This window comes from Podarcis gaigeae, assembly GCF_964106915.1.
Source record: "Podarcis gaigeae genome assembly, chromosome: Z".
Lineage (NCBI taxonomy): Eukaryota > Metazoa > Chordata > Lepidosauria > Squamata > Lacertidae > Podarcis > Podarcis gaigeae.
Genome location: NC_139691.1, coordinates 50,318,694 through 50,379,641, shown reverse-complemented (window position 1 = coordinate 50,379,641; position 60,948 = coordinate 50,318,694). Strand labels below are relative to the sequence as shown.

The window sequence follows — 60,948 nt, the reverse complement described above, 5'->3', positions numbered from 1 at the left end:
AGCCAGGAATACTACTATCATCCAGGAGTGTTGAACCCATCAGGGACTGAATGACCAATTTCATGTACTGCCTCTGAGTGGTGGTTTTAGATATTGTTCTGATCTAGCAAGCTCCCTGGAAGAATGTGGAGAGGCAATGCGGAGGACATCTTCTATTTTAGGGGTTATGAGGGACTGGGAACGGGTGGCGCTGTGGTCTGAACCGCATGGGCTTGCCAATTGGGAGGTTGGTGGTTAAAATCTGCACAACAGGACTAGTTCCTGTTGCTTTTTCCCAGTTCCTGTTATCTAGCAGTTCAAAAGCAAACCAGTGCAAGTAGATAAATAGGTACTGGTATGGCGGGAAGGTAAATGGCATTTCCGCGCACTCTGGCACTTGTCACAGTGTCCTGTTGTGCCAGAAGCGCATTTTCAACGAAAGTGACATGAATGCACTGATAAGCCCCACTGTGCTATGTGGGTCTCACTTGGGTGGGCAGGAGAAAACTAACTGGTGGGGTGTGACATGATTAGAGCTTTGCAAAATTATTAATAGTATGGTAGAATCTCCAGCACAGCGTTTCCCCAACCTGGTGACTTCCAGATTCCCCTGATGACATCCCTTTACACCATCTGGTATGGCCTAAGGGCCCTGGAGTATTTGGATCTGTAAGAGGATGTCTGGTTTGATCCTGTAGGGCCTCTCCTTGCCATCTTACAGTGCAAGTCTGATCCTGTCTACTCAGAATTAAGCCCTATTGAGTCCATTGAGGTTACCTTTAAAAAAATTATATATATTTTTTTAAGCTTTAACAAGTCATTTTGAGCGTAGGCTAAAAGGTGAAAGCCTTCTAATCTCCGCCTCATCTTAATTTCGGTCTGCCCTCTTCTTGTTCTGTGGGGTCCCATCCTCTCTTGGTCTGTTCCATGTTCCGTAATTGGAGTGAAGTCATATATACTCAAGTATACGCGGCAATTTCCAGCAAGAAATTGCTGTGCAGTTGAATGACCCCCACCTCACCCCGCCCCTGTACAGTACTTAGAAATACAAATTTAAATAAGCGTTTTTAAACTTCGCCTAGATGGTGTGTAACGAACGTTATGTCATGAACATGGTGGATGCTGTGTGTGCAAATCCAAGCGCAGAAGGCAGACTTCTGAGCCAGGGCTTACAGAGCTTGGTAGTGATTAAAACAATTTTTTAAAAACCCGCTAGCAAGAACCAAACACCCCCCTGCAAGCCGTGCTTAGGCGCGGAGGAAGCCGTCTTTCCCAGAGTCAGACCTTCGGTCAATTTCGCTCTGCATTGCCGACTACATTGAGTGGCGGCGGCGGCTGGTCTCGGAGACCCTCCTCTCCAGGGGTCTTTCCCGGCTTTCCCTGGCGTGCCCGGTACACTAACCCTGGGGCTACCTGCGCGCAAGATACGCACAGCAACCACGAGCCCATCCTCTGGCTTAACGGGCTTGCACGAAGCACATTCGCGGGGCGCGGGGCGCATCTTCTAACCTAACCTAGATCCCCGTGGGCGTGATGTTTCTTTGCATTAACAGATCTGCACGTGTTTAGGTTGGGGCGAGAAGGATTCCTGGTGCTTCCCCTCGTGAAGTTAGTCTACCGGCCCCACGCCCAAGAGAGCGACCTGGTGGCTTAAGGCCAGTGCAGTCCTGGGCACTGCCAGGATGGGACGCAGCTGTTGGGTCTCCCCTGGGGTTTAGAGGAATGACTGCGCATGCACCTGCCGGTTCGGAGGCTGCTTAACGGCTCCCGGGCACATTGCATGCTGCCAGCCCGGGCTGGGACTCAGCGCCGCGTTCAGGATCCCTGCCCGCCTGGCACCTTAGCCAGTAAAACCCCGCAAAGCAAGCCCCGCGTGTCGGCTCCCTGGACCCAAGCGGTGGCGGCTGTTCCTCATGGCCCAAGGCTCTTTGCGTTCCAGCCCAGTTTTATACTTTCTGTGTAAATCCAAAATACCGCCACAGCGCCTTTCCGCGCCTTAACTTGGAAGCCCAGGGTGGGCGGCCTCGGCTGGGGACCCTGAAAAAGCTTTGGGCGCTTTCCCCCTACCGTGGGAAAAACCGCGGGTGCTCAAAGCGCGCGCGGAGCCAGTTCCTTAATGTGCTGCCAGCAAGCATCTCCTTGGCCCGCCGGGAGCAAAGCTAAATCGCAGAGGGATTTGTGCTGTTTTACTGCTCCTTTCTCCAAAACATGAGTTTGGAATTAATTAATACTGAGGAATATCCCCTGCCTCGCCGTCCGCGAGCGCGCAGCAAATGCACGCCTTCCTTTTCCCCAACACTGGCCCTCCAGTCTTGCGGCTCTTGCCGCAGGTCGCTTCGTTGGAGATGTTGTGTGTGTATGTGCTTTGTGCTAGAGACAGTTCCAGTTTAGGGGTCGCGGAAGTGGGGGACATTTCTCTTCGCTCCGCAGGCTGCCCAATTCTCGCCGACGAGCCACCGCAGAAGTTGCGTCGAGGTCTTGGATCCCGTCGGGTCTCTGGGGAATGCCCAGAAAGGCGCAGAGGACTCAATCCACGCCCCCACGGTACTCAGAAGGAAAGGACTTTCGAGCCAGTCGACAAGGCCAGGTGTTCGCTCGAGTCCTGCCGCCCACGTTCTTTCATCTGCTCGCCAGTACCTGGTGCAGTGTGGTGGGGGACTGGGTCCCGCGAGCCCAACTTTTCCGACTTCTCTGTCAGTAGAAAGAAGTCCTGGCTTCTGCTCCCTGGCCGTGATCCCTCCTCCTACACCCCGGACGAGAGCTGGCGAGCGAGCAGGTAGAGCCCCGCCTCCCTCCCAGAAACAGGGCAAGCAAAGAACCCGAAACGCCAGCGCAGCCTTTCGCCTCGCGGCATAGCAGCAAGGATCAGGGCGATTGACGGTTGCAAGGAGTCGCCACTGGCCTACCGCCCTTTCTCTGAGAGGCTCCATCCACGTTCTTAGCCTCCCCTTTTGGGTGGTGCACCGGTGGGCTTCCTCACTCCTCTCTCTGAGCAAGAGTTTCAGGATTGTGAACAGTTGCTCCTTGCAATTAACCCTCCCTGCCAGCTTTCAAGGCATATGGAAGGCAGCACCTCCCCTTGAGCCCAAGGTGGTGTTGCTGTGAACAGCAGAGCACCCCTTGGCCTTTACATCCATATCTTAATATATCTCCATCCCTTCCCCCAAGGGTGAGCAAACACTTACCGGTAAGTCACTGCTTGGCCAAGTTGGAAGAAGCAATTTCTGATGGCGGTGGGGGGGGGGGGGACCCCCAAAGGAGTAAATTGTACCAATTATCAAGGAGCACAGAAGCACACTTTGGAACTTCCTTTTGTGTCAAGTTGCTGTGGGCTTCTCATTTGCAAGGAAATTATACTCAAGCACCACAAAAAGGGTTCTAAGCTGAAGAATTCTGCTGAATTCTTATTTGCTGGGTGTTTTTGTTCCAAAGACAACATAGCATCCGAAAACATGGTTTTTACATTTGTGGATTGAAGTGGCACAGGACACTCTTCCCCCTCTCTCTACCATTATATGTGGGCCGGTCATGCATAAATGCAACTTACATGCCCAGTGGCCCAGTTGTGTGCAGCCATCAGATGTGTTTCAGACCTTGTGGTGTGCTTTGCTAGGATGGCCAGGTGGACCTTACTGCAGTGTCCTTACTGGAAAAAAACTTGTGGTTACAACCTTGGAAATATGCCTTCTTGGTCCCCCCGCCCCCCGACTAGAGTGTCTTGAACAAAATAAGCAGTTCAGCCTTTGATTCCATTAGTAACAATATAAGGCCAACATCTCATCTAGACCAGCAAGCTGCTCTCATGGTAGTCAGCCAGATTCCTCCGGGAAGTTCAAAAGCAGGACCCAAGTGCAACAGCAGAACAATCTCCAAGGTTCTAGTTTCAGGTAAAGCCAGGAAAACTAGCATTTGTGGGAGTCCTAATAATTTCCCCTGAACATCAGTAGCTGGGCAAACTACTATTTCCTACCATTAACATATTCATTTTAATTCCAGGGAATTGTATTAGCACAAAATGCACATGGTAAATCATCTTTATTTGTCTTCCAGATTGCATCTTTGCCAAGTTGATTTTTTTAAAATATTTTTCTATGCATTTACAAGCAGCACTGGTTGTGAGGATGAAAGTGGACACCACCTTGGCATCTGTATATTCCCTTCAGAGGAAATGGGGAGATAGAAATGAAATGGAAAAAATGTGTCTTGTTATTATGAATTTTTGTACCTTGAAAATTTCAATAAAAATTGTATTTAAAAGAAAAAGAATGCATATGGCAGGAAAATGGGGGGGAGGAGGGTTACTCAAGTTTCAATATACAGATGCCATGGAAATGAGAGTACACAGAGGGGGCTGAAAGAAGCACAAGTAGAGAACTATTAACAACTCTCCTCTTGTTCAAATAATTACACCCAATGGCTCTTCATCTTTGCTTTTTCATACCAGCTCTTATCCCATCATAGGCTTCTTTGCAGATGTTAAGAGGAGGGAACTGGATGCTGCATTTATCAACAATACTCTGGGCACTTAATTTGGTCTAGGCAGGAAGAAGCAGCCATTTCAAATTTAATTGGTCCCTTAAATGTTTAACACTTCATTTATTATTTATTTCTAGAATTTATACATATTTTCCTGTGAGATGCTTAAAGCAGTGTGCATTTAATCCCCACAGCAACCCTGTGAGGTGGGTTCGGCTGAGAGACAAAGACAGGTCCAAGGTCACCCAGTGTGCTTCGTGGCCGATTGGGATTTGAACCCTGTTTCCCAGGTCACAGTCCAACACTCTGCCACACCACACTGCCACAAGTTGTGCTTGTGGTACATGAAGGGTCTCAACACTGACCTGATGAGCAGCTATGATGGGCACAGATTGTTCAACAACTTAAAAATTGCTCAGGTAAAAGCCATAGATATATTTCGCAGTCCAGCTTCTACTGAGGCTGGGATTTGATCTTCATACAGCCTGAGGAAATAGCTTCATAAGTCTAGTTGCAGATTGTGGAGAGACAATAAAGTTCAAAGGAAAAGTGCAGAATAGGCAATTTATTATTTTGGAAGAGGGATGAGCAAAAGAGCACAGAAGCTAGGTAACTGAGACTCTGAGGGCCCTCTGAAGAAATCCACAGTGCTGAAGGCCAAAATGCAAATGTAAAGAAACAAGACCAATGGGCCATGACCCAAAAGACAGGGTGACTAGGTTGAAAAACAGTGACCCAAACTGACAACCAAATGGATGGTGAAGACATACAGTTTGCCAAATAGAGGAGCAATTTTGCTTTAAATTAACCAAACAATTGTTTTGGTGAAGATTTTTAACCTTTCTGACCTGTCCAATTTGGCTGCAATGAGATGTGGATTGTACTGTACTGTAATTTACTAAGTTTACACTGAAGTTTGATGCTCAGCCAACATCTTAATCTCTTCCCACTGAGGCTTTACTGCCAGCTGAGGCAAGAGCAACGTTCAAATGCATCAACATATCAGCTTAAAATCTGCTTTTGCAAGGTTCAACAGAAGGCGGAGGTCTCTGTAAAATGCAGGGGGGTCAGAGGTGGGGCAACCCTGAACTGCAGTTTCAAAGCACCACCTCTACTCTTTTGAAGCAATGGCCTGGCAAGAGCAAAACACGACACTTTAAATCTTCATTGCACAGCAGTAAATGAATGACTTAAAAAGACACAGAACCATGACCTTACCTGTGAGAGGGGAGAAGTAAACTAAAAGATAGTTGTGGTTGCCCAGCACTTCAATGCATTTCTGATGTGGCTCAATAAAATTCCTACCTGGAAAGAGCAATAGAGAACCAACCACCCATTTGAAAAAGCCCACAAAGAAACAAGCTAAGGGGAAAAAGAATAGAAGGATAACTTGCAAAGCATCCTCTGATGGCCCACACATGGGTGCTTAGTGAACAACTGATCTTTGCCAGGGCACTGGTTGCACTGGTTTCATCTAGTGCAGAGTGCTGTGCCCTCTGCCTGGGGCCCACAGACCTTGCTTCCTTCAGCAGAGAGGGAAGGTGTAGCGAACCCTGAGGAGGCATATGTACCGCAGATGTTTTGGCAGATGGAAGAGGCCAGCGCAGTCGTCAAGGTGCTACCTTTGGAGAAACAGCCTTTATTTAAAAGTATGTTGGTTGTGCATACAGTCAACATTACAATCATTTTTCATTGAGGTGAAATACAGGAAGATAGTTCTGAAAGGCAGTTTTGCTCAACTGATGGAGAAGGGAAAGGAAAATTAAGACAGAATCCACCTGGAGCTGGGAGGGGACAATCCTGATGTGAATCAATTCCCATTTTCTTCTCCCCTTGGGTTTGTGTAAGAGAAGTTCCAGGTGGACTATACAATTAATTTTATAGGAGGTGAAAAGCCTGGTAGCTGCTTCAACATTCTATATGTCACTTGCTCTCTTTTCAGGCTGAAATGGCATTATTTTTTGTGCAGAGCTCCTGTAAGAGGCAAGTAAGGCAACTACAGAGAAAGCAGTTTAGCATAACATTATCCATACTCCTTCAAGAGCATCATGCCTCTGTTGTAGGGTGGTGGCACACCCTGGATATCCAATAATCACCTTAATTTCTGCTTTCATTACTATATAAAACTTAAATTACTTGGGTTTTTTTAAAAAAATATTACTAATATAATTTCCCATCTTAAAATGCCTTATACATTTACAGTACTTAAAACTATTTGAGTTCTGAAGTTTAAAAGCGAGGAGGGAGGAATATGTTTGGGGGTCAAACACACAGCAAATCCCACTAGGAAAGGAGCTAGAATCAGTAGATTCATAGTGCAATTTTCTTAAAAAAGGAAAGAGAAAGAGAGAACACACAACGGCACCCCCTTTTTGTTTCTCAAATGTAAATGAACAAGACGAGGTTATTATACTGTACATGCAATAAGTTATAGCAAGCAAATGACAACAAAGTTGGAGAACTCTACAATTTTAAGCTGGTGACCAGAGCCAAAGGCAGAGGAAAATGGACACTGTGGATGCACATTTCAAAGTCCTGTAACTGTGGTGCTGGAGCAACTGCTGTCATGCCTTGTATTTCTGTTTCCCAGTCTCACTTATGACACAAATGTGCTGAAAGAGAGAGGGTAAAAGCACTGTGTGGATTAGGAGTTTAACAGCTAGGAGATGAACAAACACTCTGCAGAGCCTGTTACCACTGAGTGTGACCAAGAAATAGGACCCAGGGGAGAAGCTCATCCCGTTCTTCATAAATACCCTGGGGGCGCGAGGAAATGCCCCAGTAGATGCCCCAAGCAGAGCACCCTCTTTTTTGGAAGGAGAAAAGGAAGTGAGTGGAGGCATTGCTGCAGTCCTGGCATAGCTCCTTCCCTGCCCCAGCACGTCTGCGCCTCTCCTCTCCAACACTGCATTTCTAGGGGGTCCTTCAAATAAGGGCCTATCCTTCCCACTATAAAGCCCTGTCACCATACACTTTCCTTTCTATGTTAGATTTGCCTTAGAATTCTTGGGATGCATTCAACGTAGGGCTATGTAGCCTGCAGGTATAGAGCAGTATACAAATTTAATAAATAATAAGAATAACAGTAAGTTCAATCAGCACAAAGATTTATTCTTCTGCAACACAACTTCTCCCTTCCCCCATGAGTCCCCTAAATCAGTTCTAGGGGTTTTCCCAACCCTCTGGAGAAGATCTGGGGAGGAGTGGGGGAGAAGCCCCATTTTGCTAGGGTAATCCTTTTGCTGACAGGAAGAGTTCACAGAATAACCACCATCTTATCAGCCACTAATGACTCCCAGGGTAAGTAGCTCTATTCCCTGCAATGACAAATTATTTGGTGAATTTATTTCCAAATAACTAATCCTTCAGTTTTTAAAAGAATCCAACATTTCCAACTCTTGAAACTTGTATTCAGGAGCAACTGAGCGCTTCACAAGTCCTTGATTCTGAATTACTCTTTTCCAAATCAACTGCAACATTTCACATTCTTTTAGAATTGTATCCGTGACTAATTAATGTGTATAAATTTACCCCTCAAGCACTGACTACCCTTCTGTAAAATAATAAAAAAAGGTAATGGAAAAGACTCCTGACAGCTCATGATAAAAAGAAATGGTGGAGAGTGAAGCACAGAACCTGTTAGTCTGAGAGACAGCAGCTGCAAACTCTGGACAAGCTGACACAGGAGGGGTGAAAAGGACAGTACTTTTTTTTTTAATCTTCTGTTCTTATTTCTAGTTTAGGGGAAAAAGTCACTGTGGTGTTGGTGGGGAAACACAACATTGTGAGAGAGGTTCATAAAATTAAGCTTGGAGTACAGAAAATCTCCCCATAGCTCATAATACTTGAATTTCGGATCCCCTAATAAAACTGACAATAAATTCAGGACCGACAAAGAAGTAAAAGACTTCTTTACAAAACACACAATTAACTTTCCAAATACACAGCAACAGGATATGGGGATGGCAAGTAGCTCAAACAGCTTTAGAAGGGGGTTAGGCAAAGTCCATGGCAGTTCACCATCATAACCAGGTTCAGAGGCAGCGCATCTCTGAGTTACAGCTGCCTGGGGTGGTGAGAGGGGTGGTGCCACAGCAGAAAAGGCCTAGTGCCTGGTGGGCTTTGCAGAAGGAAGCCTAGAGACAGACCACTGTGTGAAACAGGGTGATGGAGAAATGGTCCTTTCACTGACGAAGCTGCAGGGCTCCTTTTACCTCATTATCATCAGGAACGGAACCTGAAGGGGTAGCTATTCAGTCTAATTACAGCAAGCCACAAAATTATGATATTCTGTAACACTAGCATCAGCTTGGCTGCATGGATATTTAAAACAACAGAAGCTATGTCAGCTGTCTCACCTGCCTACCTCAGTAGATTCTAAAATGGCCATTTATTTATTATTATTAATATATATATATATACACACACACACACACACACACACACACACACACACACACACTCCACTTTCATAAAGTATACCAAGGAAGCTTACAACATACAAACTATAATAAAATATAAATATATATAAGAAAATAATTAAAAACATAAATAGAAATTCAGTAAATACTAGTTAGCCTTTCTTGCAAAAACTGCTTTGAGACAGGCTCTCTGCCCATCTCTCCTGGGAAATGTCACACTTGACCAATAAGGCTTAAGGATATAGAATTGAGGTTGGAGGAGAACCTAAACTGCTGTCAGGTTAATGGGGTTGTTTGGCAGCCCAACGGATCTGGGTGGGAAATACAGGAAACAGCCCTTCTGCGTGGGGAGTGTGCGTAAGCCCCCTCCACCCCATTATGTGCCTGTAAAGTTTATGGCCAGCAGAGCCTGGGGTTCCCCAAGAGCAGAATATGCGTCTGCCGAAAATCTCATTCTGGCATTTCTCTACCCACCGGTAAAAGAAGCAAAGGAAATGTTGCACCAAGGGGAAGGGGGGCTGTGGCTCAGTGGCAGAGCATCTGTTTTGCATACAGAAGGCCCCAGGCTCAATTCCCAGTATCCCCAGTTATGAATGGAAAAGACCTTCTGCCTTGAACCCAGGGAGTCAGCACTGTCAGTCAGCACTGAAAATACTGGACCAGTGGTTTGACTCTGCATAAGCCAGTTTCCTACATTCCTACTTGACAGTAAAGATCAGGCAGAAGGGGAGCGGGGGGGGGGGAATACTCTTCCTCAATTTATACAGAAGACAATCTTTGTTCATTACTTACATTTAGATCTCTGAAGTATTCATTGTAATCTAGAGCATATCCCACCACAAACTTATCTGGTACTTCAAACCCAACAACTGAAAAAGAGCCAGAATTCATCAGTATGTTAAATTTGGGCAATGTTTAGATAATCATATTACATTATTTGGATTATTCATAACCAGTTTTTTATTTGATAATGCTGCCTATTGGCATTGTTTAAAAAATGTAACAAGGATAAAACAGGGAGACATAAAACTGACAGTACATTTTGATACAGGGAAAAGCTACACCATGTCCAAAGGAGTGAGACAGTAGGGACTAGGTGGTAAAAGGTAAAGGGTAAAGGGACCCCTGACCATTAGGTCCAGTCGTGGCCGACTCTGGGGTTGCGGCGCTCATCTCGCTTTATTGGCCGGGGGAGCCGGTGTACAGCTTCCGGGTCATGTGGCCAGCATGACTGAGCCTCTTCTGGCGAACCAGAGCAGCGCACGGAAACGCTGTTTACCTTCCTGCCGGAGCAGTACCTATTTATCTACTTGCACTTTGACGTGCTTTTGAACTGCTAGGTTGGCAGGAGCAGGGACCGAGCAACGGGAGCTCACCCTGTCATGGGGTTTCGAACTGCCGACCTTCCGATTGGCAAGTCCTAGGCTCTGGGGTTTAACCCACAGCGCCACCCGCGTCACAGTAGGGACTAGGTGACAAGGCCCCAAATGAGTGGAAAAACACATACCACTGAAAGGAGTTAAATTATTGCAAAAGCTGCAATTTAAGCTGCAATCCTAAACACATTTAATAGGGAGAAAGCCCCACTGAACACAGTTTGGAGTAAATATGCCCAGGATTGCACCGTTACCCATTTCACAAGTCCTTCAGGTATCTCTACTTAAACACACTGCAAACCAAGTACAGTACATATCCACAGAGGCCAGGTCACTCTCCTTAATTCTGCTCCAGCTCCTATAATTCTTTTCTGTCCTCATTTATCCCTCCCTCCACATTTTGTAACATTACAGTTGTTCTTTAGGCCAGTGACTCCCTGCAGTCAAATTTCATCTACTTTCAATCTGAATATAGAGATTTTTACATTGCTTTAAAAATGTATATATTTTAAGGTGCACTGAACACTTCACTTACAGTCAGGACGGTATCCTACACTTCGAGGTGTTCTTTTGACCAACAAGCTGTTAAAAAGACCCCAAAGCAAAAAAAGTAAATTGTGGGTAGAAATTAACTCATGAAATGCACTCCATGCTCCCTGCATGCCAAGCCATTAAGTTCTGTACTCCCCCACTGCTATATCACAATGGAAACACTGAATCTGGATTACACTGGCAGTTAGAGGGTTCTTTCTATTGCCAAGTTTTAAGTGAGCATAAAGGCTGCTCTCCCCTTCATGGATCTCTGCCTTGCCGTGGCGAAGGGGCTTGAATAACTTAGAGAAGCTATGAGCTATGCCGTGCAGGGCCACCCAAGATGGACAGGTCATAGTGGAGAGTTTTGACCAAACGTGATCCACCTGGAGCAGGAACCGGCAAGCCACTCCAGTATCCCTGCCAAGAAAACTCCATGGACAAAGACAACAGGCATATAAAAATTATGATGCTGGAAGATGAGCCCCTCAGGTCGGAAGGCGTCCAACATGCTCCTGAGGAAGAGCGGAGGACAAGTACAAGTAGATTCAGAGCTGATGAAGCGGTTGGGCCAAAGCCAAAAGGATGTTCAGTTGCGGATATGTCTGGAAGCGAAAGGAAAGTCCAGTGCTGTAAAGAAGAATATTGCATAGGAACCTGTAATGTAAGAACCATGAACCTGGGTAAATTGGATGTGGTCAAAAATGAGATGGCAAGAATAAATATTGACATCCCGGGCTTCTTGTCCCACATAGAGATTTCTCAAGAGACAGATGAGGTGATCAGGCACTCCCATTTCTTTAAGAACTTGCCATAGTTTGCTGTGCTCAACACAGTCAAAGGCTTTTGCATAGTCAATGAAGCAGAAATAAATGTCTTTCTGGAACTCTCTAGCTTTCTCCGTAATCCAGTGCATGTTTGCAATTTGGTCTCTGGTTCCTCTGCCGCTTCGAAATCCAGCTTGCACTTCTGGGAGTTCTCAGCCCACATACTGCTTAAGCCTGCCTTGTAGAATTTTAAGCATAACCTTGCTAGGGTGTGAAATGAGTGCGATTGTGCGGTTGTTGGAAAAGACCCTGATGCTGGGAAAGATTGAAGACACAAGGAGAAGGGAACGACGGAGGACGAGATGGTTGGACAGTGTTCTCGAAGCTACCAGCATGAGTTTGACCAAACTGCGGGAGGCAGTGGACGACAGGAGTGCCTGGCGTGCTCAGGGCCAGGGGGTCACGAAGAGTCGGACACGACTAAACAACAACAACAAAGGCTGCTCTTTGACCAATTGTGTATGAGGAGGAGCAGGCACTGAAAAGTATTCTCTTCCTCCTTCAGTGGTGGCAGAAGGGGAAATTCAGCACATCACCATTCTGTGCCAGAAGCATCTCCCCCCTGCCTAGGCCCCTGCACTGCCATGAAACTTGTGCAGCAGAAAAGTGACTTTACCTATGCTCAAAATATACTGTGGACAGTGGGAGACTTTCCTCAAAATATACAGAATAAATAAAGAAGTTTGTTTAGGAAGGCAGAGTTACTCTGATAATTAAAGTTAAAAATTAGTATTTAAGCTAGCTACTGGATGAGATGCAAGAGTCATTGTACTAAGAATGCAGAAGGTCTACTAAGAGTAAGTATAATATGTGGGTGTTTAAGAGAGAAGTGATCCAAGATGACACTCATTTTTAGACCAAAAACTAAACTGTTAAAACTTTTAATAAAGCAATTTCCCTTAGACTAGTTCTCTTTGTTAACAACATTCAGTCTTGGGCAGCTGAAGCATAGAGGTGGATTGAGAGCCCACTGCTTTTAACTATGGGCACCTTCATCACAAGGGTAATGATCAATATCCAGCACAAGCAATGGAGAAAAATTAACACCCCCAACCTTGCACTTATTAACTCCTAAACGTAACTGACCTCAAAAGGATACAAAAAGATGTCTAACTGTACCACCTTTTTTCATCATTCTGCAAAAGTTCCTGAGAAAGCAAATTGTAGCAAATGCAGGAATTAAACATACCTGGCTACTTTCACCATCTTTGGGTTGTACTGCTTAAGCAGAGACAGAAGAGTCTTCATTGTCTTACCAGTGTCAATTATATCCTGACATTTAAAACAAAAAGAGCCTTGTGAAGTGAAGCTGCAGCCAAGTACCTCTTACAGGTTCATAATTAACTAAATCATACATACGAGGAGGAATAAAATTCAGGGTCATTTGGTGCTCATTTGTGTCTGTCAGTAATTATAAAAGGGGGGGGGGGATGAAGGGAACATATCTGCAAATGGATATGGTCCCAGAATTTGAAGTGCACACCAATACTTGATCAGCTCTTTACATGGTCTCCACAAGAACAAGAGCATTTTTGTGTAAAATATTAACAAGCTCCAGCTGAATTAAGTCACAATGCAATTAAGCAGAATCAGTTCAACAATGCATTCTTGGCTATCCATCTTAGTAGTAAAAAAAACTGCATGCGAATCAAGTGTCCCCCTGATGGCAGCTGCTCGCACAAGAGAAATTGCTTTTTCTTTTGAGAGAGCTTCAATCCATACTTTAGCTTAGGGATAGTTATTGTACTGGAGTAAAATGGTGCTACATTATTTGTACTGGTTTCACAGCATTACCTCAAATCATACCTATTAAAAAAGGAAAATGTAAACTGTTGTACTTACTTCTACAATCAAGACATTCTAGGAGAAAGAGAAAAATAGAAACTCATTAGTAATTGCTCATGAGTTTAATTAAGTCAACACTTGGTTTCCAATTTATATTTATCCAAACCTTTTCAGGATGCCTGTTTTTCATTTCCCTGATTAACCAGCACAGAAATATAGGTGGATACTTCAACTATGAAGCAGACCAGCAGAAAATGGCTACAAAATTATGCCCTGTGGTTAAATGACTCAGGTTTCTACTGCTCATTAGCACAAACTCAAAATCGAAAGTTTATCATAGTTCGGAAATAATGTACCAATTTCAATGCAACAAGTTTCAGAACCAACTGAGGGGGCGGGGAAGCATTAGTACCAGAGGAAATACAACATGTGCCACATCCTATTCTTTCTAATGCACTGATATTGCTTAGCTAGTTTAGGCACCTTCTCAAGGGCAAGCTGACAACAACAAAAATATTGAACATTCATCATCAGAACAGCTTTGTAAAAATTAGGACAGCCCTGGATCAGTAGCAGAAGGTCCCAATTTCAATGCCTGGCTATCCAGGAGGGGCTGGAAATGTTCCATCTGAAACCCTGCCGAGAAATTGCCAGTCAGGGAAGACCATCCTGAGCTTGATGGGTCAATGGCCTGACTATGTATAAGGCAGTTTATAACTAGTGCCACATTAGAATTCAGAACAGGGAGTACTCATTCATATTTTCATGAGTTGTCTTCATATTTAAAGTAGAGAGTGATTTAGAACTGAATAATGTACCTAAATGTGAATGTGCTATCTATCCATGAAGAAGTTGAGTAGGGGGTGAACCCCCCAACCCCCACATAAAAAAGCCTAGAGGTTGCAGAGTGCAAGTAAGGGAGCACCCAAGGCCCTAGAGGCATCATTGGTATGGTCACTTGCAGACAGAACCTCAAGACGTCCTGTGCAATCCTACATCTCTATATCTACTGGGAGGCACAATCGGAAGCCTTCTGTGAAAGCTTAGAGAATAACTGATAGTAGGGGAGGGGATAAGGTTTTCAAAAATTTTGTATGATCCTTATAGCATTACTTGCTACTGTCATTAATATTTACTGTTAGAAGTGAAACGTTTCACACCTTACATGACAAATGAAAGTTGAATGTCTTGACAAGCAGCTCTGTTTGTACGGCAGAACCAGGAGAGGGGAGACGTAACAGAATATTGCAACAGCCTTTGGGGGACATTTCTTGCTCTATACAGCAGTAGGCACAAAATAGAGGATGAGATGAATGCTGCTATTAGACAGAAGCAGCACTACAAAGAAGACAAGATGCACTTCAGAAGATGTTCGAGTGCAGGAGTGGGGGAACCTGTGCCTCCAGAGACTGTTGGAATCCAACCCACATCAGCCACTGCCAGCACGGCCAACCGTCAAGGATGATCACAAGGAGTTGTAATCCAGCAGCATCTGGAGGGGCACAAGCTCCCCACCCCAGAATTATATTTTAAGAATATACTGTATTCTTCTCAATACTGTAAAGATAAGGGGAAGGGCTCAGTGGTAGGGCAGCTGCATTGCATACAAAAGGCCCAAAGTTCAACACCCTCCAAGCCCCTCCAGGGTCAGGTTGGTAGGTGATCAGGTGAAACTCTTTGCTGCCAGATATCCATTGCTAATTGGAGCAAACAATGCTGGGCTAGGGGGACAAATATACATACCACATTGGAGATACAGTGGTACCTTGGCTTACATACGCTTCAGGTTACAGATTCCGCTAACCCAGAAATAGTACCTAGTCTTGCCTAGTCCTCATTCCAGCAGTGACTCTCAGGTGCCTCTGGGGACTTACAAATTGGCCATGAGGATAATAACCTTCCCCAGATTTTGTCCCCAGCATCTGGTATAGAGAGCTCTGCTGCTTCTGTATAATGAAGTTCTACTTCACTATAACAGCTAATAGGAATTGATGTGTTTTTTCTCTATGATTTTTTTTAAGCCCCTAAGGAAGGGGCAACAAAAACATACACAGCAATTGTGCTGTTGCAAAATACAGCCAGCGAGAGAAGAGGACCTTGCAACCTGGTGCATGTGCACTCTCACCTTTATTTGCATCTCACAGAATGGATTCAATTGTACTCTGTCTTTAATTGTAACTAATTGGTGATGGAAAATTAGTAGCATACAAAAGTGCTTCACAGAAATTTCCGTATCTATCTATCTATCTATCTATCTATCTATCTATCTCTATCTATATATCACCATTTATTACATACCTTGCCAGTCAAGGTTGAGAGGTCATCCCCACCAATTACCTTTATATCACCAGTAGACTGGTCATTCTGATTTTAGAGAGAAAAGAAAAAGAAAGGGTTTGGAGGAGAATAATAATAAAGTGAATCTTCACTAAACACAAAAACAAACAAATCAACCAACCAACCAACCAACCAACCAAAAGCCCTACTCGAAAAATGAAGCTTTTAAAAAGTTTGTAAATCCTGGCTGGCAACATTCACCATACAACAGAGGAAGAGGAAAATTTTCCCAATCCTGCACAGAATAAGGCTCCCTCTTTCTTCTTCTTCTTCTTCTTCTTCTTCTTCTTCTTCTTCTTCTTCTTCTTCTTCTTCCTCCTCCTCCTCCTCCTCCTCCTCCTCCCATCAGGTTTTTTTCAGAAATGTGAACTCAAAGCGACTTACAAAGACAGGAGTGCTTCTCCCCCACCTTGACTAAGCCTCTTAAAAATGAACATAAAACATCACTCCCACCCACAGTGGAACACAAAGCTGTCTGTCTGGAAGAGACAGTCAAGGATGTACCAGGGACTAAAAAGGCGATTGACAGAATGGATAGCTGAAAGTACATCTACATTATTTTTAAATATGAGGACATACCAAAGTGTAAAGGTACAAAACATCTAGAAAAGAAGGCACTTAATGTTTCCATTTGTAGTTTTAAGAAGAAGGAAGCTATCATACTTGTATCTGTGCTTTTGACAGCAAACAAGAATTGCCTTTAAAAATTGATGTCTAAAAAGAAATATACTATCACTCATGTGATGTCAATACCCTACTTTGTAAACTTGCCTAATCCCAACCCTCAAAACTCTGTAAACAATTTAATTTCTAATTTCACAGACAACTCAAGCAAATTATAAATTTATGTTTCCAATTAGGTTGTTTCTACTTATCTCCCCTCCTTTTTGTGTACTTTAATCAGGTCCTTAGTTAAGGGGAATGGGATCACAGAAGTATAGTGCCCTGATCACAGAAATAATATACTCCATATGTGCTTTTCAAATTCTTAGTTTAAGTTTTTCTTATATGACTTTAAACTCCCAAGTATTTTCTGTTTCCTCAATGATAAATGTTACACTGAACAATCACCTACCTTCTTAAAGTAAAAGAAAAACCTTTAATAATCAAAAAATAAAACCAAGCACATAATTTCCAAAAGCAAGTTGTTATCCGCCTTGGACCTAAGCCTCAGCTAAATGTTAACATCAATGGTATTCCTCATAGAATCACAGAACTGTAGAGTTGGAAGGTGTGGGATGTAAAAATGTATTGCAGTCCAATACAACATTCCCACAATGCACATATGCAATGTATCACTCAGGAGAAAACTTGCTAGTTCCTCCTGAGCTGGGACAGACTTCCTTTGCCTGTGACTTAGTGTGGGTGTGGTCTGTTCTTGGACAGATGAGCACACAGCCTCCATGTTCCGCCTTTTTTGTTTTCCATTTTTTGTGTTCCTAAGAGTTAGGAGAAGTAACTGCTGAATCGCAGCCACTTGAGACTATTTCCCTTATGGGATAGTTCACATTGTTATAGGCTGTTCTGTAAATTAAGTCTGCCTTCAGGGATCTTATTGTGAATTGGATGATTGTAAGTAAACTAGTTTTATGTTAACTTTAATCATATGGTTGTGTCTATTCTTTTAGGAGGGATATAAAAGGGAAACCAGGAATCCTAAATAGTGAGGCTCAGACAAGCAACTAGCTAACTGCTGTGTAATTTAAAAGGGAGATTGTTTAACAACTCTGCTAAGTTATGGAACTTGCTGGTGCAAGTTAGGAAGGATATCATAAAATAATATATCCCCTCAAACATCCCCACAGAAGGGACCTCCAAGAGTCATGTAGCCCAACCCCCCACAATGGAGGAATCACAACTAAAGAATCCCTGTCAGATCCAACCTCTGCTTTAAAACCTTCAGCGCCATTTGAATAGGACATGGAAGATGCAACAGGCTTGTTTGCTCCTATTCCAGAAGGCAGAACCAGAACCAGCAGGTTTAGATTACAAGAAAGGGGACCCTGACACAACATTAGGAAGAACATTGTGACAGTAAGAGCCGTTCAACAGTAGAACAGGCAGCCTTGGAAGGTGGCAGACCCTCGTTCATTGGTGCTTTTAAACAGTGGTTGGATAGCCCTCTGCATGAGCGACTGCAGACACACTTACGCAATAGCTCTTCAGCCTGATGAAGTCAACGGTCATAGGGATAGACTTGTCACTGTTTCGATTCAGGGCTTTGATATAATCCAGCAAGTCAGCAAAGAACTTGTATCCCCCTTTAAGTACACAGAGAGCCACGATGTGATGCCCTCCCATACTTTGCATGATTTCTCGTGCCAGTCTTTCTGTTCTGTGGAAAGAGAAACAAACTAATTTGCCACACTGAGCCCAGTGCCAGGTCTCTCTCTCTCTCTCTCTCTCTCTCTCTCTCTCTCTCTCTCACACACACACACACACACACACACACACACACTTATTTGTACCATTTCTAAACCAGCCTTCCTCCAAGGAGATTCCAGGGCATATACAAATCTATATCATAAGAATAATAAATTACAACATAAAAATATAAAACTATTCCAAAAGACCAACAGTGAGAACATGAGTTAAAATCAAACTGCTACAATAAGGCCTGCCCAAAAAGATGTGTCTTCACACCACATGGAAAACTCAGTAAGAAAGAAGTCAGCCATAGTTCTGGAGAGAGGAGAAAAAATATATGCAGATGGGGCCTTAAGACTATTAAGACTCTTCCCCACACAACTGCCCACTGAGTAGAAATCACCAGTGGGATTGCAAGAAGGGTGTCCCAATAAGATTTCAACACCCAGACTGACAAGTAACAGGAGAGGCCCTCCTTCAAGGACTTGAGACTGAAAATTATTCTCATTATATCATGTTATTATTCACCCCCACTGGCTTGGACAAACCATGGTAAGCATTCATGCAAAGACAAAGCTAACAGAGCATCTTTCCCTGATATTGTATTTATCTCCCATCTGACAAAATAGGGCTATTTACTGGTCAGTGACATTTCTGCTTTTTCTCACTTGTCAAGGTTAATCTAATAGCAGTACTGCCAAACTCCCTTGATTTTACAGGGCAGCATGTGCCAAAGTAAATCTCAGTCTCTGCCTAGTTACTGGACAACTTTCAAAAGATATGAAGCATACAGGTCTTCAGAAGGTAAATTAATTCACTTTTTAAAGCATATTGCAGCTTGGATTAGTAAGGCACCAACAATACACTCCGGAAATTCAGAAACAAGGAAACAGAAAGCTGTTCAAATTTTTAAAGTTCTGTGCTTTCAAGATTTATACACCAGTGTGTCAGTGAGGAAACTTGTTACCTAATATATACACATGCACACACTTAATTTACAGTATGTCCTTATATCCCTTTTCTCATTAACATATGAATTATGGGCAAATTACCTGTCTTTTTATGGGTCAGGAACTGGTAACAATTTGCTAGAGGTGCAGGAAATTAGAGCAATGGTTCCCAAGCTTCACCACCCCCTTAGACCACCTCAAAATTGCTGATGGACCACATAAGGATTTTTGTTTGCTGTAGCAATGGTAATGTACTCCACTAGAAGCCATTTGATTTGCAATTGCATTTTTACTTCTTATATATTGTACTTTTTGTATTACAAATTAAAACCCAATATAAGAATTAAAAGACACAATAAAAATACTATTACGAATTAGTATCAATATTTAATGTGATGGATGTGCCATCTCCTGTCTTCAGCCACAATCTACATAAATGCTGTAGACAGGCTGAATGGAGCAGTCATCCGCAGACCACAATTTGGGTTCCACTGAACTAGGAAGTCCAACCCAGGAGGAGCTGTGTGCTCCTCAGAGCATTGTGTTACTGGCATAGGAGATGTTCCCTTCCACAGCAACTGCCTTTACTGTGTACAGGGGCAATTTATCTACACTCCAGTAAACCAGACTCTGCTTCCAAGCAAGCTGCAAGAGCCACCATAAAGTAAAACCTCCTTAGAACAAACATGCAGAGGCTTGCATGCAAATAATCATTTTTGAATATTGCTGAGAGTAAAACAAACCTGTCCATAATAAGCCCATGAGGAATATATACTTTTTCCAAATCTTCTGCATAATGTTTTGGTATGCAAAACAAGTCTAGGTCATATCCTTGTTCATCATCTCCAATCTAAAAGGAAAACAGAAAAGGTGAGGTCAGGTACAATGTGTTACATATCCTCCCAGAGAACAAAAATATATTAAAAAGCCTCATAATCTGGGATTACTCAAAAATTCAAAGCTATAATCTATTGGCAGAGTGTATGTTTTGCCTGCGTGAGGCTCCAGGGGGCTTCAACTATGATATTTCCAGTGAAAAAGATATTGGGGAATGGATTTTATTCTGTTAATTAGCTTTGAGATGAAGGAAAAATATTTTGATGCAAAGATAGTTTGTGCAGTTGGGGGTGGGTTATCATTTATAATGGAAAAATGGGAAAAGTTAAATAAAAATAATATTGAGAAAATATCATCTAAGGACTAGGCAAGGCAATGAGAACTTTCAGAGCTATGGAAGAGTCAGTGGGATCAACAGAGGACAATGGCGCACCATTTCTGACTTGAATCCTCAAAATACATGACAGCAAAGCTCCACAGCAGAGCATGCAAGTAAAGTTTTCTCCTCCCCACCCTCCAGCAAAGAGGGCTCCTCCAGGAAGGCAAGCTGAATGATGTATATTTGCTACTACTCATGGGTTTATCTGCCACCACAGCCTTCACATCCTACTCAGAGACTCATTGACTCTGGGAGGAATGCACCAGTTGAAAACTGCAGACAACTACAATCTCCTCCCATCTTTGAACTGGGAATCGTGATTCTGCTACAGGCATACTTTAGCACCAAGAGAATGCTGGGCACTGCACAGAACGCACAGCTGACCAGGGACCAGGGAGAGAAAGTGGGGAAGGGTTGAGGGGAATCAAGTGGCAGGGGAGGAAGTAGTTTGGGAGAGGCTTTGGGGAAGAAGTAGACCCTGAGGAGGACAATACAGTATTTGTGATTAGGTATTATGCTGAGGTGGCAAGAATACACAGAGGAACTATACCAGAAAGAAATGGATGTCCCGTACACCCCAGGTAGTGTGGTTGCTGACCTTGTTTTCCCTGTAGTGACGTATGGAAGTGAGAGCTGGACCATAAAGAAGGCTGATCGCCGAAGAATTGATGCCTTTGAATTATGGTGCTGGAGGAGACTCTTGAGAGTCCCATGGACTGCAAGAAGATCAAACGTATCCATTCTTAAGGAAATCAGCCCTGAGTGCTCACTGGAAGGACAGATCGTGAAGCTGAGGCTCCAATACTTTGGCCACCTCATGAGAAGAGAATACTCCCTGGAAAAGACCCTGATGTTGGGAAAGATGGAGGGCACATGGAGAAGGGGACGACAGAGGACGAGATGGTGGGACAGTGTTCTTGAAGCTACAAAGAGTCTGACCAAACTGCGGGAAGCAGTGGAAGACAGGAGTGCCTGGCGTGCTCTGGTCCATGGGGTCACAAAGAGTAGGACACAACTAAACGACTCAACAACATTATGCTGACCCTTTCAGTTCCCACATTTCTGAGGCTTTTTTGAAAACAGCAACAGCAGAAGTTTTTTTTTGGGGGGGGGAGGTGGAATTTGATTTAAAAAACCTAAAAGTTTGAGAAAAAGCCAGGATACTCCACTACAAGCAGCTCCTAAAATAATATAACCCCAAGATATCAAAAACAAAACACTGTTCGGAATGTTTAAAATATGTTAGAGAATACTGAAAACCTCAGTTTCAAACAGCAGTAAGTGACTAGACCTTATTAGTCCTAGAGATACATTTGGCGACTTTTAAAAGCATGGAGAGGTGCATGTTCCCCTTATCAAAGCTAAGATCAACATACTGATTATGTGTGTGTGGTTTTTTAATTGCTTCTGCTACAAACCACACTTGGCTGTCCTGTATGCTACTGAGCAGCAATACAGCTAAATAATCCCTCGTTGTGAATTATAGTCTCGTGAGAAACATTCTGCAGGTAGAAACAACTAATTTGATTGCAGCAGCAAGCCAGACGCACTTTTATGCAATGGCCTTGTGAGGAACACCATGCTCCTTTGCCTCTTCATAAACCAATTGGTTAACACCCACATGGCAGAGAGAAACTGAACCCGGCTTGTGATAAATAGATGCTGAAAATGTGTCTTAATGTTCCACGGAGACTGTAGCACTTGGAACAGAACAGCCTTTCCCAAACTGGTACCCTCTAGTCAAAAACACCTGAAGGGCCAGTGGCGTAGCTTGGGGGGTGCAGGGGGGGCTGGCCGCACCGGGCACAACATCTGGAGGTTAGGGTTAGGGGGCGCAAATCCACGGGTTAGGGGGCGCAAATTACTTGCCTTGCCCCGGGTGCTGACAACCCACGCTACGCCACTGTGAAGGGCTAGAATAAAATATGCTGCAGCAATCCATAAACAGCAAATGTTTAGATTTATCAGAAGGCTTGTGCAGAACCCTATTGGCTCTGCATTTATTATTAGGTTCCTCAAATAACATTTTCTCATCTTTCCACTGAACTGAGCATTTCAGTTCATCTGCCAGAGATAGAGGTTCTATCAGTGGGCATTACTGGTGTCTGGAAGACCCCAGATTGGGTTCCCCTACTTGCAGTGCCTACTATGAGAGAATTTATTTATTTATTAAAATTTCTATACTGCACTTCAGCAGAGGATCACAGGTGAAGGGCCAAATACATAACATAGTAAAGAACAAAAACAATTCAAAAGGCTGTAGATTGCTAAACTAGCCAAGGCCTTGGGAGAAGAGGAATGTTTTTGCCTGGCACCTAAAGATATATAATGAAGGTGCCAGGTGAGCCTCCCTTAAATGCCACAAACAAGGAGCCACCACAGAAAAGGCATTCTCATGTTGTGGCTTTCTGGACCTCTCATGAAGGAGGCACACAAAGAAGGGTCCGGGTAGGCTCATATGGGGAGAGGTGGTCCTTGAGGTATTGTAGTTCTGAGTCAAAACGCAGCACTTTTAACTGAGCCTGGAAAATAATTGGCAACTGGTGCAGTCGGGCCAGGATTGGTATAATATGCTCAAACTGGCTTGCCCTGGTGAGCAACCTGGCCACTGAATTCTGCACCAAGTTTCCAAACTGTCTTCAGAGGAAGCCTCACATATAATGCATTACAGCAATCAAACCTAGAGGTTACCAGAGCATAGACAACAGAAGTAATGTTCTGAATCCAGGGAGGATTTCTTGGCTGAGTGGTTTCACCACTGCCTCCTTGAAGCGGGCAGGGACCACCTCCTCCTCTCGCAAGACGGTATTAACCACTTCCCTGGCCCAGCCAGCTGTCCCTCCCCTGCTAGTTTCTATCAGCCAGGAGGAGCAAGGGTCCAGAGCGAAAGTGAGTGCCCTGACCGATCCTAGCACCTTGTCCATGTCTTCGAGCCTTACTAACGGAAACTCATCCAACACAACAGGACTAGACTGTGCTCTGGACACCCCTCGAGATTCATCTGCTGTAACAGTGGCGTCAAGATCCTGGCAGATGTAATCAGTTTTATCCAATGCTTTGCAACCAAATCACAGTGAGCTACTGTCTGTTCTCCCACCTCCTTTGCTCCCAACTGTAAAAGGTCCGGTACTACCCAGAAAAGCTCTGTACTGGACAGCACAGCGAGGAGGCATACTTTGCTATCATTCACTGCCACTAAGTAAGCTTGATGATGATCGCTCGCCAGTGTTCAATTGCATTCCACTTGAGTTTTCATTCATTTGCGTTCAAGCCACCTCCAAGCTTGTCTATGCCCTAAGCTCTGCAGTATATCAGGGAGCCAAGCTCCTTGCATAGAACTTGACCAGCGTTAAACAGCAACTGATGAATCCAGACTTTTGTACCTCTTCAATTCAAGAAGTAGGAGTCAGGCAGTGGTAGCGGTTCCTCTATGAACATCAGTTTAGAAAGCCTGGGTTCAAATGATAACGTAAAAGATGCCATGTTGCTGACATTTCAAAGTATTTCACCAGAGGAAACTTTGAGGTTCCCTGACTTGTGGTGATGCCTCTCTCTCTCCCTACTAAATCTGGCTTTTGACACCCCACCTTAATTCTACCCCTCAAGTTATAATTATAATATAATATAATAATATAATATAATAATATAATATAATATAGGTATAAGTATTGTATAAAGTTGTATACTGTATACTTATGTATTGCAGAAAGAAAGAATAACTATCCTGAGATGAGGAAAACTGAAATTCAAAATAAGTAAGTAGGGCATTGGGTTAATTTAATGAAATTCATAGTAAGTAGGGCATTGGGTTAATTTAATGAAAAATGTTCAAACTTATGGTGTAAACTCTTATCCAACTAAACATGCTGACATGTTCAGTTACAGAAATCAGTTGAAGTCCTTTTTATTTGCATCAAACCCAAATATGGCTAGCTCAAGCTAATGAAGTCAAGGACACACAAGAAACATATTTCAGAACTAGACTCCTTGAACAGGAAATTACTCATCTTCACATGTGCTTGGTGAGCACAGTCCTATGCACATTTACTAGGAAGTAAGCACCACTGAGTTTAATAGGTTACACATCACAATCCTAACCATGTAAATGCAGAAGTAAGTCCTACTGAATTCAGTGGGGCTTACTCCCAGGCAAGTGGGTTTAGGATTGCAGCCCAAATATGTCTAAGGCTGCAACATTAAACCACTTACCTAGAAATAAGCTGATTGACCTCAGTAGGCCTAATTTTTTTTTTTAAGAACACAAAAAATAGTTGCATACTTTTGTAAATATTAAGTCTGGCAATATCCATATACAAACAGATAAATTATTGTAATGGTTTGATGCAAAAGGCATAACTTGAGATGAAGGCATTCTGAATATGCCCATAAACCTGATTATTTATACCTCAAAAAATCAACCCTAGTATATTAGAAATACAGATTATGGTCAGGGTCATGAGTGCTTGTACAAGTTAAGCCTTCTATCCCTTATCAGTAACACTACTGAAAAACGTCGTTTCCCCCCTTTAAAAACCTCTTTTTCCTTGAGACACCAAATGAATATCCCCCCTCCACTTTAAACTCTTCAACCCTCCCCAGATTAACCTCCAGTTTAAAGCCATTCACCCTCTCCTTCCTTCCTCTTTGAACCCTATTAGCTGGGGGTACATATTAATTCCCCCAACTCTCTGAATGTAACAAAATCTTTTTTCCTTCTGTTCCAGGTTATCATTCTCCTCTCCAGAGTTTCCTGAGGAGGCGCTAACCCTGCCCTCCCCCAGCACCCCTTCAAAAAGTAGGGATGTGGGGAGGAGGGCTGACCCTGGTCCAAATCAGCCTCCCCAACTGGACGCTCCTTCGCCTGCCCTGCCTGCAACAAAACATGCCTCTCCCCTTTTGGGCTCTGCAGCCAAAAGCTGAAACCCTCCAAGGCTTCACTCCCAAAGGCAGCACACTCTTCCTATGTCAACCAACTGTCCCTTAACAAAACCTGGAATTACGGTATATAGCCAGATTCTTAGAAATGCTGGTGGTGTGCCTCTTTATCTGTTTGAGTGTTTTAAACTTCTTGTACATTATAATGCATTGCAATCATCCCCTTCCCTGATTTTAGAGTTTTATCACATTTTGTAAACCGATCTGAGGCTTTTAAATGTGTTTTTCTCTTTTATGGGGCCATCAATTGGTGTATGAATTTTATGAAATAATATATGCACACCATCACAATCATTTTGGGGGTGGCGTGTGGAGGGGATAACTGCGGGGGAGGTGGAGGTCCACAAGGGCCTCTCCCCCTACCTCCTTTTAAGCGGACCCCACATCTCCAGACACCCTCAGGGCCCCCACCGCAGGCTCCAGGCCCCCTGCCCTTGGCCTTCCAGCACCTTCCCACATTATGGGTCCCCCACCCCAGCTACCCACTTGGCGGGGGGGGAGAAAGCCCCGATGCCCCCATGCCTTGCAGGGCGGGGGTTTGAGGGTCGCCCCCCGCCTCATGTGGGGCTATGTCCGCAGCCCCCCCAGCCCCCTCCCTCTCGGCCCCTCACCACGATGCAGGCGGCGCTGGCGCGGGGGTGACCGCTGTGCCCGGCCATGGCGGCGTGGGAGGGAGCGGCCGGCCGGCCGGCGAGGCTCTCCTCGGTCCCTCCTCGGTCGCGGGGCTCCGGCAGCCAGGAAGGGCTGCTGGGCGGCTGCCGGCGCGGCGTGCGGAGAGACGTTCCGGAGAGAAGAGAGGGAAGAAGGAGCGGCGCGCTGGCAGCAACTGCCTCAGCCCAGCCCAGCGCTGCTCGTGAGGAGGACGCCTCCCGCGACGCCCGCCGCGCGCAACATGGCCGCCGCCGCCGCCACCACCAAGGGAGGGGGTGCGGGGGCGTCGTCGTCGTCGCCTCAAGGCCTCACGAGAAACAAGCCCTGTGGGATGTCACCCCCATAGGTCTCCACATAAGGTGAGGGGAAACAACGCCCCCCTTCCCCGCCACACATAAATAGATATAAAAGAACAACAGCGCCCATAGATGAAGCACACACGTGTGTGTGTGTATTCATAGAGGAGGGCAAGGGAAACTCAACACCCCCGTATAAAAACGAGGGCGGTCCCCACCCCAAATAAATAATACCAAACGAACAATCAAATAAATCGAAAGTAAGTACTCGCAAAGGAGGGTACTGACACACACACTTGCACTTAACGGTGCTGAGATTATCTATCTATCTCTATCTGTATTTGTATATCTCAGCACCCTCCTTTTTTACGAGTACTTATTTTCGATTTATTTATTCATTTATTATATATATACATAATATGAGACTTGTCCCTCTCTTAATAACAATGGGAAGGACCTCAGCACTCTGCCCCTTATTGACAGCCTGCTTGCTTTGAGTTCAGCTGACCATTTTATATGTGGCTACTCCAAAGTAACCCTCGCCGAGATCAACAGGGCGGGGTGGGGTAGTGTTTTTCTGTTAAGATCCCCTATTTTTCGCACACACACCCCCAGGACAGCGTTTCTTCATCGCCCCCCCCCCTCCACAGAAGGCTCCTGGGGTCGCCCAACCCGCAACTCCCTCTTCCTCCCCACAAGAGCCCTGGCGGTCCTTTCCCTCCTCCGCCTATTTGCTTTGATAAGAAACCCTCCCAGTTTGCTCATGAGTAAGCCTGAAAGGGCGCAAGGGGCAGGTCTGCTCCAGATACGTATGCCTCATGCAGGCAAGGGGTTGATGTTCTTCTGTTTCTGCAACATCTTCACAGTGTGGTTGCCATCAGAATGCCACCCTGTACCCGCTCTCCCTCAATTCCACCCCAATTTACACTTTCTTGGTGGAAAGCTATAAAATAATTAAAAAATTGTCCAGTAGCATCTTAGTTCTGTGTATAAGCTTTTGTGTGCATGTTTCAGTGTATCTGAAAAAGTGTTCATGCACACTAAAGCTTATATCCAGAACAAACCAACTGTCTCTAAAGTGCTACTGGACAATTTTTTAATTTATTTTGACTGCGTCAGACCAGCACAGCTACCTACCTGAATCTAGAATTGGGGGAAAGTTGATAAACTAAAAAGAACAAAGGTACATGTTGCCAACAACTGCTTTGTGACATCTCAGCCACTTATTTACAATTTCTGGAAGCACCATTATATGTATTTTAGCTGTTAACCAGGAGGTTGGTGGTTCAAGCTCACTCAGGGACAGCTGTGGCCAGGATTGCTGCACTACAGCAGGTCAGACTGGATGATCCCTTCCAGCTCTATAGTTCTGTGATTCTGCTCCAGTCCAATACTAGGCTTCTTTATTCTTTAGAAAACATATTTATCATTGGAGCCTCAATAACTATATGCAGCGCTTTATTTTTTGGTCAAAAAAGAAAAAAGAGGTGCCCGTATGGCAGCAGGTGCCAGTGCTCTTTTATCTCTGGTTGGGTACAGAGGGTGGAACTAGGGAGGGAGATGTCGTCGCGCCACCCCTTGGTGTGTGGAGTGCCGCAGGGCGCAATCCTCTCCCCAATCCTTTTTAACATCTTTATGCACCCCCTTGCCCAGATTATCCGGAGCTTTGGGCTGGGCTGTCACCAATATGCTGATGACACTCAGCTCTATCTGCTGATGGATGGCCACACTGACTCGGCCCCGAACACACTGACCAGATGCTTGGAAGCTGTGGCTGGATGGTTTCATGGGAGCCGATTGAAACTAAATCCTTCAAAGACAGAGGTCCTCTGGCTGGGTCGGGATGGCATGGGGATGAGGGACCAACTCCCTTCTCTTGCGGGGGCCCAATTAGTGCCATTGCCTTCCGTTAAGAGTTTGGGTGTAATCCTTGACGCCTCCCTTTCCATGGAGGCGCAAGTTACAGCAACAGCCAAGGCGACATTTTTCCACCTTCGCCGCATCAAGCAGTTGGTCCCTTACCTTTCCCGCCCCGACCTGGCCACAGTGATCCATGCGACGGTCACCTCCAGGCTTGACTACTGTAATTCGCTCTACGCGGGGCTGCCCTTGAAGCAGTCCCATAAACTCCAGCGGGTGCAGAATGCTGCAGCGAGGCTCCTCACAGGGTCTCTGACATGGGAGCATATTCACCCAGTGCTTTTCCAGCTGCACTGGCTCCCGGTGGAGTACAGGGTCAGATTTACGGTGCTGCTTTTGACCTTTAAAGCCCTTCACGGCCTAGGACCCTTGTAGCTACGGGACCGCCTCTCCCGATATGCCCCATGGAGGACCCTAATGTCCATATACAGCAACACCCTAGTGGTCCTGGGCCCTAAGGAAGTCAGATTAGCCTCAACCAAAGCCAGGGCCTTTTCAACACTGGCTCCAGTCTGGTGGAACGCTCTGTCTCATGGGACCAGGGCTCTGTGGGATCTGACTTCTTTCCACAGGGCCTGTAAGACAGAGTTGTTCCATCTGGCCTTTGGCTTAGAATCAGTTTGATTCCCTCCCCCTTTTTCTTTTTCCTTTCTCCTCCTATGATGAGATTGCTCCCTAATTGTTTTAATGTTGTATCTTAATCTTTTAATATGTATTTTAATCAACTTGTTTTTATTAGTGGTATTTAGCCGCCCTGAGCCCGGTCTTGGCTGGGGAGGGCGAGGTATAAATAAAAATTTATTATTATTATTATTACTCTATTCTTACTAGTTGGTAGCTTGGGGGGGAGGGTCCTTCTGGATTCTCTGCTGTCGTTTGAGGCTCAGTTGGCTTCAGTGATGCGGAGTGCCCTCCATCATCTTCGGCTGCTGGATCAGCTCCCCCCCCCCCCCAAATCTGGACATGAACAGCCTATGCTCTGTCTATGTTATGTCTATGCTCTGGTAACCTCCAGAGTGGCAACAGGAGAACAGGCCTTTTCTGCAGTGGCTCCCCATTTGTGGGATTCTCTCCCAAGGGATGCTCACCTGGTGCCTTTATTATATACCTTTAGGCACCAGGTGAAAACATTCCTCTTCAACCAGGCCTTTGACTGACTAAAACATCCTATATCCTTGTATTTTTGTGTTGTGAACTGCCCTGAGAACTATGGATGAAATGCAGTATACAAATTTAATAAATAATAATAATGCTGTCACAAAGGAAGCACAAAATGCATGTTTTTGTTTTAAAAAGGCCATTGGCTATACTTGAGATGCTTAAGAGAAACAAAACAGAAAGGGCAACCCCCCCAAAAAAAAACATTGTATCACCTGGTGATGGATTCAGATGTATGCACTTCTTTAAAACTGCTTCAGCAACATTTGGCAGATATAAAAGTTGCTAAAAGCAAGTCTCTCTATTCCCACCACCAAAAAGCAAACAAATGATTGCAGTGTTTCCAGATGGCACATCCATATATTAATTTTTTGTGTTTGCCCTCTGCAGTGGTTATATGAGGGTAATGGGAAAATCTATATTCAGCATGTTTGGAATAGGAGGCATGCACTGTTTATCAGAGAACTAAGTAGGATAGCCATATATTAATCAGGTGTTTTTTTAAAAAACATACAAAAAGGAACTGCAGCAAAATGTTGTAGTGTGGAATGTGCTCCAGGATACCCTGTCCTGTTCCTCTTCCACATTGACTATCAGTCAGTATTCCACACCCACTGAGCATGTTGAGTTCTCCCTGGGCTGCTTCTTGCCTTATTTCCTTCCCACCCCTAAATATTTTTAGCTGTTATACAGAACTGGCATTTGTGTGTGTGTGTGTGTGTGTGTTCCACTTTGATCTTTCACTAGGCAATGCCTTTGACTTTTGCAGAAGATGGCAAAGATGGTTTCTACAGAGCTTGTAGGAGGGGGACCTGTGGCTTTTCAAAGCCCCAGACAGTATGGTCAGAGGTCAAGAAGCTCCCCAAGCCCCATCTAGGCTAATATTGCTTTTCTGCAGCAGAGGATAGCGTGCTGGAGGAAACCCCCACTCAGCCCTCCTAGATCACACCATGTGCCTATTGAGAGCAGCATCCTGTTATCCACAGTGGTCCATCAGGTGCTTGCCACTTTCCCTTGTCCTGATGTGCCCCACAGGTTAAAATTTTAAGGGGAGAACTATGTATGCCACCCTGAGCTACTTGGAGGAAAGGTGAGATAAAATTGCCTGATATAACTAGTTGTTGTTGTTGTTTAGTCGTTTAGTCATGTCCGACTCTTCATGACCCCATGGACCAGAGAACGCCAGGCACCTCTGTCCTCCACTGCCTCCCGCAGTTTGGTCAAACTCATGCTGGTAACCTCGAAAACACTATCCAACCATCTCGTCCTCTGCCGTCCCCTTCTCCTTGTGCCCTCCATCTTTCCCAACATCAGGGTCTTCTTCAGGGAGTCTTCTCTTCTCATGAGGTGGCCAAAGTACTAGTAACTAGTAGTGACTCCCTATAAACTGTAGCAGGAACCCCCCCCCACACCAATCATTCTGTTTGTATAAACTACACACTCACACACTACATACGCCACATTTCTGTTATAAATTCATAGAAAATCAACCATACATCGGATTTGCACTGTTCCATTTTTATTTTTACTCCATATGACAAGAACTAACAAAGGGGGGTGGCTTAGTCCTGGTCAGCCATAATCCCTTCACTGTCTCAGCACATCCACAGGAGCTCTGCCCATACCAACCCTGATGATCCCAGACAGAAGACAATCAAGATCACAAAGAACTTGCATATGGGAGTGGATTCAGCATGGACTGAAACAAAGGACAATGATCAGATCTTCTCTCAGGGGGCAGGAAACTGCAAACTCCCCTTTGTCTCCTGAAGTGACTCAGGGGGAGGGGGGAAGGGAGGAACCAGCCAGGTGACAAGACACTCGGGTTAGCACCAACTCCTCCCTCAACCCCTCCTTTCTGTAATGTATGCATGATGTTACCACCACAACTCCTCCCTCAACTCCTCCTTTCTGTAATGTATGCATGATGTTTCTGGGGGTGGGCTAGACCTAGAGGAGGGGAATTTCAAAAGTTTCTATAAGACCTTGCACACTATTCTTCTGGGTCTTTTCCTCTCTCCTGCAAGTGAGGGGAATACCCTGTTGCAACAGTTCAATAAAGACCAAGCCTACAGGCTGCTGTTTTGCTCCAAGTTATCCTGGTTGGTGTCTTTGTTTTGTCCAAGGGAGCCCTCGGATTTTTCCTGTAACAAAGCTCAGGTGGGGACCCTACTGGTCCTGCCATTTCTTGCAGTGGTTTAGGAGGCGAGAGTATAATGTCTCTTTCTTGAGTCTTCTGCTTGCCGGAAACAACACAAGACTCTGACTCCTTCTTGGCAGCTCACTTCCAATATTGCTTTTCCCGTTGTTTTTGCTTTTGATTGCAGTGATTTTATAATCACTGCACCCTGCCCTGAACTCTAGACGGGCAATGTGCGGTAACCCATCCACAAATAAATTTTAACCATTGTCCTTTGCATCAGGCAGCAAAAGGTCTTGGAGTGGTGCTGAAAGGAATGGGAAGAAGTAAACATGCATGCAAGCGCTTTGATGCCAAAAACTCCAGACTGTGCATACAGGACCAGTAGTTTCAGCCCCTGTGTTTGCCAAGAAGACATGTTTTAATTGGTGCCATCCTGTGATGGGCCAAAAGGGAAATGTTTGTGGCATCCTTGTATGGACAGCTATATCCTCTTCTTCTTCTTCTTCTTCTTCTTCTTCAATCCCTCGTAACCAAGTAAGATTGTCTTCCATAAACACGGTTTTAGCAGTGAGTCCTTAAGTGACTGTGGAGGCCAATTCCGGATCCACATGTCCTTTCACAGTGGGGACATAGGTTTCCAGGCAAGAGTTGATCACAGTGAGGGTTTGCCAAGCATGCCTTCCTCTTAGCGCATTTCTCCCTTTCGTCCTGAGTTTGAGTGTCTTCAAAGCTCATGACACCTTTGGTCAAGGCTGTTCTCCAATTGGAGGCCAGTGTTTCCCAGTTGTTGGTGTTTATACTACATTCTTAAAGATTTGCCTTGAGAGAGTCTTTAAACCTCTTTTGTTGACTACCAGAATTACACTTTCCATTTTTAAGTTCAGAATAGAGTAGTTGCGTTGGAAGATGATAATCAGGCATCCGCACAACATTGCCAGTCCAATGAAGTTGATGTCGAAGAATCATTGCTTTAACATTGATGATCTTTGCTTCTTCCAGTACACTGGCATTAGTTCGCCTGTCTTCCTAAGTGATGTGTAAACATTTTTGGAGACACCGTTGATGGAATCTTTTGAGGAGACAGCTATATAATATATTTTTAAATGCCGTCCCATTCTCTTCTAAGCAGTAGCAAAATTTCAAGGGTTCCAGATGCTCACCCAGGGGCATTCTGAATTCAGGGCATAGTGGAAGCTGTAGTGTTTTAAGGTATATGATTTGTTTTACACCTATATACACCAGGAGCTACATGAAGAAGAGAGTTCACAGCATTTACATATTCAGAGTGTTTTTACTTGCTTTTCTCACAGCTTGAGGCAGCTTGGGTCCAGTCTCTGGATTGCAGCCTCTGTAGTCAGGCAGCCAAGATCCTTCTGGCCTTTGTTCTCTTTTCTTGTTCCCACTCTTTCTGTCAACACACACACCACCATCACCTTGGTAACCTGCCAATTCTCTTGTCTCTGTTCCTCATAGCTGGAAGTTCTTTTGTATTGCCAATAGCCCTTAATGGCCTATGATTGTTTCTTAAGGGCTCTGTACTTCACTAGCCTATCTAGGCTAGTTTGCATGAGCCAGCCCAGGGATTTCTTGTGTGGCACAGTTCTGTAGCTTGCATTTTCTCTTCCTATTCCAAATATTAGCTGGATTCTGACATTCATTAATTTCTTGGGTTGGTGGGGGTCTCCCCTTCAATTTATATCAGCATATTGCATGCAATTTAGTATTTGATGAAGAGTCATATACCATGTAGAGATTACCTCTAATTCTGCTGGGTTGGTGAAGCCAGCAAAACTGTCTTGGGCAAGACACAGCTCTGTAGGCTCTGTGGCAAAAATGCAGTTGGATCAAAGAGATGTGGCAGGGACCACCAACTAGCTGGTTGGCAGTGCATTGCAAGCCCCAACTACCAGCTTATTGTCAGGAATTGCATAGCTCTGTACAGTGTTATGCAAGAAATGCCTGGTGATCAGCAGGATTGTTAATGAAGGGGGGAAAAGGATTGTCAGGTGATTGTGATGTCAAGTGATTGACAGGTAGGCAGTCCCACTCACTGGTCAAACTTGGCCTGTAGGGCGGGTAGGGAAGATAAGGCTACAATCCGCTGCTTGGATCTTGTTTCCCAGTCCTGCAGTAGAAGGTAGATTCAGATGGTAGAAGTAGTTGTCCTGCCTCACCAAAGTTCAACTGGGAGGTGAATGGGCAATCAGGAAAGAACAGAACAATCATCCTTCTGAGCTGTGCTGGTCATTCTTCTGCCATCCTTCTGTACTGAACTATTGAGAACATTGTGTTACAGCATTTTATTTTTTAAAGGAGAAGGTGCACCTATGAGTGGAGGAAACTGGTCTGCTGCCAGCACAACCTTCTGTAGCTTGAGTCCCATGGGAACTAGTGGCGTGAGTTGTACACAATGCTACTATTTTCTTTGTATGTGCTCTTTTGGACTTCTTTTGGCAGAGCAAATATAGATTGCAAGGTCTCCTTGGGTGGAGAGAGCATGCAGTTTGTCTCCTCTGTGTTGCGTCTTCCTTGCTCAAGCGTTTGCATCTATAATGACCAAAGTCACAGAACTGAATCAACCCAAGGAGAGGTTGCCCCAGATTATAATCTACACACCCTACCAGCAAACATTGTTTTCCTATAGAAAGTAAAACGTTCCGGACACTCAGATTAAGGAAGCCTTATAGTGGTCTGTGGGGACACAGGTGGCGCTGTGGGTTAAAGCCTCAGCGCCTAGGACTTGCCGATCGAAAGGTCGGCGGTTCGAATCCCTGCGGCGGGGTGCGCTCCCGCTGCTCGGTCCCAGCGCCTGCCAACCTAGCAGTTCGAAAGCACCTCCGGGTGCAAGTAGATAAATAGGGACCGCTTACCAGCGGGAAGGTAAACGGTGTTTCCGTGTGCGGCTCTCGCTCGCCAGAGCAGCGATGTCACGCTGGCCACGTGACCCGGAAGTGTCTCCGGACAGCGCTGGCCCCTGGCCTCTTAAGTGAGATGGGCGCACAACCCCAGAGTCTGTCAAGACTGGCCCGTACGGGCAGGGGTACCTTTACCTTTACCTTTTATAGTGGTCTGTTTACTGCATGCCTTAAAGCAGCCTTCCCCAGCCAGGTGCTCTCCTGTAGTTTTGGACAGTTGCAACCAGCACAGTGGGATGATGCTGGGGCTGATGGGAGTGCAGCTGTACTAGCTGGGGCTGATAGGCAACATGTGGAGAGCAGCAAACTGAAGAAAGTTGCCCTAAGCCACAGGTTTCATTGTCACTGCATGCAGGAGGAGTTCATGGTCACCTTGGAGGATAGATGGGCCAGCTGAAAATCAGGGCTATGCACCCTCTCCAGCTATTCAGGCTACTAACTGGTTGTATTTTATTATTACATGTCATAAAGCCACTCAAGGTTGGGGAAAATTGAAGACTGGAACACAAATTCCTTAGTTATAATTAAAACATTGCAAAGGGACAGGAAAACCTTTAACATCTTGTCCTTTCCCCATCCTCTTATTCTATTTCCTGCTAGTAGATTCAGCTCCCTGCTCTGCAGCATGCCAGATGCAATTTAAAATTTTATACTGCTCTCCTCCAGATTCCTGTTGAGTGTGTTTTCAACTGATATGCAAGTAGAGTACAGCTGCTATATCAATATTGCCCTAGAAAAAATAGCACAGGCTTCCTCCTTTCTTGAACGGTTGCTAAGGGGATCTTTAGTTACAAGGTTGCACTGACATCGCTGGTATTGATAAGGGCTTGTTTTTAATAATAAAGAATGCAAAACACAATTAAAAGCTGCTTTTGCCTAACCACTGTAGTAATTAGATAAGCAGGCAATCAGGACGTGGAGAGGGAGGGAGGAAGAGCTTATCTAGTAATGAACTGAGCATTCCTCTTGTGTTCCAATGAGGGGGAGCAGCTCTCTAAGATGAGATGCTTCTGTGGCTTGAACTGGAACAAAAACATGAAAGCCTGTAGGTTGTTTGAAGAACCAAAAACATGTTTCCAGAAGATACAAAGCCCTGTGCAAGAGTAGCGGTGGGGGAGTATCCTGTATAGTTCTTCCAGCAGAACTATACATTTAAAAATAAAACAATTTTTAAAAGCAGACTTTGGGGCGGGTGCAACACCTTTTGAATGCACAGCATTTCCTGGTAGGGCTCGGGAAGATCTGGTGAGGCACGCCGTGTCGGAGTATAGTCACTATTGAGCTAGTGGCTGGCTGGTCTGACAGGGTAAAGCAGCTCCCAACTGAAACCTGATCATTATTGAGAATCATGGAAGAGCTGGAAGAGACTCTGAAGGCAATGGAGTCTGCTCCACCAATCTCAGTCTGCCCTCATCTAGGCCACAGCTGTCTGTCAGCTAGCCTGAGGGATGACTGTCCTAGCAGTCAGCTTCGCCCCCTCCCCCTTAGACTGTGTACACACTGTACCTTTAAAGTACCGTATATTCATAGCCCTCAAATAATTCTGGGCTACTGAAGTGTATTAAAGGTTGCTGGATATTGCAACTCTGTGAGGGGTAAGGGGGGTAAGGTACAGTGACCATACAGGGGACATATGTGATTTAGAGGTTTGGTGAGTATTCAGCCTGCTTTGCCCTTGTAGAGCTCAGCAGGGAGGAGACGGACAAAACGAGAGCTAGTTGGCTAAGCCTGTTTTGGCTCTGGCTCCACTGAGTGCTGGGCTCCCTGCCTTCTGCCTGACCAGTGCTAATGTGCACCAGCTACCGTTGCTTGAAGGCTTGACCGATGCAGCAGCCATCTGCTCAGTGCAGCATCCCAAGCAGACCACCACCCAGCAAAGAAGAACCCACTGCCTCCAAGGCATTCTGTATCTGCCAGACCCCGTGACCTTTAGGAAGCTTTTCCTTTTGTGTTGCTGGCATTTGCTTCCTTGCACTTTCAATCCATTCAACATATAACTTCAGAGGGCAGTTAAGGAAGCACAATTTTGAAAGGTGCCCTATGGAAACACATGCAGAACAGAACACATGTACAGCAGGGAGTGTGCATACAGGGATTTCTTTTTTTTTTAAATGTGGGTGAGCATTAAAAAAATGCCATCTACCAAGCTCAGGAATAGAGAATGGTGACCCTCCAGATGTTGTTGGACTACAACTCCCATCACTGTCAGCTAGCACAGTGAATGCCCAGGGATGATGGGAGTCACAAGTTCCCCATCCATGCTCCAGCTGCAGTCTGAAGGAGTGCAGTCCAGGTTCCTACCACCTTGTTTTTCTGCTGTAGGGGTAGCCTTAGTCTAAGAATCCGCAGCACAAGCAAGAAAACTGCTGGGTGTCAGAGACTGGTTGGATGCATAAAATTGACAGCAGGAACCATCTGGGGAGGCCCCAAGGGAAGAATGGTCAGAGCCCAGGGATTGGTGGTGGGATGACAATGAGTGGTCAGAGGGAGAAGACTGGGAAAAGGTTTCAGAAGCTGAAGAGGTTAGAGGGCTTAGTGAGCAGGGGGAGCCTGTAGCAGAGAAAAGTCCAGAAGCAGAGGCAGAAGCAGGAGAGAGGGAGGAGAAAGGCCAAGAGGCAGAGATGAGTCAGGCTGGTGAAGATGCACTGGGGTCTATCCTTCCTGCTGTGACAAGCTCCCCCCCCCCCCCGCCTGGTCTCCCAGAACCAGTAGAGGCATGAATATGGCAGAGGAGAAATTAGCATCATGCAAGCACAGTCTCAGATTGCTTGGGGAAAACCCTGGGGACTTAGGCAGTTGTGGGAAGGCAGTCCCAGCAACTGCTTAATGGGGGCAAGACCTGTCGGAGATGAGTTGCTGTGCTCATTTAGCCAGGCACTCCTGTTCAGAACACTTTTTTGCTAATAAAGAGTTAACTCCACTTACTTTGTGTGATTTACTGCTGGCTCGCTCCTGTCACTTTGTCTGTTATTATTAGAAGACCTCCACAACTCATACTATGGGTTGTGTTCCTGGATCAGGGTCCCAGATTTTCACAAACTTTGTATTGAGCACGTTTGTTTGTTTGTTTCAAGGCAAAAGATCAGTGATTAATATTCATATGTTGATTCCAGTGTGGGAAGTTTCAGGTAAAGAACAGAAGCAGGCCTTTTGAAAACCAGACTTCATGAAGTTCACATGATGGAAAGTTACTGCAGGCTGAAATGGGGATGGGAAGATAATTTCCTACTGAAATTGCATGTATAACATCACCCTATTTTTAACCTAGTCCACAATAAGCTGTTTCCATTGCTGTCAGCTTCTCTCGAACATGAGCACTAATTAAACAGGAAGCTGAATTACAGTGAAGATGTGAGGCCTTCAGGTCCACAGGACCTAGAATGTCAGTGTTCTAACAAGTCTTTTTCTTCAAAATCTAATAAAAATGGGAGCTAACAACATCAATCAATTGTTGAATATTGTGGCTTTAAGAGATACAGAAACTGAGCATATCATTCCCCCCTTTTGAAAACAATACTCAAGGGAACCAGTACAATTAATACACAAGAACAAAACCTGCTTCTTGCAGAAAATGTTGAAGCACTCCCCCTCTTGATGTAGTTCTTCTTTTCACTGACAAATGCCAAAGTTTTTGAAGTAAAAGTCATTAAGTGCAGGCATAACTTTGATGTTTCTTCAACTCTATTATCACAGAGAAACTCTTTGCAAACTTTTTTGAAGTAAAAGTCATTAAGTGGAGGCATAACTTTGATGTTTCTTCAATTCTGCTGCCTATTTTTCTGTCACAGAGAAACTCTTCAAACTGGTTGAAAAAAGAAGTCAGAATTGCCAGTGTCTAATTAGGATTGCTATCACCTTTCTCATTAGCTATTTCCATACGGAACAAAACACATTCTGGAGGGCCCTCAGGAGAAAGTTTTTTTGTAAGGTGGCAACAAACACCTTTTTGTTTGTGACCCTCTGACCTCCACCCCCCACCAGAGACTGACCGTGGAGGTCCAACAAGCACAACACTATTACCCTGTTGGTGAAAAGCATTTGATGGGATGCCAGCCAGGTACTATATTTTTCTGAATGGGTGGTGGTCGGGGGCGGTATTTGTAAACTGGCGAGTTGGTGGCGAGTTTTATTTCTGAGCAAAAGGACAGTTTTGCATTTTGACTTGGTTTTTTGTCTCCTGCATTTTTTGTTTTCATTCCTGTTGGGTTCAACACTGTTGTGAGTAGCACTGAGATTGCTTTGCAGAAGGCCTCTAGTCATGGCGTAGCCAGGTTTTTTGTTTGGGGGGAGAGCAGGAGTTTTGTTAGGTGGGGGACAGAACTGACATGATTGGTCAGTTAGTTTAGTATTTATATTGTTTTGCTTGATGTAGGGGAGCTGCTGCCCCCTCACTCCCCCTTGGCTACGCCCATGCCTCTAGCAAATCAAAAATAAAAATGGACCTCATGGGAAGGATTCTGTCACTGTTCTAGTGACCCCCTCAAACATCAAAGGGATTTCGCCTTAGTATAGTCTTCTAGGGGCTGGCTCCAGATGTTATGGGCTGCAACACCCAGAAGCCCCAAACAGCAGCTTTTTTTAAAAAATATATATATTAAAGATTTTCTTGTTTTACAGAAGTGTTTGCAATGTCTCTTTCGTATTTTTTCCCCCATGTAACATTTTTACAAATCAGTTTCATTTGTTGAGACATTGGGAAGAAAAGGGGGAAAGGTTGGGGTTGGCCTAGGATGTGGTTGTTCATTTGTGGTTGGCTGTGGTGGTCTTTGTTTTCATGTTACAGATAGGTAGCCGTGTTGGTCTGCCATAGTCAAAACAAAAAAAATTCCTTCCAGTAGCACCTTAAAGACCAACTAAGTCAGTTCTTGGTATGAGCTTTCGTGTGCATGCACACTTCTTCATGTGTGAGTGTGGTGGCTGGGTGTTTTGGATCAGGTTAGCCATATTGATTTGTATGCTGTTGGTGGGTTTTTGTCATTGTCTTGTTGGGCTGTGTATGTGATAAAGGGGAGCCATACCGGGGTGAAGGTGTCTTCTTCTATTTGTTTCTGTGTCATTAAAGAAAGAGGGGGGTTTGCCCTGCCAGACATGAAGTTATATTATGAATCAGCAGCTTTCTGCTGGATAAAGGACTGGCTACTTCTTGAAAACACTGACATTCTGGATTTGGAAGGGTTCAACAATGCGTTTGGGTGGCATGCATATTTGTGGTATGACAAGGTTAGAGCTCATAAAGCATTTAAGAACCATATTGTCAGGAAAGCAGTTTTTAATGTCTGGACAAGATATAAAGATTTATTAGAAAACAAGACCCCAAGGTGGTTGTCACCTATGGAAGCTAAGGCTCTGAAAAGACTCAATATGGAGGCCAAATGGCCGAAATATTGGGAGATATTAGAACATGATGGAGATACATGGAGATTGCAGAGTTTTGAGAAATTAAAAGATAAAGTGTGAGACTGGCTACACTATTACCAAATCAGAGAGGTCTTTAATATGGACAAGAAAATAGGTTTCCAGGTGGAAAAATCAAAATTAGAAACGGAATTGTTAGAACCTAAAACTAAGGTACTGTCAAGAATGTACAACTTGCTGTTAAAATGGAATACTCAGGATGAAACGGTCAAATCAGCTATGATTAAGTGGGCACAAGACATTGGTTATAACATTATGTTTGCTGACTGGGAACGGTTATGGACCACTGGTATGAAATTTACGGCATGTAATGCCTTGAAAGAAAATATTATGAAAATGATTTACAGGTGGTACATGACACCAGTCAAGCTTGCAAAGATATATCATTTGCCTGACAATAAGTGTTGGAAATGTAAGGAAACTGAGGGAACTTTCTTTCACCTCTGGTGGACGTGCCCAAAGGTAAAAGCTTTCTGGGAAATGATCTATAATGAACTGAAAAAGGTATTTAAGTATACCTTCCTTAAGAAACCAGAGGCCTTCCTCTTGGGCATTGTTGGCCAGAAGGTGTTAAAGAAGGATAGAACCTTTTTTATGAATGCAGCAACAGCAGCAAGAATACTTATCGCAAAGTATTGGAAGACACAAGATTTGCCCACCTTGGAAGAATGGCAGATGCAATTGATAGACTACATGGAATTGGCAGAAATGACTGGCAGAATCCGAGACATGGGAGAAGAACAAACAGAAGAAGAATGGAAGAAATTTAAAGATTATCTGCAAAAACATTGTAAATTATTTTAATGTTAAAGTGATCCAGGATAGTGAGACAATGTGGCATTAGTGACAAAGCTGAAAGGAATGTGCAAAGATGTTTTATGAGTAACAAATAAAGAAACACAGTTAAATTAATCAAATGATGGGGGATTAGAAGATAAGTGGACAGCAGTGGGAATGGTTAATTTATAAGAAATTAAGAAATATTAAAATTAGTCAAAATAGAGGAAGAATTTGCTGAAACTAAATTGGAAATTTGAATACAGAAAAGGGAGATGTGAGGAAGTCAGGAAAGTAAGTTATATGAAATTAAGAGTTGAACTTACATATTTTTGTTTGGTTTTTGTGTTTTTTATCGTTTATTGTTTGTTGTGTTATTTTGTCTTGTTTGTTATTATAAATCTGTTGAAACCTTAATAAAAATCTTTTTAAAAAAATATTTGTTTCTGTGTCAGTTTCAGTTTATTGGTTAATTTTTCTAATAAGGCTGTTTCCCATACTATTTGGTACCATTGGTCCATGCTTACTCCTGACAGGTCTCTCCAGTGTCTGGCTATGCTGCTTCTGGTTGCTGAAAGTAGGTGGGTTACGAGTTCTTTGTGGTGTAAGTGGGCATTATTGTCTTGGAAGATGTTTAGTAAGGCCAATTCTGGGGTGATTTCTAATATTTACTTGGTTATTTTACTTATTGTATGGTTGTTGTCCAGAATAGTTGGATTTTGGGGCACTCCCACCAAATGTGGAGGTATGTGCCTGTGGAGGTGCACCCTCTTCAGCATTTTGGTGAGGTTCCTGGGCGTATTAACACTAGTTTTCTTGGTGTTAGGTATCACCTGTGGGTGAGTTTTAGAGAGAGTTATTTTCTTTTCGTTGATATGGATTTAAAGGGGGGTTTAGACCATATTTTGGTCCATTGAGTGGGGTTAGTCTCATAGCCTATGTCATCCTCCCATTGTTTTTTGATTGCAAACAGCAGCTATTGAGCCAGTGTCCTGCAGAGCGATTCTCAAGAGGCCTTGGTCCTTATCAGCTTTGCAATCTTCCCTTTCATCTCACCTTTTCTTTGGGTCTGGCTAATATAGGCTTCATCCTGAACTTTCCTCCTCTCCCCACAAAAAAACTGTTGAGCAGGAAATGCTCAGTGGGCGTCACCCACAGAGCTGGGTGGGGGCAGTCTGGGCATAGCATTGTTGACTTCTGTTTAGCCTGGTTCACACATCAGGTTGGTGAGCTGGTGCATCCAGCCAGGATCTAGAGTATCTCTTGAAATGGGGACAGGTTTCTTTCCACATTCTCTCCTATCCATGAAGAATGCTGTGTCCTCCTGCTGGATCAGGAGGTGTGCCCCTTGGCTGTTGCCTCAGTGCCTGCTCCTGGGCTTCTCCTTACAGACCACAAGGAAGCCTTTGCTTGCACCGCATCCTGTGAGAACCAGACCCCCATATGCCCAAAGGATCCCTGCCTCCCTTGTTCTGGACATGCTACTACTTGGCCATGGCGCCACTTCTACCTCCAGGAGCTCTCCTTACTTTTACAGCTAGAAAGGCAGGCTTCAGAGGTGTGCATTTGGGACCCAAATCCCACCAACTGTGCCTCAAAGGCTGCAGCTTCCCATTTCCCCATGCCATTTTTAAATATTTTGCCCACAGTGGGACTTGCCTCCGAGGAAACCTTCCTACGATTGGGCCATGCAGCCCATTACCCTTTCCATTTCATTGTTGCAAGGTCTTAACTCTGCAGACCCCTTCATGGATCTCTGCCTTGCAGTGGTGAAGGGGCTTGAATAACTCAGAGAAGCTATGAACTATGCCGAGCAGGGCACCCAAGATGGACAGGTCATAGTGGAGAGTTTTGACCAAACGTGATCCACCTGGAGGAGGAACCGGCAAGCCACTCCAGTATCCCTGCCAAGAAAACTCCATGGACAAAGACAACAGGCATATAAAAGATATGACGCTGGAAGATGAGCCCCTCAGGTCGGAAGGCGTCCAACATGCTACTGAGGAAGAGCGGAGGACAAGTACAAGTAGATCCAGAGCTGATGAAGCAGCTGGGCTAAAGCCGAAAGGTCGCTCAGTTGTGGATATGTCTGGAAGTGAAAGGAAAGTCCAATGCTGTAAAGAAAAATATTGCATAGGAACCTGGAATGTAAGAACCATGAACCTGGGTAAGTTGGATGTGGTCAAAAATGAGATGGCAAGAATAAATATTGACATCCTGGGCATCAGTGAACTAAAATGGACGGGAATGGGCGAATTCAGTTCGGATGACTATCATATCTACTACTGTGGGCAAGAATCCCGTAAAAGAAATGGAGTGGCCCTCATAGTCAACAAAAGAGTGGCGAAAGTTGTACTGGGATGCAATCTCAAAAATGAAAGAATGATCTCGATACGAATCCAAGGCAGACCTTTTAACATCACAGTAATCCAAGTTTATGCACCAATTACTGGTACTGAAGAAACTGAAACTGATCAATTCTATGAAGACTTACAACACCTTATAGAAGTGACACAAAAGAAGGATGTTCTTCTCGTTATAGTGGATTGGAATGCTTAAGTAGGGAATCAAGAGATAAAAGGAACAACTGGTAAGTTTGGCCTTGGAGATCAAAGCGAAGCATGGCAAAGGCTAATAGAGTTCTGTCAAGAGAACAAGCTGGTCATCACAAACACGCTTTTCCAACAACACAAGAGACGACTCTACACATGGACATCACCAGATGGGCAGCATTGAAATCAGATTGATTATATTCTCTGCAGCCAAAGATGGAGAAGCTCTATACAGTCAGCAAAAACAAGACCTGGAGCTGACTGTGGCTCAGATCATCAGCTTCTTATAGCAAAATTCAAGCTTAAACTGAAGAAAGTAGGAAAAACCACTGGGCCGGTAAGATACAATCTAAGTCAAATCCCTTATGAATACACAGTGGAAGTGAGGAACAGGTTTAAGGATTTAGATTTGGTGGACAGAATGCCTGAAGAACTATGGATGGAGGCTCGTAACATTATACAGGAGGCAGAAACGAAAACCATCCCAATGAAAAGGAAATGCAAGAAAGCAAAGTGGGTGTCCAATGAGGCTTTACAAATAGCGGGGGAGAGAAGGCAAGCAAAATGCGAGGGAGACAGTGAAAGATACAGGAAATTAAATGCAGATTTCCAAAAAATAGCAAGGAGAGACAAGAAGGCCTTTTCAAACGAGCAATGCAAAGAAATAGAGGAAAACAATAGAATGGGAAAAACCAGAGATCTGTTCAAGAAAATTGGAGATATGAAAGGAACATTTCGTACAAAGATTATCATAATAAAGGACAAAAGTGGTAAGGACCTAACAGAAGCAGAAGACATCAAGAAGAGGTGGCAAGAATACACAGAGGAATTATACCAGAAAGATATGGATGTCTCGTACATCCCAGGTAGTGGGGTTGCTGACCTTGAGCCAGACATCTTGGAGAGTGAAGTCAAATGGGCCTTAGAAAGCACTGCTAATAACAAGGCCAGTGGAAGTGATGGTATTCCAGCTGAACTATTTAAAATTTTAAAAGATGATGCTGTTAAGGTGCTACACTCAATATGCCAGCAAGTTTGGAAAACTCAGCAGTGGCCGGAGGATTGGAGAAGATCAGTCTACTTCCCAATCCCAAAGAAGGGCAGTGCCAAAGAATGCTCCAACTACCGCACAATTGCACTCATTTCACACGCTAGCAAGGTTATGCTTAAAATTCTACAAGGCAGGCTTAAGCAGTATGTGGACTGAGAACTCCCAGAAGTGCAGGCTGGATTTCGAAGGGGCAGAGGAATCAGAGACCAAACTGCAAACATGCGCTGGATTATGGAGAAAGCTAGAGAGTTCCAGAAAGACATCTACTTCTGCTTCATTGACTATGCAAAAGCCTTTGACTGTGTTGAGCACAGCAAACTATGGCAAGTTCTTAAAGAAATGGGAGTGCCAGATCACCTCATCTGTCTCCTGAGAAATCTCTATGTGGGACAAGAAGCTACAGTTAGAACTGGATATGGAACAATAGATTGGCTCAAAATTGGGAAAGGAATTTAACTTATTTAACTTATATGCAGAATTCATCATGCGAAAGGCTGGGCTGGATGAATCCCTAGCCGGAATTAAGATCGCCGGAATAAATAACAACCTCAGATATGCAGATGACACAACATTGATGGCAGAAAGTGAGGAGGAATTAAAGAACCTTTTAATGAGGGTGAAAGAGGAGAGCGCAAAATATGGTTTGAAGCTCAACATCAAAAAAACGAAGATCATGGCCACTGGGCCCATCACCTCCTGGCAAATAGAAGGGGAAGAAATGGAGGCAGTGAGAGATTTTACTTTCTTGGGCTCCATGATCACTGCAGATGGTGACAGCAGCCACGAAATTAAAAGACGCCTGCTCCTTGGGAGAAAAGCAATGACAAACCTAGAGAGCATCTTAAAAAGCAGAGACATCGCCTTGCCAACAAAGGTCCATATAGTTAAAGCCATGGTTTTCCCAGTAGTGATGTATGGAAGTGAGAGCTGGACCATAAAGAAGGCTGATCGCCGAAGAATGGATGCTTTTGAATTCTGGTGCTGGAGGAAACTCTTGAGAGTCCCATGGTCTGCAAGAAGAACAAACCGATCCATTCTTAAGGAAATCAGCCCTGAGTGCTCACTGGAAGGACAGATCGTGAAGCTGAGGCTCCAATACTTTGGCCACCTCATGAGAAGAGAAGACTCCCTGGAAAAGACCCTGGTTTTGGGAAAGATGGAGGGCGCAAGGAGAAGGGGACGACAGAGGACGAGATGGTGGAACAGTGTTTTGTAAGCTACCAGCATGAGTTTGATCAAACTGCGGGAGGCAGTGGAAGACAGGAGTGCCTGGCGTGCTCTGGTCCATGGGGTCACGAAGAGTTGGACACGAATAAAAAACAACAACAACTCTGCAGAGGAAGAAATGTCCCTGTAAGCGACAGCACAGGCCATCTACACATAGGCAGGCCACACAGCTTTTTGGAGTGAACAAGAGGATGACTCTCTGTCTCACGGCATGTTAGTGTGTCGGCTGCAATGTGTAATTATGCTGTGCAAATGCTTCCTGCGCTCCTCCTGGGGCTGGAAAGGGGTTAGTTTAACCTCTGGTTTGCTAGTGAACCTGAATTACTATGTCGTAATATGATGTATGTCTAAAAGTGTGTCGCTAACATGAAAAGTTTGGAAAGCTCTGACTTAAATAACAGCTACAGCTAGAACCATCATTCCTTGGTGCCTTTCAGTTGCAATTGAGCTGCTTTGCTTAAAAGGCCACACATGCAGCAATTCTGGACAATCCTCATTTCCAAAACAGCAGTGCATCACTTGTCACTATGAAGAATGCAGAAGTAGGGATTGAGGGAAAAAGTAAAACCACCTCAATTATCCTAGTTTAAATACTGCATATCAACATTTGCTAATGACTTGTCCTTTACAAATGGTTTTACTGTGATATTATGGTGGTATTACATGTTACATATTACATGTTACATGTTACATATTACATGTGGTAAAATGTAAAAAACCTCTACACCACATAAAGCCTAGAGCAATTGCTTAGAAGTAGCTTTCCTCTGAACCCACCTATGCGGGAATAGGGAACATATTCTGATATCCAGGCATGCTAGTTTGGAGAAAATGGTTCCCACCTTTTATTTGCTGGTAGTCTCCAAACTTCCAAATTAATCATTATTGATAATTTTAACTTTTAAGGAACTTTTGAACTTCCTAGCACCATCTATTTCTTCATCAGCTTAGACCAGGCTTCCTCAACCGCGGCCCTCCAGATGTTTTTTGTCCTACAACTCCCATGATCCCTAGCTAGCAGGAACAGTGGTAAGGGATGATGGGAATTGTAGTCTCAAAATATCTGGAGGGCGGAGGCTGAGTAAGCCTGGCTTAGACCAACCCTTGCTGGCTGGGTGACACCCACCTGCTTAAGAACTTCCATCATCTCCAGCAAAAACATCTGGAAGACACCAAGCTGGGGAAACATGGATTCTGAAATGTCTTTTCAGAATGCTGCTGGCAAGACAGCATTATCAGGTACCAGTTACTTGGAATATAATTGGGCTCCAATTGCTTTCAAAGCTCAACTGAAAATGCTGATTATAAGCTCTAAAGGCTTGAGAAAATAGTGTGCTTGAAGAACTGCCTACCAATTAAAATCTACAGAGGATTAAGAACATAAATCAGAAGAACCTTGCTGGATGAGGTCAGTGGCCATCTAGTCCAACATCCTGCTCTCAGAGTGGCTGGACAGTTGCCTTTGCGAAAACAGCAAGCGGCCCCCTCCCCTCCCCAGGCTTCCAGCAACTGTTTTTCAGAAGCACTGCTGCCTCCCAGCCCTTATTTGATAGTGATAAGCACAGACCAGTTAACACTGACATGAGAAATAGCTTTCTCCACAGTACCACCTAGGCCTTGGCACTGCCTTCCACTCCACATTGCACAGTAATGGCATTTTTATTTTGATTTGCACTCCCCTCTACAAGGTCACCGATACAGCCTCCCACTTTGGTTTTCATATGCTATCTTGATTGCTATACTTTATTGCCTACCTCTATTTTTTAAAAAGGTATAGTCAGTGCTCTCCTGGTCCCAACTAGAGACAGGGAACCTACACCCCTCCAGTTCCAACTCCCATTACCTTGGAGTGCTTGTGCAAATGAGAGTCCACACAGGGGACACCAGGTTTCTCACCCTTGGCCTATAGCTTGTGCATAAAGGAGTTACTGAATTATAGACGTAAATAAAATTTCTACAGTGACAGCAGCCTATTTCACCCCATATAACATTGTGCTAAATTGTTAGATGCTGTGTTTTTAAAAATAAACTGTGTGGCGTGCTTGTTAAAGGAGGCAGGAGAGAGAAAGCTGTACCCCAAGGGGTAAAAGGTAAAGGTACCCCTGCCTGTACAGGCCAGTCGTGTCAGACTCTAGGGTTGTGCACCCATCTCACTTAAGAGGCCGGGGGCCAGCGCTGTCCGGAGACACTTCCGGGTCATGTGGCCAGCGTGACGACGCTGCTCTGGCAAGCCAGCACCAGCGCAGCACACGGAAACACCGTTTACCTTCCCGCTAGAAAGCGGTACCTATTTATCTACTTGCACTTAAGGGTGCTTTCGAACTGCTAGGTGGGCAGGAGCTGGGACCGAAAGACGAGAGCTCACCCTGCCGCGGGGATTCGAACCGCCGACCATGCGATCGGCAAGCCCTAGGCACTGAGATTTTACCCACAGCGCCACCTGCGTCCCTACACCCCAAGGGGTAGAGTTACGATATACAGGCAGCCCTAAAACCACAAATACTTTTAATGAAATGGATCTGCTTTTTTGGATATGAGACAAACTCTGCTCAAGAACATCTAAATATTAACCCTATCACTGCTACCCTTGGGGTGGTGCTGTGTGAATATACTGTCTGTACAGTGGTACCTCGGGTTAAGTACTTAATTCATTCTGGAGGGCCATTCTTAACCTGAAACTGTTCTTAACCTGAAGCACCACTTTAGCTAATGGGGCCTTTTGCTGCTGCCGCACCACTGAAGCACGATTGCTGTTCTCATCCTGAAGCAAAGTTCTTAACCCGAGGTACTATTTCTGGGTTAGCGGAGTCTGTAACCTGAAGCGTATGTAACCCGAGGTACCACTGTATTCCCAAAAAGCACTTGGAACCAGATCTCTCTCACACACTGAAGGATCCAGCAAAAATACTTTTTAAGGCTACCTTTAATACATGGCAATTCGTGTTTCCAACAATCATAAAAATGTCTCTGGGTGTCCACAGCCAGATACTTGGCCCTTGGGTAGCTAATGCTGTGGGGAAAGCACTTTAAATTCAGCTGCAGGGATGAAATAAGTGAACTGGCAGGCATACCCTGTGTGAGCTTTAAACCTTCCCCAAGCGAGACAGAGCTGTCCCCACGTTCTAGAAACTGGATGGTATCAGCAACTGCCCAGATCAATGAAGCGTTGCTCCTCAGTTGGTATCTTGATCAGCCAGTACCTAAATTCTTCTGTTTCTTCCCTTTAGGAGCAGGAGTGGCTAACACAGGCTCTCCAGCTGCTTTGGACTACCAACTCCTATCAAATTACAATGGATGATGGGAGCTGTAGTCCCAATATCCAAGGGGACCACACGACAGCTTCCCCTGCTCTAGAGGAAAGTGCCTTTATGGTATATTTAGGCTCAGAAGAGACCACCACCCCCACACCAAATATGCTGTACCTCTTCAGTGGAAGCTGGTTTGTTAGCCAATTTTGACTGAAAAGCAAACAGATGCTGCCAACAAGTGTGCTTCTGTTCCCGAGCAGAGTGAAAGCTTCAACAGCTTGTTTACTTCCAAGACTTCTCCCTTTATTTCACAGAAAGGCTGAGTATGATCATGGGTATCAACTTAAGCTTATTCCCATTTATCAATAGATGAGCCTTCCTAGGCACTCTGAACCCTGACATGGTCAACATTCTTTGTCCCTGGGTGTCATTACAGAGGTTGGAGATTGACAGCAGCATGTGTTTTTCTTTGTCTCCCATCCAAGTACTAACCAGGCCCGACCCTGCTTAACTTCCAAGATCAGATGGGATTGGGTGCTTTCAGAGTGGTGTGGCTGCAGGCTTTTTAAAAGAATTGTTTGGAATTTTGCTGGCATTTTTCATGTCCATTCTGAATGCATCACGACTCACACTAGACTTTGAAACTGCTTCCCAAAAGAAGTAAAATAACCCTAACACTGGTCTAATATAATAAATTATGAGTGTATTTAAAAACGATTACAGGAATAAACAAACACACATAACTCATGCTTTTGAAAGAGCGCAGAGCCTGGCGGAAATCTATTTCAGTACAAGTTGCGCCTTTAATCTTAAATGTTACAATACAAAATAATAATAATAATAAAAATTGGTCAATGGCATAAGAGCAGTTAACTTTTATACACAACTTTTCTACGAAAACTGCATTCCTCCAGGAAGTTTTCAAATGCAACTGGATTGAATTTCAATTTGAGGGAGTATTTGTTCTTATACACAATAGTTAAGTCCCTCAACACATCAATTAAATGCATTTAAAAAACCAATAAAGAATCAAAAATAAAATGAAACTCAAAAAGGCTTCAGAAACGGAAGTCAGAAACATAAATCATATTCATGGAGTGCTTTTTGCCACATCCACGGCTAGTGAACCTTTCTGGTTTTCTGACCAATAGTATATTTCCTTTTGCAGTTTTGCCTTGAATTCAAAAGAGATAACATTTAGAGTGAACTTGCTAGCTTGCAAACAAGTATATATATATATTTTGGTTGTGTTGAAAACAATAGGCTTTACTAGGACAACAGAAGAAATGAATAGAAATACCAAGATTCAATGACATCATAACTGGGATGTTAAGACTTGGCATAAATTAGGCTCCAGCAGAGCATTTGGAAGATTTTAACAGCATTTAACTTGTTGATATGCCAGGAAGCCTTAATCAAATACTAGAACATTCTCATATAGTGGTCACAAGACTCAAAATAAATACTGACCTCTTTCTATATTAAAAAAAGAACACAAAAAAACCAAAACCCAGAATCTTATTCTGCATTCTTGTTACAGCATACGGGATCTGTACATATTTTATTTTTGGACAAAACATGATGTGTTCCACGCAGCACAGAGCAATTGAGGTATGATGTCCAATAAAGGTGGCTAAATTCCATAGTGAGAGTTAAGTAGGAACTCTTAAATCTAAGACAGGTTGAGTGTTCCCCCCACTCCTGCAGCCTCCAGAAGTGAAGACTTGGTTTTCAGTTGCCATTAGCCATGGGTAAAGCAGGGAGTCTAGAAGAGGTGGTGAGTGGGTGGGAGCAGGGGGGAAAGAATGAACCACAGCCCTTTGGCATGAGTACTGAAGCTCACAGCTTATAGTCAACAGCAGCTTGAGTCATCTCCAGCAAGGAATGCTAGGCAGTAGAAACCATCTTAACAGGAATAAAGATCCAAATGGTTCAGCACATGCTCTTGGAGCTGCAGGATTCTTTTCTTTTTTTCCTATGCACTGTGTGCTTTTGCAAAAGAGAGGACAACAGTTTCCCTCCATGGTTCTTAAGTGAAGGTAAATGCAAAATGTACTTCTTTACAGTCTTCCTATGGCACAGTCATGTCTGCTTTGCACGTTAAACCTTCTGTCTTTCCCTTGCTGCACAAAATCATTGAACCTAACATATTCCGCATGTTGGAAGATTCATTTAGTCCAGAAACCATGCTTCCTATTTCAATGTTTGCTGTTGTTTTGACACTGTACACATTTACATCTCATTTGTATAGTGTTTCAGGGTAGGTGTGTTGTTCTCTCCAAACACTGCAGACTAACTAGCTACATAATATTGACATGCCACTCATCGAAGGCTCACACGAGAACACTTCTGGCAGCTCAATGACATTTCTAACAGTCAGACAGTAAAAAAAGAAAGAAAGAAGGGGGGGTCCCAACCCCTTTCAGGCTTTATAAAGCCTTTTTTAAAAAAACAAAACAAAACAAAAACAAAAATTAGTAATCATGGATGTCTTATTCATTCCATTTAACTTGAACCTGTTTAAAAGATGACAGGGAGGGAGAGAGCAGATTTTAAAATAGTACAGAATAAATAGAGAAAAGCAGGTTACTTAACTGAACATGACAGCTACGTTTACTGGCAGAAAGGCAGAGTTTTTCGTAAAGTTAGCTAAGGTTGAGAAATATCCCTGGATTCTTTTGCAACAGGGATTTTTTAAAAGTAAAAGGATTTTTTTTTTAAAGTAACAAAAACTAACCTAATCATTGGCAATTGCTCAACTTAAAATATACCACAAATAACTACACTATTTTAACTGTGGCACCCCTGGAGGGCTGGCAGGTGAGAACTTCCATACCTAGTTTCCATTGAGCTGCTGCGAAACTCCACTATGGTCAGCTATTGACCTCTCGCGGCTTTTACTCTCTCGCTCTTCGTCCTCTTCATCTCGCTCATCGTTTCCACTGTGGTTTTTACAGTAAAGCCTAAGAAGACAATACAAAGTAGGGGCGGGGGGGGGGGGACAACCCATGTCACAGGGTGTTCATCTAGTCCAGTGCGTGCCATTGTGATTATGTTTACGTTTGCTTTTTAATGTATTTCACCAGTTGCGTTTTATGAGCTATTGTAAAACCAACCTGAAAATGTTTAATTTAAGACCAGGGATAGAAATGTTTTAAATAACCAAAATGAATGGGTAAATATTCTGGCCTTAGGGCAAGCCAAACAGATTTAGTGGTTCTAAATTTGAGATACGCAAGGCTATCGTGTCTCTCACTTGTGCATTGCTTCCTTGCTGTTTTCACCAACTATCTATAAATGGGGCTAAGGTTCCTCAATCACTGTAAAGCTAATGGGGGGGGGGGGAGAGTAGGATGGGACTGATCTCTGAAGGTATTAGTAGTGAGGCTGAATTTGACCAAAACCCTTTCTTCCCTTGCAGCAAAATATCTTCCACCAAACTACTGTCCAGAGAATAAAAAGACTTTGGAGTGTTTGACCAAATCTGTGCTAATCCAGTTCTTGCTGGTCCTTCATGGGTCTCTTATACATACAGATAAGGTCACATGCAGATCCCACAATAATTCCTAACCCCTTCAGAGCAGCCAGATTAATCTAAAAGCCTAATATGCAATTGTGAAATACAATGGACCATTGCCATTTATTTGGGTAGTTATATAAAGGAGTGTGGAAAGTATTCATCTCTGTTCAGTATTCAGTAGCATATAAGGGGTGAAATGGAGACAATAAATATCTAGCATCTATTTGGTATTCACACAAGTCCTACTCACAGTTAACCAACTGAAATTAATGTACATTAATATTTTAAATCTTTTTTTCCCCTGAAAATTTTCCAGTGCCCTATGTCTACTGGAATCTCATTTAGCACTTACTTAGCACTGATTTAATCAACAAAACTAAAAGAAGTATAGCATTTAAATTTTATATGCTATTTAAAATCTCTCAAGATTTTCCAGTAGCCAAAATATTTGTACTGGAATATTTGATTAGGGAGAAAAATAAGCACTGTTGAACTACACTAATAGCCCAATCCAAGCATGTCTATTCAGAAGTAAACGGCTCCTTTACTCAATGGGACTTATTTTTCATCAAATGTGTACAGAAACAACCTAATGAATCTTACTTCTAATTAGATACAAAAATGATCACTCTGCGTTATACTCAATCCAATTCAAAGCTTATTTATAAAACACATTTTACTGAAACACTTGTAAATATTATAAGCCATGTCAACTCATGGCATGTGTTAGTTTATGTGGCTTAAATTAAGGAGCTTGGGGGGGGGGGCAGAATGAAGGCACCGAAAACCATTAGAGTACTAATTCTAACATGGCACAAAGCCCTAAGCACACACACACACACACACGCGCACACACACACACATATCACAGCCACCTGAATAAAGTTCACTACAATTCTCAAGCTGTCCATGTACAGATATATTTATTTACATACATAATGTATACCCCCAATGAATACTTCAGTACATATTCTTGTTCCCAGCATGGCTAACAATAGCAATAAGCATACAACTAAAAATCTATTAAGTTATTAATTAATTTTATATTGGGAATATGTTTTTTCCAAGTCCCAACAAAAAATACATAGCAGCTGAAAGCTTTGTGGGAGCTTTTCTGCTTCACACCACTGCTTGTTAAGATGCTGTTTTTGGGTGTGAAAAGCACTTGTTGAACTCAATCAATTGGCCATGGCTTTCCTTCCAGGTTCCTAATACTGCAAATTCTTTAGGAGGAACTAACTGAATCAGTTGGGCACAAAAAGCCAGAACTAAGTATCATTCTATCCTCCCTGCACTGCAAAGCAATCCAACAAGACTGTGCTCAAGACATCTGAAGGCACTTTCCAGGTAAATCAAGCTAAGACACTTAAAGAAGGAAAAACAAATAAGGCAACATGAAGCCAAACCACCAAATCTGAAGAGACAGAACTTGCACCACACTGTTCAGGAAATGCCACTTTGTGACCAACCTTTGGGGTCAGACACAATGGCAATAAGGCCATTAGGCAATTTGGGTGTGAACCTGGGGTGCTGGAGAGCAGTCATCCGTAAGAAGAACTGTCATAGGAAACTGCAGTTGGTGTTGAAACCACCTAGAAAGGGTCAGATGGCCTGAGCTCCCAGAGAGACAACACTGGGCTGGACAAACAGCCTGATGTGCTGTCATCTCACTTTGGCCATCACTTTCAGCAAATCCCTTCTCAGCTTCCACTTGCTATTTGCTTTGGGAGGGGCGTGCGCGAAGAAATAACTGCATAAGAACTATTCAGCTAATTATAAACAGGAGTGGCGAGCTTGTAGCCCTCCAGATGTAAGTAAACTCAATTCAGCCCAAGCCAGCGTGGCCAATAGATGATGAGAGTTGTAGTTCAGCTACAAGGAACACAGGTTCCCCATCCCAGGTACAGAAAACGCTATTAATACAGACCCACTAAATCAGAGGTTGGGAACCTGTGGCTCTCCAGATGTTGCTAGGCTACAACTCCCATCACCCCTGACCACTGGCCATGCTCAGCAGGGTTGATGGAAGTTAGAAGCCACCTACAACTGAGGACTGCAGACTCCCCACCCCTGCACTACATTTAGGAACACAAAGAACATGGTTGTAGAGCAACGTTTCAAAAGGATGCTTTTTAATACATTAAAACACACAAGTTTAACTTTGGCAGAATGCCTTCCTAATTTCAAAACAGAACGCTTACTGGAAACATTCTGTGTTAAGCATAGTGAAGAAGTCTACAGTCTTCAGTGGAACAAATTGAAATATACTGCCTCATGCGAGTTTCCTGTTGGCCAAAACATACATGCCTCTCTATTCACATCAGTTCAACTACATAGAAATGATAACCCCATGGCCAGCCTGCCCTATGCTCCAGTAAAGTGTGTGGCAAAGTAAAAGAGAATGCATTTACTTGTAAATTCCTCGTGACATGTTCTCAATGTATTTTGCTTTGTCTTGCACTCCACAGTGGTAATGGTAAGTCTTGATACAGGCTTTGATTTCGCATCCAATAGTTGCACCAGACTGACTACAAAGGGTGCATTTCTGTTACACAGAGACATTAGAGGGAGGAGACAGAGACACACACACACACACACACACAGAGAGAGAGAGAGAGAGAGAGAGGGGTAGGGGGGAGAGAGAGAGGTATTAATCTATATCTTCCTGCTTCACAATAAATTTCATATTCTTAAAGTTCTCATTTCTGGTAACATTTTTCAACAGCATGCAAACAGTTTGCTCGGGAATTCATGTTATTAAAACTTTTAAAAGTAGATACAGCCGCTCAATATGCATTACTTTCTATCTGCAGTAGTGGCTAATGTGAGAGACCAGGGGAGACTTGGCTCCAAACCTCTGCTTTACTACAAAGCTTATTCTGTCACTTTGGGTCAGTCACTGTTCTCAAGTCTACAGTTGCTGTGAAAAGAAAGGGTGCAAGGAATCATGTCTGCAGCACTCAGCTCTTTGGAGAAGAGGCAGGGTAAAAGCAAGGTGGGTGGATAGGTCAGGCTCAGACAAGAAGGACATACCATTCTTTTCCCTCGTTTGATTTCTTGAAGTACAGTTTTAATATCAAAATCACCAAACTCTGCCCTTGAAGTTGTTGTCAATTGTACAGTGCCAGAAGAGAACAGCTAAGAAGAAAGGAGAGGCAAAATATTAGGAATGTGGGAAAACTTGGCTGTGTGGGACATCAAAAAAGGACATGTGATAGGCAGATGGCGATGTGCTGAGGCTTTAAAAGGGGTATGGGCACATTCACTGAGGGCAAAAGAGATCAGTCAATGACTACTAAGTATGCTAGCTATATAGGTTCAGAGGCAGTTCACAGTGAGGGGATAAGTTTTGGCTTCAAGGCTTATTTATAAAGGCATCTTGGAAACATCTGGCTGGTAACTATGGGAAAGAGGATGCTGGACTAGATGAACTTTTGGTTTGACCCTGAAGCACTTTTTATGTCATTAAACTAGGTGGCACCGTGAAGTGTGCAAGCCCTGGCTGGTAGATGGCTATATTTCAAATTAATGTGAAGCTCTGAGGAGGTGGACATCCAGCTTATGATACTATGTTATGGGAAAAGTTTCACTGAAAATGTTTGAACTCCCAGAGAATAAGGACAAAATGACTTTTCTCACCATGCACTTGTAATGTGCAGCTGCCTTTTTGGCATTGAATATATGAAGCTTCCCTCGAGCTTCATTTTCTTCTTCACCTGCATGACAGAATCCACATTTAGGTTTTGTATCACTGGGGCTGCTTCTGTGTGGCGATCTGTCTCTCTGGAAGAAAAAAACTTTTCTAAAATGTGCCAGAACAAGAAATATGGTTTCAACACAAGGCAACAAAGTAAGTTCATTATAAAAAAGAGACCTAGACTTCTTTGAGAGGTTTATAAACAAACATAGAATGCACTTACATAAGAACTGCTTTCTACATCATCTGTGCCATGTGAAGATGTGGATCGAGTATCTTCTGGCTGCCCTTTGAGACTCAATTTTCTGGGCCTTCCTTTGCGCCCCTTCTTTTTGGGAGGGGATGTTTCCAACTCATTTAGTTCATTTAAACCTTCTCCTAAATCTGAAGGAAGAAAACCCCCACACATAAAAAGGCTAGAATGGTTTTTCACAAGCTCCTGTAGGGTACACCCCCACTGGCACAAAAGATTGCCTGGGGAAGAAAGCAGGGCTTGCTTTGACATGGCAGCAGCAATTTATTGGGCTAAACCCAGGCTACTTTTTAATTATTTGAAAACCTGTGTTATAAGACCCCAATGTTCCCCACTGCCATAATCACAATAACCTGGGAAATCAAGTTCCAAATAACTTATGTAAGCTCACTTCCAGTTATAGGAAGGGAGGAACTGATACGGCTAAAGTTCTCCCATGTTCACTTCTCCCATTACTTCTGAATATACATAACAGATTCCCAGAATAAGCAGCCAAAGAGCAAAAACAAGTATTTTCTTACAGTGTTCCTTGAATTAAACAGTGCAGTTATTAGAATGTCTACTCAAACCATTAGGGCTTGCTTATTCTGCTTGTTCAATGTACTGTACACTGAATAGATTGTTGTTCTGTTCTTGCTAATAAGTCTTTTGAGACAAGAAAACATACAGGCTCCCATTTCTCTAGAGGTCAAAGCACACTCTGCTCATGGAGTTTTGATTAAAAATGTGGACACTTTTTCAATGAGCCCAACTTCAGCCACACACCAATAGTGAGGGAACACACCAAAGGCTGAGGGAACAGCCTTTTTGGTATTTTTGAGGGAAAAGTAATTCCACGTGTGCAGACAGGTTAGAATTCACAGTGGAATTTAGGCCAGATAATGGAACATGTTAGATAAAGGTAAAGGGACCCCTGACCATTAGGTCCAGTCGTGACCGACTCTGGGGTTGCGGCGCTCATCTCGCTTTATGGAACATGTTATACACAGCCAATTCCCTTTTTTTTTTTTACAACATTAGTGTGCAAATTAATGCATTCAAATCAGAAACAAAGCTAGACACCACACCTGCAGATAAACTCTGAGGAACTCGTCTCTGTAGTCAAAACAAAAAAAATTCCTTCCAGTAGCACCTTAAAGACCAACTAAGTTAGTTCTTGGTATGAGCTTTCGTGTGCATGCACACTTCTTCAGATACACACAAAAAAGTGTGCATGCACACGAAAGCTCATACCAAGAACTAACTTAGTTGGTCTTTAAGGTGCTACTGGAAGGAATTTTTTTTGTTTTGACTATGGCAGACCAACACGGCTACCTATCTGTAACTCGTCTCTGTAGTGTTAGGATTTAGTTCAGAAAGAAAGCAACACATCATAAGGTTTATAAACTCTTGCAAATAGTGGTGAAAGTGTGAAGAGAACTTTTTCCTCCTACTCCCATAATACTAGACCATCACACAATGTGCTACTGGTTGCTAGAATAAGATGTGCTGATTGCTTAAATGGCATTAAAAGACAAATTCAGAGAGGATGATAGGCCCATGTGCAACCTCAGTTTTCAGAGGCAATGGTTTAGTGCAGAGCTTTCCAAACTTTTCATGTTGGTGACACATTTTTTGGACATGCATCATTTTGCGACACAGTAATTCAGTTTTGCTAGCAAACTGGAGGTTAAACTAACCCCTTTCTAGCCTAGTGAGAAGTGTGGGGAGCATTCATGCGACACACCCACACACTGTAACTGACACACTAGTGTGTCACGACACAGTTTGGAAAGCTCTGGTTTAGTGATCCGTGGACAAGCCTCCCATTCTCCTCCTTCTACCACTTCAGCAGAGATTAGTCTCACTTTAGAAGAATAGTGACTTGCCATGTCATAGGACCCAGGGATTCTGGCTCAAACCCTGATTAGCTGAGCTGGCTTTTGGCTTGTTTAAGGACTCTTCTTTGCTTATGCTTGTGTTCAAGGAAGGTTTACTCAAAGAGTAATTTATTTCTTATTAATATGCTTCTGCCCTCATCCTATTTTCTCTTGACTGGAAAGCGTGTACTTTTTGATGCGGAACTACTTAAAACAATGAGCTATGAATAATTTTACCTTCAGAATTGTGTGGTGCTTTCTTGTGTTTTCGACATAATATCCTAGGGATAGAACATTGGAGAGAGCAAAGTCAGCCACAAAGGAAAAGCTTTTATATCTGCTTAGAACTATACCATCACTAACAAGATTTCAAGGCACTTTGCACTGAGAGAAATCCACCTCAGAAAATCTCTGCTTAAGTACGAAAGCTGGTTCCTTTAATGGTGGAGAAATGCAAGTGGTCCTTACATGTAAATGCCTTGAGAAGGTTTCTCTCGGATCTGAGCTTTATCATGCAACGCACAATAGTAGTGATAAGTCTTGTGGCAGGTTTTTACATCACAACCAACAGTTGCTCCAGGACAGTGGCATAAGGAGCACATCTGAAAGCAGGAAAAAGACACACATTTGGAACCTTTTTTCTTACCAGCCAAGGCGATTAGAGCAGAACTGAGGGAAAGAAAGCTTATTGTACTGAATTGGTACTGCTATTTCTTTTGCATGATACTTTAGAATGTGAAAAGAAAGCTGCACCAAATTAAAGGGAGAGGAAATGTGTATTCAGTCCGAATAAACAGGGATTATACTGTACTTCAGTTTCCATGTTAAGTCTGTTAAGTTAAAGGCACCTTAAAAAGCAACTAATTATGGTATAATAGCTTTTGAGCACTATGGTCCATGAAAGCTTATGCCATTGTTGGTCTAAGGTGCCATTAGACTCTGAGATATTCTACACTTATATATCACCTACTAACTCGGATAAGTAGCAAAGCTACACTTCTGAGTTACACTGTGTGAATCTGTCTGGCACACACATGATCTTCAGACACTCCACTGAAATCAAGAGGAAATGCAGAAGCCCCAAATACAACTAGCTTTGTATATTAGGCAAGAAGTGAAACAGTTGTATTTAAGTAGCTGCCAAATTAATCCATGATTTGCAACACAATCCAATCACTTTAGAAAACTTATCAGGGTACAAAACAACTTCTATTAAAATCTTTTCAAGATCAGATGTTTGGCAATGCAGACAATTCTGTTACTGAAAACAGCTGCAAAACTACTGTTGAGCACAAAAGCAGCATAAGAGAGTGTGCCTATTGCCTCCTCCAAACACTGTTTTGTTGCAGTAGCTGTTCTCCTATGGCAGCTTTCTACACAAATACATTACAGTGCAGTGGTATAGACACACACACACACAAAGGAGGGGGTTTCTTCAAGAACAGTGGCAATTCACTTTAAAGCTCCCTAGACCTTGCTGTGCCAGAAAATACATTCACAGGATGGAGCAGAAAGACCCAGGGGTGTTGCATCCCATTTTGCAACTGGAGATGAAATGGAAATGTGCTGCCCCCTTCCTGCTGCCCGCGTCATGTCTCTCTTACCTGCATTGCATGCTGGTGCAAAGCGTTAGCAGTGGTATCACCTTCCAGCAAAACCTTGTGAGATCTCACAATCTCTGGAAGAGCTCACAAGATTTCAGTGAGACCTTCCTGGAAACTGGCACTGCTGCTTCTCTGCTGGCAGTTTTATCAACTTACTGAACAAAAATTCATTTCGAGTTGAGCTTTTTCACTTTCAAGAGATAGAAATGCCATCTTACCAGCTTGGTACCTCTTTTTATTTCCTTTTCAACGTCTTCAATGGAAAAGCCTCCAAGACTCTCATTATCAGAGTGTGAAGATACCAAAGCAGATGAAAAAAGCTAAAAAGAGACCAAAAGAGAGAACGAGCTAATTGTGACTTCAGAACTGATTAAATTAAAAACAATATCAGAACTTCTACATTAGAGAGAGGTTTCTTAACATGCAGTACTATAGGAAATTATGAATATATAATGTTCTGTTCTAAAGCCTTTTAATGGGCAGTATGATCCTATGCATAAGCTTACTTGGACATCAGTCCTATGAATTCAACAATGTTGACGCCTGCCTGGGGGGGGGGGATCACACTAAAAATAACAATGAGAGGCAATTGAGGGGAGAATTATCAGGGTGGAGGAAGCCTCAAGTGCCCCCTACCACCTGTCAAACTCCTCTTAGCCCACAGCAGCAGTGTTCTGCCCTAAGAGCAGCTTCCAGCAGTGTTTGGGAGCACTTACCATACACTTATGATGTGCTGCCACCTTCTGGTTTTCAGAAAGCAGTAGCTGCCCACATTCGTTATCTTTGTTGGATCTGCAGAAGCCGCACTTGCGCTGCCTGCCGGGTCCCTTTTTCTGTCCAGCTGCTGCCGACATGATTCTTACAGCAGTTCGAAGAATGCTACTTCAAGCCTTGCCAATGCAACACAGAACAACAAAAAAGAGGGTACAAACAATCATGTTAGCCACTCTCTAGTTCACCAGTTATTTAGCATTCCTTATCAAAAGCATCTTCAAGATTTAAAATGCCTGGTGGTGGACCATGGTGCTTCCAAGTAAATCTGCATGTTGCCAAAGCAGCCCTTCTGCAAGGAATGAAAACTGACAAAAACCCCAACAGGAAGAGTGCCCAAATAAAGAAAGTTGAAAAACGACAAAGAGCATTTGAGAAGAATGGATATCATACCATCTTGAACTTAGAATCAGTCTTGAGCCCCACCCTGCTTTTGCTATTGATTTATTTTAAGCTGCCCTAGGAAAGTCAACTGTATTTTAATACAAATTTTTAGAAAATATTTTAATAGAAAGCACTCAACACTGCACTCATTTGCAGGCTCAGCTTGTAAATAACAGAGGATCAAAATGTATCTTATGGCAAACTGCTGATGAATGAATTAATTTGCTCATCCATGGGGTATGCACATTACAGAAAGCATCAACATCTGAGCTTGTCAGGTAGAAATGTTCATCCAATTAGTTAAAAT

The 60,948-nt window shown here is 43.7% G+C and overlaps 2 protein-coding genes and 1 long non-coding RNA gene across 5 annotated transcripts in view; all 3 read right to left on the bottom strand.

Moving 5' to 3' along the window:
* Positions 1–6,074: 6,074 nt before the first annotated feature.
* HPRT1 (hypoxanthine phosphoribosyltransferase 1) lies at positions 6,075–26,263 on the bottom strand. 2 transcript variants are annotated; one of them, XM_083723121.1, is made up of 9 exons: positions 25,812–26,263; positions 19,793–19,899; positions 17,884–18,067; positions 15,694–15,759; positions 13,453–13,470; positions 12,800–12,882; positions 10,788–10,834; positions 9,669–9,745; positions 6,075–7,067 (listed from the first exon to the last, which is right to left on the bottom strand). In XM_083723121.1, the coding sequence occupies exons 1-9, from the start codon at positions 25,857–25,859 to the stop codon at positions 7,020–7,022; spliced, it is 678 nt and encodes a 225-aa protein (XP_083579247.1). In that variant the 5' UTR covers positions 25,860–26,263; the 3' UTR covers positions 6,075–7,019. The 2 variants fall into 2 exon arrangements, with proteins under 2 accessions (XP_083579247.1, XP_083579248.1); XM_083723122.1 differs by lacking the exons at positions 6,075–7,067; positions 9,669–9,745; positions 10,788–10,834; positions 12,800–12,882; positions 13,453–13,470 and adding an exon at positions 13,508–14,671.
* Positions 26,264–49,300: 23,037 nt separating this feature from the next.
* PHF6 (PHD finger protein 6) overlaps positions 49,301–60,948 on the bottom strand; it is a 19,580-nt gene continuing 7,932 nt past the window's right edge. For both annotated transcript variants that reach the window (XM_083723038.1, XM_083723039.1), the window contains exons 2-11: positions 60,203–60,376; positions 59,705–59,806; positions 58,351–58,484; positions 58,120–58,163; positions 55,994–56,154; positions 55,713–55,856; positions 55,107–55,211; positions 54,485–54,618; positions 51,390–51,516; positions 49,301–51,069 (exon numbers count right to left, since the gene is read on the bottom strand). In XM_083723038.1, coding sequence (XP_083579164.1) covers positions 51,390–51,516; positions 54,485–54,618; positions 55,107–55,211; positions 55,713–55,856; positions 55,994–56,154; positions 58,120–58,163; positions 58,351–58,484; positions 59,705–59,806; positions 60,203–60,340 — 1,089 coding nt within the window. In that variant the 5' untranslated portion in view covers positions 60,341–60,376 and the 3' untranslated portion in view covers positions 49,301–51,069. The remainder of the gene's footprint in view (positions 51,070–51,389; positions 51,517–54,484; positions 54,619–55,106; positions 55,212–55,712; positions 55,857–55,993; positions 56,155–58,119; positions 58,164–58,350; positions 58,485–59,704; positions 59,807–60,202; positions 60,377–60,948) is intronic.
* On the bottom strand, positions 57,037–58,113 carry LOC310837065. The gene is made up of 2 exons (XR_014560397.1): positions 57,338–58,113; positions 57,037–57,101 (listed from the first exon to the last, which is right to left on the bottom strand). It is a non-coding gene; the product is annotated as an uncharacterized lncRNA (long non-coding RNA).

What these genes read in the sequence shown, in the direction of transcription:
- HPRT1 (XM_083723121.1), bottom strand. Translation starts at nt 25,859, where the DNA reads ATGGCCGGGCACAGCGGTCACCCCCGCGCCAGCGCCGCCTGCATCGTG. An exon ending in AAGATGGTGAAAGTAGCCAG is followed by an intron (nt 10,835 to 12,799) that starts GTATGTTTAATT and finishes TCTTTTTAACAG; the next exon opens with CTTGTTGGTCAAAAGAACAC. An exon ending in AATACTTCAGAGATCTAAAT is followed by an intron (nt 7,068 to 9,668) that starts GTAAGTAATGAA and finishes TCTCTCTTTCAG; the next exon opens with CACATTTGTGTCATAAGTGA.